Below are 71,185 nucleotides of genomic sequence, written 5' to 3' on the forward strand. Positions count from 1 at the left end.
CCAGATGGGATCCATCCCAGGGTGCTGAGAGAGCTGGCAGCTGAGCTGGCCAAACCACTCTCCATCATTTTCCAGCAGTCCTGGCTCACCGGAGAGGTCCCAGGAGACTGGAAAATGGCCAACGTGGTCCCCATCCACAAAAAGGGTCGGATGGAGGAACCTGGGAACTACAGACCCGTCAGCCTGACCTCAGTGCCAGGGAAACTGATGGAGCAGGTTCTCTTGGGGCCAATAACTGCGCACCTGAGGGATGGCAAAGATCTCAGGTCCAGCCAGCATGGGTTTAGGAAGGGCAGATCCTGTCTTTCTAACCTGATCTCCTTCTATGATCAGGTGACCCGCTTCGTGGATGTGGGGAGGCCTGTGGATGTAGTCTATCTGGACTTCAGCAAGGCCTTTGACACTGTCCCCCACAGCAAACTGCTGGCTAAGCTGTCAGCCCGTGGCTTGGATGGTAACACTCTGTGCTGGGTTAGGAACTGGCTGGAGGGCCGGACCCAGAGAGTGGTGGTGAATGGTGCCACATCCAGCTGGCGGCCAGTCACTAGTGGTGTCCCTCAGGGATCAGTGCTGGGCCCCATCCTCTTTAACATCTTCATAGATGATCTGGATGAGAGCATCGAGTCAGTCATCAGCAAGTTTGCAGATGACACTAAGCTGGGGGCAGAAGTGACTGAGCTGGAGGGCAGAAGGGCTCTGCAGCGGGACCTTGACCACCTGGACAGATGGGCAGAGGCCAATGGGATGGGGTTCAATAGCTCAAAGTGCAGGGTGCTGCACTTTGGCCACAACAACCCCATGCAGAGATACAGGCTGGGGTCGGAGTGGCTGGAGAGCAGCCAGACAGAGAGGGATCTGGGGGTACTGATTGATACCCGCCTGAACATGAGCCAGCAGTGTGCCCAGGTGGCCAAGAGGGCCAGTGGCATCCTGGCCTGCATCAGGAATGGTGTGGTCAGCAGGAGCAGGGAGGTCATTCTGCCCCTGTACTCTGCACTGGTCAGACCACACCTCGAGTACTGCGTTCAGTTCTGGGCCCCCCAGTTTAGGAGGGACATCGAAATGCTTGAGCGTGTCCAGAGAAGGGCGACGAGGCTGGTGAGAGACCTCGAGCACAAGCCCTACGAGGAGAGGCTGAGGGAGCTGGGGTTGTTTAGCCTGGAGAAGAGGAGGCTCAGGGGTGACCTTATTGCTGTCTACAACTACCTGAAGGGTGGTTGTGGCCAGGAGGAGGTTGCTCTCTTCTCTCAGGTGGCCAGCTCCAGAACAAGGGGACACAGCCTCAGGCTGCGCCAGGGGAAATTTCGGCTCGAGGTGAGGAGAAAGTTCTTCACTGAGAGAGTCATTGGGCACTGGAATGGGCTGCCTGGGGAGGTGGTGGAGTCGTCGTCCCTGGGGCAGTTCAAGGCAAGGTTGGATGTGGCACTTGGTGCCATGGTCTAGCCTTGGGCACTGTGGTAAAGGGTTGGACTTGATGATCTGTGAGGTCTCTTCCAACCTTGGTGATACTGTGATACTGTGATACTGTGATACCTGCTAATAGTAATTTTAAGGATATTAAAATGTTAAGCATATAAAATGTTAAGGATATTAAACCACTAATGTTATTGAAATGTTAAGGATATAAAAAAATGTCTATTTTACCAGACACGTTACCACTTTCTCTCATTAATGTCAATTTGTTTAGTTTGATTTTCATCACTATTGTGATCTACAGGACTTTTCCTGACCTGATTTTCTTTGGCCATCACATCCTTCAGATTAAGATGATCTCTTGTTGAGGCCAGCTTGGCTCCCAGTATTTATTTCATCTCCAAGACTTTTTTATGTAATAGAAATCCTCTGACCATAGAGGTGTTGGGTGAGGAGAAAAATATTAGATCCTCTCTAGGAACACAGCTACCTGGGGTTTATAATTTGGGATAATCACCTACTGAAAACCCAGTATTATCTGTTTGCAAATCCTCTCTCCTTGACTGTGTCTTTATAGGAGTGTTGTGATAGGTAGCAGTGGGTAAACTCTGGTCAGTCTCATAACTCTCATGGAAAGTCATAATAAGTAACTGAGTAAAGATTCCCTCTCCACTGCTCCCCAATTTTACATGCTTGTGTTATCTCAGTCACAGATCATGGATGAAGATTCATATTTCCCAGATCACCTGGATAAAAGGGATAGTAAAACCTTCACAATGTATATAGTTTATGTCTGCTTAGCATCTCCAAATGGATGAACTAGCTAAGATCAACAAAAAGTGTAAGACAGCTATACTGTAAGGCACAAAGCAAATGCTGTTTTCCTGTAACACTGCAGCCATGATTCAATGTAAATACTCACTTTTTTTTTATATAGTGACATTCTACCTGCATAAACTGTGGGACTACATCACATGCAGGCATCAGTTTTGTCCCAAGGACTGCAAAATGTTTCTGTGCTATGCAAGTGTGGGGTTTAGTGCAGTTCAGTTGATTTTAAAAGGAAAGATGATGAAATATCTTCATGTCCAGCAGAGTTCTCTGTACTAAAAAGAAAGTACAGAATTCTGCTTTTTTTGAACATACAGATAGACAAATTGACACAGTTTTCAACACCAAACTCCCTCTCATCAAGTATCCCACAACTCTCTCTTCTCAGTACCATATGTTTGTTTAGACTGCTCTGAGAACTGTCTGCCTCTTTCCTCATCTGGACTACATCTCATCATCTTTCATCATCTGGACTATTCCAGATGCCACTAGATCAAAACAGTCCTTAGAGAGCCCACAGTAGTTCCTGAGAAACTTCTGAGCAGCTGTCATTTTTCTTTTCTTTTCTTTAGGCAGGAATATAATCAGTGTTTCGGGTAAGAAGTTTTGCCTTAATCTCTGCTGCCAGCTCACACAAAAGAACTTGTAGATTTCTTGCAGTTCTCTCAGAGGAAAATTTAAGAGTTTTTTTCCCAATCATTTCACCATTTTATAATCTATTTTATAATCACATTAATCACATCAAATGACCAGATTTTCCATATTTGAGCCTACTACATAGCAATTATGCAATTCACTATATGTTCATTTGAAATTTTCAGCTCAAGGACAAACCCATATTAATTCTTCATACTTCATTTATTCTTGACTGTCATCCTTACACTGTCTTCCATACCTGGAATCACTGAAAAACCACCACCACCACTGGAACCTCAACTATATGCTGCAGTTCCATTACTCAGCTGAATAAAAAGAAATACCTTAATGTTGTGGAGGCAGGGAATTAATGTGGCCGAGTCAGGAATTTATATCAAAATAGAGTTATTTTATTTTCCTGAAAACCTGCCCCCAAAAATATACAGAAATGAATTTAGTTTTAATTAGCAGATTCAGTTAGGTTGAGAAGATCTACAAGGATACCATAGGTAATTTGACTAATTTTGAAGTCAGAAGTTGGAAAAGGCTGAGCTATTGAACGATAGCATTCCCACTATAAGCTGGCTGAGCCGCAGTTACTCACAGGTGAGTCAGGCTGGCTGAGAAGAAGGGCGGTCCAGCTGCTTGTCCCCTCACTCTCTTTCAGAGGCCTTCTGAGGGGCCAGGGGCTCCTTCTGCAGAACCTACCCAGGCGGAGAACTCTAAGGCGGGGACCCCAAGGTGGGAAGTCCCCCAATATTTATACCCTTCCTAGACAAAGAGCAGAGTTGCCACTTCCTAGGCACAAAGACCACAGCCAATCCCATCCCGATCCCAGCGCGGGCACTGCACGGGCACCCCTCGTGCCGGAAGAGCGCCTTGCTCACCCCCTTCACACCTGCAGGGCCTTTTGTGCCTTTTCCTCTTCCATTCAAACCACAGAGGGAGAGGAATTTAGGGGGATACAGGACTCCAGGACACTTAACAATACTAACATTGTCACAGCTCAGAATGGGAAACCTCTCCAGCCCGTTAGAAGAGGCACAGCACCTGAAATGATTTTCTCTACAACCAGAGCTGCTTCAGCAGGAGACTTGTACCAGATGACCTTTGGAGGTACCTTCCAACCCGAAGCATTCTGTGACACCCATAGTAACTGTGCTAGTTTGAAGCAGGCTAGAATGTTTTGGTGAGAGAAAGTAGATAATTTAGCTGTGAAAAGGAAAACAGTTGTGATGTCAACTTCCCTCACAGTCTCGCTGAGATGTATGGGAACAAGAAGGGTAAACATTAGATAACATTTGCCATTTTCTCACTCTGCTTCTGGCTTTAGACGAAGCTACATCTCCTTAACCTCACTGCCACTAACCTTGCTCCTTAACCTCTTGGCTGCACCTCTATTCTTTTCTCAGGATTGGGGTAAGGTTGAGAGGGGTAGGGGGAGGTGCAGGGGTGGTTGAGAGCCCCTCCTGGGGACTCAGGTTTCTGGGAAGGGAGTTGTGCTTCTGTATTACTTTTACTGTGTATATTTCTGTATATAACTGTATATACTGTAAATAGCTGCTTATATATTGTGCTAGCTGTAAATAAATAGCTTCATTTATATTCCCAGAGCCCGTCTGAGTTAGCTGGGGCATTTCTAAAAGTGTGTGTGGGGGAGCGGGTAAAAGCCAAACCACCACAGTAACCTTTATCCAACAGTGGCTGTGGACTCCTCTCTATCTTCTAGTACTGCTCTGTGCTCACTAGGCATTTGCCATATCAACCCAAGATTTCCTTTCACTGTAGCACAAGATGCCAGGGCATGTATCATGGCAGAAAATGTCCAATCATTCACCTGAGAAAAAAATCAGTTCCAGAGAGCATCTCAGCTACTGTAAATTGCATAGCTCTGTGATCCTAAGTTTGCACAGCTCAGCTACCTGGTGCCAGTTCCCTGCTGTCTTCTATCTTCTGTGGTCATCTGCAGCTGTGCAAAGGGCAGTGAAATACCACCAGGTTTTATTGACATGAATGGCCCTCAGAATTTTCCAAGGGGTGCTTATATACCTCTCCAGAAGAGCCTAGGTAGTTTTCAGTTATTTCCAGACATCATGATAAGGTATATTTTCTATTAACTCTCCTAGAAGTAGCTCTTGAGTGGTCTCCACCTACAGACAGCTGCCTACGACAATGTCCAGATGGCTTTTGAGTATTTCCAAGGATGGAGACTCCACCACCTCCCTGGGCAACCTGTGCCAATGCTTGGTCACTCTCACAATGAAAAAGTGTTTCCTGATGTTCAGAAAGAGCCTCTTGTGTTTCAGTTTGTGCCTGTTGTCTTCAGTCCTGGGCACCACTAACTAGAGCTTGACTCCGTCAGGTACCTATTGATAAGAGATTCCTGAGTCTTCTCCAAGCTAAACAGTACCAATTTTCTCAGTATTTCCAGAAGACATATTCTTCCCTTAATCATCTTTGTAGTCCTTCATTGGACATTGTCCACTGTGTCCCTGTCTTGCTCATACTGGGGAGCCAGGCACAGGACACAGCACTTCAATTATAGCCTCACCAGTGCTGAGTAGAGTCGAAGGATCACTTCCCTTGGCTTGCTGGCAACACTTGCAGCCTAGGATACCATCTGTCTTCTTCGCAGCAAGGACATATTGTTAGCTTATGTCTAACTTGATGTCCATCAGGACTCCTCCAGGGCCTTTTCTGCAAAGCTGCTTTCCAGATGGGCAGCACCCAGCACTTAACTGGTGCCTGGGGTTGCTCCTTTGCAAGTGCAGGCCTTTGCCCTTGTTGAATTTCATGAGGTTCCTGTCAGCCTATTTCACCAGGGTACTGATGTCTCTCTGCAAGGCGGCATGACTCTGACCCTGAAGGGTGGTTGTGGCCAGGAGGAGGTTGCTCTCTTCTCTCAGGTGGCCAGCACCAGAACGAGAGGACACAGCCTCAGGCTGCGCCAGGGGAAATTTAGGCTCGAGGTGAGGAGAAAGTTCTTCACTGAGAGAGTCATTGGACACTGGAATGGGCTGCCCGGGGAGGTGGTGGAGTCACCATCCCTGGAGCTGTTCAAGGCAAGATTGGACGTGGCACTTGGTGCCATGGTCTAGCCTTGAGCTCTGTGGTAAAGGGTTGGACTTGATGATTTGTGAGGTCTCTTCCAACCCTGATGATACTGTGATACTGTGTGACTCTTTGGTGTATCTCCTCCCCAGCTTTTGGCATCAGCAAACTTGCTGAGGGTAGACTTTCTATCATCCAGACCACTAATGAAGATACTGAACAGGACTGGACCCAGGATTGACCCCTAGGGTATGCTGATGGCTACTGGCCCCCGAGGAGGCTTTACGCCACTAATACCATTCAGCCAGCTTCCAATCTACCTTATGGTCTGCTCATCCAGCCCATACTTCAGAAGTTTTCCTTTGAGAATCTTATGGGAGACAGTCTTGAAAGTCTTACTGCAGTCCAGGCAAATAATACCCACTGCTCTTCCCTCATCTACCAAGACAGTATGTGCCTTAAGACATTTTAGATGTTGCAAGTTAGATGCTCCACTATTTCACAGATTGATGAGTGTTACAAAGAAAGCTTGTACGGGCAAATCCCTTTGTAAACGAGAGAAATTTACATTTAAATCTGAGAAGACTTAGGTGATTTTGAGAGCCCAGATATAAGTTTGGTTTGTTGGTTTTTTTTCTTATATGAGGGAAAAAAATGTAATCACATTCTTGTTTCTCTATAAAGTGATTGCTCGTCAGTGCAGCTGACAAAACTATGCTACTGCACCATTATACCAGCTGTAACATTTCTGCAAATAGGAGCAGAATAACAACATGCTTCCAGAAGGATCTAAGATGGGTGGAAATTTATGCCAGTGCACTTAAAATTAAAAGTAAAATCAAGACAGTTCTAGATGAGCAAAATATTTTTAGTTGGAAAAGGGTACAAAAAAAGAAGAAAGCATCTACTTTTTCTTTCTAGGGGATAAAAAAGAAAACAGCTGCATATGGTAAAACTGTCTAAGAAAGTTTGAAGGTTTTAATGGGTAGGAAAAGCCAAGAAAGCAGAACTAGAATATAAATGGCTGTGACTGGCTCTACAAACTGCAGTACATTACAGCATTCATGAATGCCATGCTGAGTTCTCGCAGAGGATTAAAAGAAGAGCTCCTCAGCTTAGTCCACAAACAGGTAAGAAACCCTGGGGCCCAGGGCAACCATATTTTTGGGGAATTATACCACTGAAGAAAAATTAAATCCAAGTAGAAGTTCAGAGTAAAATGCCATTACTTCAGCAAAGAGGCCTTCCACAAATACAGTTTCACTAAGCTACAACCTGACTGTTGATGTTAACTCTAGAGACATCTCAATATTCTAGCAATGTGCTGCTGGGGATACAACATGATTTCTGTGATCTGTGCTGAGTCTCTCGTGAAAACAAACAGCACAAAGTACTACAGTGCTATCACTATTGTCATGATGGGATTGTTCACATAAATCTAGGCTGAACTTCACAGACTGTTATCCTCTAAATCTGTACCAAACTTATGTAAATATCATACCTCTTGCTTGTTCTTTGCATCTTAATAAGAGTGTTTTATTTTTAAGTCACCTGCCTAGCTATTCTTGTTCTTGTTTTTCTCTGTGTGCTAGCTGGATCCCTTAAGGTCTCCAGTAAGCCCAGGGTTTGCTTTCTATCTTTATCCATATATGCATATATGTTTGGGGGTGGGTATTTTTTTGTCAATTTATATTAAAAACTTTATAAAGTTTCAGCATTATGCATATGTGAAGGATGACTGCTGGCCCACCCCACCCTCCAAGATCCATAAGAAAAAAATTACAGTCAGAATTCTATGTAATGTTCTACTATGCAGTGTGTTTAAAAGGACAACCCCCTTAAGTGGAAGTGTAACTGCACATTAAATCCTGACTTTTAAGCAGGACTTGGATACAATGGCAAATTCTTTAAATTATCCCTATTGTCCTACTGTATTCTTTTCAGTTAGTCATCTTGGCACCCTTATAATTTCACTCCTCTGTCCTCCTTTTCCTTTACAACTACATCAAATCTTTATTGACCTGTTTCACTGCAATTAGTGATACTCTTAACTAAAGCCCTGAAATGTCTATTTAAACATACATTCAACTAACAGGAAGAGCAAACCATTATAAATTTGAGGCTTAAACACAGCTTTGGCCATTTTTTTCCAAATCTGTCCTACATTATGTTCAGTTGTGAAACTCTACCAGATGAAGAATTGAGAGTAAGAAGTTATGGTGCACTGCAAAAATTACTGCAGTAGAAAGTTATCAGATGACCTCCTTCCTGTCAAGGATAAGTATCAGATACATCATTCTTCCTGTTGCTCTTCAAAGTATTTTTGTGTAGCTTCTGACATAATTTCATGAGCTTATAACTTCCTCTGATATTCAATCACCTGGACTGATTTTTGCATTACTGTAAAGGGAGGTATTGCTCACTACTTACAGCTCAGCATAATTCACATTATTTTCTACATTCTACAGTAAAAGTATCATACATGAAGCATGAACCTCATGTAGCTGGCTCGTCTAGTGGTCCACTGTGGCCTGATATGTTTCACCTCATGCATTCCTTCTCTTTAGAATCCTGTTTAACAAATTGACTCATTAGTTAGGGTTGAAAAGCAGAAGAGAGATTGCCTACTCAGAGAAGTTTCTCTAAAGCACACAGTTCAGCAGAAGACTTGTACTGTATTATGCCTTCTAGCACATGACTGAAGGGGTGCTTACATGACATTATAGAGAGGGACACATCTCCTAAATATCACCTAATCCTACAAGCAAGGGAGATCTTAGTTGAAATACATCTAGTTCATAGCAGTGTGACCTCAAAGGGCAGTTACAATATGAAAACCAAGTAATATAAACTATTAAGCTTGCTAGCATTAAATCTTATTTTTAATAGTTTAAATCTATATCCAGTACTCCATCTCCCACCCGAAATCAAGTACCAAGCCTTGCTACTGTAAACTGACAAAACAAAAATAGAAATGAGGCTTATGGTGAAGAAAAAAAGATTTGTAGCCTTAAAGCCTTTTATGACCGAGAAAGCACAGATGTAACACATTTGTCCCAGCCCTTGTATCCTGTTTTGAAAACCTGCCACAAATTTCTGATTCACCAGCTGTGGAGGGTGTATTTTTACTGCCTCAGAGGCCTTAGATTAGGTAGTTCTTCCATCACTTCTCAACACCTCCAGAAGAGTGGATCAGTGAATTGATCCAGGTTAAAACCCCTGGCAAAACAGAAACAAGCCTATTTTTAACCTGAATCAATTATCTGATTTGGGTCATTATGTTGCTACACAAACAGCACAGATGAGGGTATGATATGAGGAGAAATAGATTTGTATATGACAGCTGGGAAGCAGGAAACCTTCCAGACAGCACCATCATTAAAGCCCGTATTTCATCATACTCAGCTTGCCATGAGGTGGCTGTTAAGACCTGGAATCCTTCTCACTCAGAATACACCTCTTTTTCTGACCGGGTTCTGAAAGAGGTGGTTGCCATGCTGCTCATGCACATGCTCCTGTCATGCTGTAAAGTCTGGAATGTTCTTACTGAACAGTAATCGAGGCGATAGCACAGGTAAACTTAAATATAAAGGAGATAAATGATAACCACAGTTATTGCATGAAGAACACTTGAAGCTTTAATATTTAATAATTTTGTTTAAATACCATTCATAGTTTTCCAACTGTTAATGACTACTGTACATACAACTAGGATAACAAATGTTGACTCAAAATGCTATTTGGCTACTTGACAAGTAAAAAGATTGCTGCTTATCTGAGGTAGTGTGCTAGTTTGAAGCTAGCTAGAATGTTTTGGTGAGAAGAACTAGATCATAGGCTGTGAAACGAAAACAATTGTGATGTCTACTCCCCTCACAGTCTTGCTGAACAAGAAATGAAAACATTAGATAACACTCTTGCCATTTTGTCTCACTCTGCCGTGGGCTTCTGACTTAGCTGCATCTCTCTAACACACCCTCCACTCACCTTTGCTTCTTAACCTCTTGGCTGAACCTCTATTCTTCCTTGGGACTGGGGTAAGGTTGAGAGGGGCAGGGGGAAGGTGCAGGGGTGGTTGAGAGCCCCTCCTGGGGACTCAGGTTTCTGGGAGGGGAGTTGTGTTTCTGTATTACCTATTACCTTGTATATTTCTGTATATAACTGTATATACTGTAAATAGCTGCTTGTACATTGTGCTAGCTGTAAATAAATATCTTCATTTATATTCCCAGAGCCAACTGAGTCTAGTCTGGGTATTTCTAAAGTGTGGGGGAGCAGGGAACACCCAAACCATCACAGGTAGGAAACACATATAAGTCAGAGGAGATGTGAGAGCACCAGTAAAGTTTTAGAGACTTCTCCTCTGAATATTTAGTAAAGTTAGAGTTTTGTAAGAATAGCCCTGATCAGAGCCCCTTTGAGCTCACATCCATGCTAAGCATCCTGCTTGCAGGCACATTGAGACCATCACATCCTTGCAGTACTGCATCTGAACCCTAAGGTAAGATTTAGCCCACATAGGTAAAAACATACTAACGATTCTTAATAGACTATAGGAATTTAAAAGTTATTTTATTGTTTGCATTATTAATTTATATATTTTAGTGTAATTTTCCACATTATATTGGCACATTATATTTCGACTTAAAAAGGACATCTCTGAGGCCTTTCTACTGCTTCCGCTGATCCATTGGCAGCTCCTTTGACTGTGCCAACAGAAACATTTTAGTGCAGAAAAGGAATAAAAAAAATTGACTGGGTGGATTACAGACTGATGAGGTCAAGAAAGATGAAACCCAGCAATGAAAAATAGGGCAACTGCAGCAAATCAGGGACTGTTCCAAGAACTGGTCACTTATAATAGCTCCCATTAATTTTGTTAATCTCTCTGCAGAAGTAATTTAATGGCCAGGCTGTTGTCATTGCCACCCTGTAAAACCCTTGAGGGACAAAACCATTTTGAGCTGCTCAGCAAATGTCTGACACGGAACTAGGACAAAACTAGTTTCTTACTCCACAGAGCATGACGGTGCCCTCCCTGTGCATTGAATATCCACTGTCAGTTTATCCAGAGGTTAAAGCAGAGGTTCAGACAAGGAGAAAAACACCCAGCTTGGAAGGGGTGGCCAGGCCTGCTGGTGAAGGGTGGTCTCAGCAAGATGTTGAAACGGTCTCTTAAATCAACACACTAAATACGACAGAAAAAGGTCAAAGTAGAGTTCAGAGCCCTCTAAAAATCTGAGCAATGGAGCATTCTGTCTTGACTCCTGATCCTCCTATCACGACAGATGTTGCATTCTGGGTTCCTAAAAGGAACTCGGGCAATGCAAACCCAGCCCCAAGCCCTGCTCTTTATGTAGATGACTATTAATCATTAATTACGCATTCTGGGTTACATGCCTTTATGAAGGCTCTTCTGAAGACAAGTGTCACGAAATGCCACTTGTCTTCGGAAGAGCCTCCATAAAGGCAAGCCCAAACAGAAGCCGAAGGTCAGTGCCACCGCAGACACCGCACGCACGACCCACGCACCGGCCGCGAACACCACGCACCGGCCGCGAACACCACGCACCGGCCGCGAACACCACGCACCGGCCGCGACCACCGCTCCCCACCTGCGCATGCGCACTCCCCACAGCCGCCTCCCTGCCCTCGAAATCCCCGCGGGGGGGGGAGTCTCGCGGGAAGCCACATGGAAGCATCGCGAGAATTGCTCCGGCCCGCGCGGCGGTAGCGGCGGAGGCTCCGTGGCGCCTCCCGAAGGTGTCGCCGGACTCTGCTGCCTCGCCGCCGCTGCGGCAATGGCGGCTCCGCTGGCGTCGCCCGGCCTCCGCAGTCGCTTCGAGCAGGAGCAGGATCGGGCTGTCCGCGCGCTGGTGCGCAGCGTGACCGGCTTGCCGGAGGAGGAGCCGGGCGGCGGCCCGTTCCAGACGGCGCTGAATTTCGCTTGGTCCAACTTCAGGTCAGCGCCCGCTGCCTCGGCTCCGGGGAGCAGTTCCGCGGTAGTGGCGGCCCCACGTTGCCCATCAGCGAAGGGGCTGGGCATGAGCGAACGCGTTTCTCCGTGCCGCCCGACCGCTCCGGGGCTATTCTCCTGTGCTTAGGGACTGCGGTGTGGTGTGTCTCCCCCGGCAGCCGCTGCCACCTGCTCTCCTGAAAACTAGGCGGGTGCCTTGTGGCTGCTGGGGTGTGGTACAGGGCCAGGGCCTGCCCTACCTCTGGGCACGCTGTCAGGGAAAGCGCTGGGAGCCGTTTGTGAGTCTCCGTCAGAGGGACACTGGCTGCTAGCTTCGTCACGCTTAAATCTCGATCTTTTAGGGCTTTTCTCCTGATTTGCAAAAAGATACCTTTCGAGATCTAGAATTCTGTTGAAGGGAATGAAATAATAATGTTATGAAAAGAGCAAATAAAGTGAACACCAAACCGAGGTAAAGCTGTTGGGCAGGAATGCCGTGCTGCTTGAAGGAGAGGTTACCAGCCTGCAGAAGATAATATTTGACGTTATTTGAGCTTGTCATAAACATGGTCTTCCTCAGCCTGTAATGCGTTTTATGTGTCCTTTTAATTATGTTAACCAACATCTAAACTGGCGTTTACAAAGTTTTACACGCTGGTTTTTCGTTTACCACATTCACCATTTCAATGTCTGCTGACAGTTTAATGATCCATTTCCATTTTCCCGTGTTGTCACTAACTGCTGCTTCATTGGAGTCTTAAGTATGTGCTTAACTTCATGCTGCAAATACCTAATCCATATAAAATCAGTGATTCTTATATTATGTAAATAAAAAAAAAGAGGTGAACAGTAAGTTCAGGTAAGATTATTTTAATAACCAAATAGCTGTTGGTCAACAGTAAATGTGGGTCTGAGGTGTGGGAGAGGTAGGTATAAGCTGTAGCCAGTGTTTTGAAAAGCTCAGCTTTCTGCTGAATTCTGAGTGGGCTAGTTATGTTCATCGGGAATGCAAGAATATGGTGTTTGTAACTGCCTATTTTGTGTAATGCATCATAGGATTGTGTTTAATGGCTTTGCAGCTCCGTAAAAATAGGTGCTTTTAGCAGTCATTATTCTCAGTCTGCAGGCTGATAATAGTAGCAGGGTTTCTTCAGCCAGGTAACTACAACCTGTCTTTCATCTCCTCTATAACATCTCTCCCTCTGTTTTGGTGACCTAGTTGTTTGTGTAGCTGTGTGCGCTTTTAGACTAGGGAATTGTTGGGTTGTGGGTGTGGTTTGAAAAAAAACAGTATGGAAAGAAATCAGAGGGAGTGATGCAGGATAGAAGTTTGAAGTTTGTGAAACTTGTGGTTTGTGTTACTACATTGGGTGATGTTTTTATGATGTCGTTCTTGGATTCATCTGTTTCTTTCCATACATGTTCTACTCATGATGTTTCTAACTTTCCTTAAAAAAAAAAATCATACTGTCTATATATGTCTGTGTTAGGGTCATTAATTAAAGTTTTAAATAATAGACCAAAGAAATTTCACTAATAACCTCTCTTCAGCGTAATTGTTCTCTTTATAGAATCATTAAGGTTGGAAAAGACCTAGAAGATCAAGTCCAACCATAATCCAGCCACCATGACCTCTAAGCTATATCCTGAAGTGCCACATCTGCACACTTTTGAACACCTCCGGGGATTGTGGCTCCACCCGGACAGCCTGGTCTATGCCTCACTGCTCTTTCAGTAAAGATTTTTTTCCTAATACCTAATCTAAACACAGGAGAAAATTCTTTACAAAGAGGGTAGTGAAATAATAGGACAGGTTGACCAGAGCGATGGTGGAGGAGGCCCTATCTCTGGAGATGCTCAAGGTTAAGCTTGATGGAGCTCTGAGCGATCTGATCTAGTTAGAAAGATGTCAGGTGTTCCTGCTCACTGCAGCAAAGTTGGACAAGATGACCTTTGAGGATCCCTTCCAACCCACTGCAGTCTATGATTCTTGATTTGATTTTTATATTGCTGTCTTTCTACTCTGTTCTAAATCTTCCAGTTCTTGTACTTTACCATTTTCGGTTTGGACTAATGATTTCTATGTAAGCTCATGTGCTGTAATAAATGAGGTAAGCTGTATAAGTTTTCTTACCCTAAATGTCAGCTACCTAGTTAATGTTAGATTTTTTTCATGCTGTTTTTCCAAAGACTTACACAGCTAAAATCAGGCTAATGGGTCTGTAGTTAAAATTATTTTTGCTGGAGGCAAGTAAAGAAATAGCCACCATATTTAAAAAGCAAATAAAAACGTAGACTCATTTTCTTTATGGACATGTCTTCATCCTTCAGTAATACTGATCAAAAGTCCTTGCTACCTGCCTTAAAGTTTTATTGCTGTCTACAACTACCTGAGGGGTGGTTGTGGCCAGGAGGAGGTTGCTCTCTTCTCTCAGGTGGCCAGTGCCAGAACAAGAGGACACAGCCTCAGGCTGTGCCAGGGGAGATTTAGGCTTGAGGTGAGGAGAAAGTTCTTCACTGAGAGAGTCATTGGACACTGGAATGGGCTGCCCGGGGAGGTGGTGGAGTCGCCATCCCTGGGGCACTTCAAGGCAAGGTTGGATGTGGCACTTGGTGCCATGGTCTAGCCTTGAGCTCTGTGGTAAAGGATTGGACTTGATCTGTGAGGTCTCTTCCAACCCTGATGATACTGTGATACTGTGTGATACTGTGATACTGTGATTTTCTAGTTAATTGCTTTGAGGTGATTTTACATTGTCTTTCCAAATTCAGTCTGTTTAGCATAACTTTGCTTCTGATTCAAATCCAGTAGTTTTTGTTTTGTTTGTGGTCACACGATTTGCCCTACGATCAGTGCAGTTGTTGCTGGAAGCTGAGGCAAAATACTGGGTTAACTTTGAGGGCCTATGTGTAGACTGTCTCGACCTTGTGCTCACTGCCATCACATCCCATTCTTTGTTCTTCCTCTATATATAACTGAAGAGCTCTGTTCATATTCTGTTTTTTTCTGTAAAGTCCATTTTGCCTTTCACAAATTCTGCCTGGCATATTTTTATTTCAAATAAGCTCTCTTTTCTTTCAATCACTCACCTTTGCTACTTATAAAGGAATTTTGTTGGGGTTTAGAGGTTTTCCCATGTGGGTCTTTGTTGTGCTTGTGCTTCTGATTGTGATGCAAATCCCAGATATTTTCTGTCTGTTGGACACAGATGCCTTTGACAACAGAGTTGTTGATCAATTTGCTCCACTTAATGTAACAGACAGCATACTTTAATTGCTAAGTTTGCTGATATAGTAGTAAATTTCCATTCAGTTTAAAGTGTGGGTTAAATGTAATCTGCACTTCTTTTTTCTCTTTAAGATCAGTCATCATTAATCCTTGAGCTAAGAGAGACTGAGAATAAGTTAATGCTGGTGCTGAATTAAGCATGCATTATTAAAATAATAATGTGCTTCATATATGTTCAAATCAGATTTATTTTCTTGCTTAGCTAAGGTTCCTTTGAATACACACTCTAATATGGATTTCTTACACAGATTTCACCGTTTTCTTGATGTGAACAGTCACAAAGTGAAGAGGACAATAGAAGGGTAAGTTTTATACTTACTGATTAATACTGGGTTAGTTAATTTATTTGAAGCAGTTTTTGATACTGTTTTTGTTACTAGAATACATGAGAAATTGATAGTTCATTCTGACCTTGGAAAAGCTGCAAGCTGGAAAAGACTGACAGAAAAATTTCTGAACTCGCCACTTCCCGGTGTTGAAGAAACAAAGGTATGTGTGATGTGCTTCCCTTATCCTTTCTTTTCCAGCACTCATATGTTGATACTGGCAATGGGCACTTGTAATGTTGTGTTGGAAAATTCAGATGACTGAAATGGGGTTTACAGCTTCAGCTCAGGTCATGGATTTTCAGGGTTTTGTGCTTTAGTTTCCCTATTTAGTTTAGAAATGTGCCTTTTGTCTTGCTAGGGTTTCTCCGTGCATCTTGTTATTGCAGAGCAGATGATCATATAAATGTTGTAGTAGTTAGAATCCAACTGAATCATGTCTGGTTTTGAAACAAGAGTGAACTGAACAATTCTTGCTCGTTGCCAATTTTTTTACCTATGTCTGTTAGGACATTTTGATTTTATTATTTCCAAATGGTGTGTTCCTACCCTTATGCTTCTTCACTGAGACTGTGTGTATGTTTTACAAAAGTTTGATACACTTTGTATCAAATCAATTCAGGATAAGGACTGAGTGGATATGGCAAAACCTATGTTACTGAGACATTTAACTGTGTGGTAGTTCAAGGATTAATCTGATATTTGAAAAGTAGAAGTTCCTGCTATTGGGCAATGAAAGTTTGTGATTAAAGAAGTGGTGCTCTATATAATGATGGATTTTAGCAGGCCTGTGTGTCTGACTTTACTTTCACTGAACTAACATTTATCTTTCTTTGCACTGTTTTAGGTTTCCTCTAATTTGTGGGGAAAACCCTGGAACCCTCAGTAGCTTACACATACCTGTTCTCTCTAGATTAAAAAAAACCCAAAACTTTAATTGTGTTTGAGAGTCAAGTAAAATTAAAAAACTGAATGAAAGTCCAAGCAAATACTTGATATTTGAATGTTTCAAATATGTTAAGATTTGAAAGAGCCTTTTATTTTTCTTCTGAAAATACTATTGGGCTATGGCTGGAGATACATAATATCTCATATTTGGGAAGTTAAACTGTGTTTAATTTTTAGCTGTGGCAAGTAACAGGCAAGACTGAATATTTTATCAGTTTTATGACTGAGAGATAAAACACTAGTTCCACATGTGTTATTCTGTTAACAACCTACTGGTGTTCCTTGACAAACTCTTGTAGAGTAGGTAATGTTTACTGAGAACATGCTATATTCCATCTATACTAGATGAGTATGATTGTGCTTTATCAGAAATTGTGGATTTATTATTTGTTTAACAATAAGCATGGATCTGATTCCCAGACAGCTTTGGGAGCAGTGTGTATGTATGTCAAAGCATATAGGATATAGATAGCAGGAATCTCTGTATAGAAAATTATCTACTTTGGAAAGTTAAAATCAGGCCAAAGAAAACCTTTTCTTTATTAAGGGTTGTGCTGTAAGCAGATATTAAGGAGTAGACCATAACACAAATCCATGCAGTGGAGCAGTGTTGGCACAGTATCCTAACCTGATGGAAGGAACTGTATTAGTGCAGTATTGGAGTTAAAGGTACATCCTTAATGCTATTTGTACATTTTCAGGTGAGGGAAGATAATATGAACATGGTCTTAATACAGCACTTTTGTCAAAAATCTTTATTTAACTTCATTTTAGCCTCTATTTGAAATAATTATCTATATGAATAAAATAATGAAAACTTGGTTTCCTGTGGGCCCATTCCCATTACCTGTGTCCTTCTGCATGTAGCTGTCCCTTACCCCTTGTCCTGTGGCAAGTTTGTACTTTTCTAGTGCTTCAGAGTTCCTTTTATTTTTCTCAGTGTTTGCACATTATCAGCTCAGTACAAGGCATTTTATGCTATGTCTACTTTTGAAGTGCATATAGGCTGAGTTTGTTCCTAACTAAAATCTTTTATAGGCTGCTTATTGACTTGCCTTTTTTACTGTGTTTGAAGACAGATACCCACTACTCCATACTGTCTCTTCTGTTGTGTTTGTCTGATTCTCCGTCCAACACCACCTATGTGGAGAAACCGAGAGACAAAGAAGTGGGTAAGTTTACAAGATGTAATAAAAGATAAAATCCATTCATGTAATCTGATAAGGGCATTTCCCTCTCCATTTTACTATCTCCTTCACATTGATTGTCTTTTTATGATTTATAGCCTGCAAATCTTTCCTACCCCATTTATGTTACCTCACTTAATTTTTCCAGCCAGCAAGGTACCTTGGGAACTCTACTTGACTTGTACTGCTGCCACGTACAAGCATTCTCCACATATTCAGCAGTGCTTACATGCTTAAAGACAGATGAGTTTCTGTCCTCAGTCTGTCTTGTACCTCCATAGGAGGTCTGTTGAAACATCTGTGGTGATGTAAATTCCTATGTTCCTACCTTTAAAGGTTTCCAGAGGGAGATCCCAGCTACCTTCTTTCTAATATAGGACTGTTTTGCTCAGTGCCTGAAAACGAGGCTTGTGCTTAAGTTTGAGTGGATACCATCCCCCATTTATTTACAGTGTTGTGTCATAGAGTGAGAGTATTTCAGACTAACCTAAAGAAAATCTTGCATCTTAAGATTCCTTTTTGAATGATCTCTGCACATTCCCTCGGCGGTGTTTTGAATGCACTTTCAGCCCATTCCAGGAATGTGAATATGAAGAGGTTATCTCAAACAACACTAATTACAGTTGAGTAAGCTTCATGTTTAAGATATAATACATTGTAAGTGTGGTTGTTATTTTTAAAGCATTACATAGCGCATCATGGATATGTGGTGTCTTTTTTGAAGAGTAAGACAGTTCTTGCTTTATGTTGCTTGCAGTCCAAGATCCTTGTGCCTATGTAAATTATACATTTAGAGTGTTTCCACCCAGCTAAATGGGACTAGTCACAATAAGTGAAGTTGCATGTTTTCTTGAGATTGAAGTTTAGGTTAGCGAAATGTTGTGCAGATAAATGTGCTGATGACACGCTATGTTGCATATTTTGAGTGTATAAGCAACAAAAATGAGAAATAAGGAGTATCTGTAGTTGATATGTCACCATTTACATGTCTGAATATGTGTAACCTTGTTAAGGGAACAGTTGTGTAAACTGAAATGGAAGGGAATACCCTTTGTTTTAGATCTAGGGAAACAACATGATTTTAGCTTTGGAGATGTTTTTAGAGGAAAAGGAAATCACAGTTACATAATACTTACTGTTTTTACATTTATATACCTCTTAGAAAAGGAAGAAGAATTTGATTGGGGAAAGTATTTGATGGAAGGAGAAGAAATTTACTTTGGCCCCGGTGTAGAAACACCAGTAAGTAACTTCTTAAAGTAAAAAACTCAAATGTATAAAGTGGTTTGGAGTGTGTTGGAGACCTAATTTGTACGATCTGTTGTTTCTTACTTTATACCAAGAAATACATGCAGACTCAAGTAGAGTTAGAGTGAAACAAATTTGTTCTTCAGCATGTTTTGACTTAATTCTGCAGCTAAACTGGTTCCTTTTGCATGCTTCTCATCAGAACTTTTTGTAAGTTCTGTGATTTCCAGTTTTCTCATTTTTCTGGTTTTTAATGTTACATATAGCTTAAACCAGTCTCTGTCAGACAGTTTCGTTAGTCTTAGTGTCCTGAATTTACTTCACAGTGACAGAAAGAAGAAAAGAGCTCTGGCTGTACTTGTCTGGTCGATAGGAAGTGAATATAGATCTATTATGTTGTACTGAAATGTACGGGGCATTGTTGCACTTCATAGGATTGGTCTGAAGAAAGTGAAGAGGAGGAAGATACTCAGCCTTTGAGCAGGGAGGATTCAGGTATTCAAGTGGACAGGACACCTTTAGAAGACCAAGATCCAAATAAAAAAGCAGTACCTAATGCTTCCTGGAAAGGTTAGAATGAGCTTAATTCTTATGATATAGTCAATATATACTCAAATTTGGCGAGCTAAAGCAGCTTAATTTATTACTCCTTAGTGAGATATTATGTTTTACACTTGTAGTTTTAAGGCATGCTGCTGTTTTGTATTTTTAACAGTAAAGAAGCAGTATGCGAGGTTCAGTCTGATGTCTGTTGATGCTGATGGTGAAGTCGTCTGTTTGTAGAAATGTACATGGATATTCCAATATGAGTATAAAAACCTATACTGTAAATGTAGCATGTAGTTTTATGAATATAATGTTTTATTATTAAGTTTCAAAATGATGACACAATTTGTTTGACAACAGAAACATTTGTCTTGGTTTTGAGTACAAAGCACTAAAAAAAAAAAGAAAACAGTTTTAAGTAATTTAAACCCTAGTGGCTTAGTCTTGAATAGCTGCAAGGAGTATTAACTTGTGTATACAGTGTTGTGATGTGCAAGATACCCTGTATAAGAAGGCTGTGTAATATTCCTATGTTTTATAAGTAGTAGCTCTCTAATTGATATTAGGTAAAATTTTCACAGTAACTGCACTTAAGAAAAACCCCACATTTTTAAGTCATGTACTAAATGCATAGTGAAAAGGAACATTGTGATGATGTTGGTGATATTGGAAGCTACCTGTAACCTACCAAGTTAATTTTTTAGAATTTTTGCAGATCTTAGAAATATCTCCTAAAAAGGTTAATTTGTGCAGAGTAGTATTGTACATGTGAGTGAAGTGTAAATAGTTGTAAATTGTAACTTACATGAGAAGATCCGTGATGCTGCAGCTTAGCAGATAGGCTTCATAGCTTTTTCCTGGGTTTTGTGATCATTTCCTAAGTGAAAACACCTCACTGACTGCCATGTGTTTTCACAGTTGGTGAACCTGATGCTCACAGCTGGCTGGAGCAGCATGTAGTTCCTCAATACTGGACAGGAAGAGCTCCTCGCTTTTCTCATAGTTTGCACTTGCATTCCAACCTGGCTGCAGTCTGGTAAGAAAACAACATCACTTACATATTTTTTTACTGGCATATAAAGCTAAATAATGACTTTGTTAAGCATTTTCACTGTAGAAGTATAAAGGTACTGTAGTTATTACTAATTTAGTTAAAACCAGAATTTAAAGGCTATGACTTAACAAGATAAACCTTTTTCCTGTTACTAGATAAATTTAATTTTTATTGTATTTGTCAGAGAGATTTCACTTTTAAAAGAAGCAGATTTTATTGTTGAACTTTGTTTGTTATGACCCTTACAAAAGTCTCTGAGGAACTAATTGAACTGGGTTGTAAGTGGTCCTGGAAATTAGCAATTCCCTAAAGCCTAACTTTTTATTCGGTTTTGGTCCCTCTCTTACGAATTTACTCTTAAATACATTTTTGTATGGGAAGGACCATAAAGTATATTATCATGTTCCACTGTGATTTTGGGAAGAAAATGAGAAGAAAGTTCAATTAACAAAAAACAAACAAAAAAGCCTGATTCTTCCTTCTGTCTCAAATTCTGATGTTTCAGTATTGCATTAATATGGATCATTACATTTGTCTTCAGTGCCTTCATTGGATGGATTTCTTCATCAAGGTGTTAAATTTATTTTAGTGTTGATTAGCTACCTATCCAGTTATGAGTGAAAATTTACATTGAATATTAGGAAACTAATAACATAAAGCAACACTGTTGCAGGGGGTTACATAATATGTGTGATAAATAACCAATATTACTTAATTTGAATTTTTGAATTTTGAATGTGATTACCTAAGTTTTGCCACTGATGATACTGATAAGTCAAAATGCTACAAGTATGATAAATTGTTGTGTACTTTGCTAAAATGTTGAAAATACCATGGAAGGTATACAAAGCATAACTTGGCATCCTAAGTTGGAGGTCTTAGGGCATTGTGAAAGTTTTAATTTCTTAAATAAATGGGCTAAAGTGAATTTTCTTGTATGGCTTAGGGAAATAGATATTTTACTTTTTAGCTTAGTATTTTTAAAAGAGAGTGACTCTACATTTCCACAGCACTGAATGTAGAATAGTAAAATAATCAAGAATCAAGAATTTTTAGAAAATGAAACAAACCCAAGCCAACTAAGAAACCCAGATTCTCTACTGCAGGTATTTGTATGCTTTACATAGTATTTTGCTTAACAATGTGAAAAGATACTCTGCTTCTGCTTGTATACTTAAAATGCCGCTATGAGCATTGAAGCTACCCAGCTATAATTAGAGCAGAACTGAGCCTTAAGATTATTGGTTCACTTTTACTTCTAGGCGATTCAGTCATTATTTCAGCCATTAAATTGTTTTAATTTCCTTTCTGATAAGGGACCACCATTTATATACCAGTGATGCTTTGTATGTGCCAGAAGAAAGAACTCTAGTCACTGAAACTCAGGTTATACGGGAAACTCTTTGGTAAGATCAACGTCAAAAAGCTTGTATTTTAACTCTTAGCATTTCTCTCAAGGAAATGAGAGATTTATCTTTGAAATTGTGTCTGAAGAAAGAATTATTACTAAGCTTTTAGCTTACACCATCGCTGGTGATAAAGATACTGCTTATGTGTGTTAACTACTCATACTCACAAAGAAAAAAGTAGCAAACTGCTTCTGACATAATTGTTAAGAAGAATCAACTTGTTTTTGTCCTGCTCCTATGGATTTTTAATAGTGTCTAATTTTAGGAAGTACAGCTAGAAACATCTCACCCTGAAAAGAATCTTAGGAGATATTTACTTGACCTCAGTGTTTTATTGTTCTTGTTCTAAGCAGCGGCTTGCACTACAAATAGCGTTGTAGTTGCTCTGTGGTCCCCTTTTATTTGAAGAAAAGAAAGCTGTAGACAAGGGAGAGCTAATTCTTTATTTATGTAATTATGAGTCCTTTTAGGGGATAAATCACTACTCTCTTTGTTTCTTTTCAAGGCTACTTTCAGGAGTGAAAAAGCTTTTTATATTTCATCTGAATGATGGAAAAGTGGCTGTGCGGAATGATATAATTGTAACTCATTTAACCCATGTAAGTTTTTTCTGAATCTCAGCTGAATATATCTGTCGCTAGAAAGATGTGATTTGGAGGAACAGGAAATTAAACTACTTGTGGAAAAACTACACTTCTGCAATCATATTTTGACTAAATTAAGAAAATCTGACAATAAAACTGAATGGGCTGCTCCCATGTCAGAGAATGTGGTGAAGCAATAGAGGCAGCAGAACTTTTTAACTTTAATTCATATTGATACTTCATTGTTTAATTTTTGGGCTTTGTAAAGCAGACATTTTCATTAGATTCTAAGACGTGTTTTCACCTTTCCAGAATTGCCTGAGATCTGTGTTGGAACAGATAGCGGCATATGGTCAAGTTGTGTTTAGACTACAGAAGTTTATTGATGAAGTGATGGGTCACAGTCCAGAAAGCATAATACATGGAACAGTTTCCACTCCAAAGAAAACTACCGAAGCCCCATTCAGAACCTACCAAGCTTTTATGTGGGCCTTGTATAAATATTTCATTAGCTTTAAAGAAGAACTTACTGAAATTGAAAAATGCATAATCAACAAAGGTAAAGTGCAAGGAACATTTTACAAGACGGGGGCACACAAGGGAATTTTTGTGAGAGAGCGACTTGAAAAACTTTGTGAGATACATTTCGAAACTGTGAAAGATGCCATGATGCGTTTTAAAGCCTCATTAATAACACTGATAAAATCTGATTTTCTGATGGCTATTACCTTTGTGGGTTTTTTTTCCAGATAAAACAGTCACACTTTCAATAGTAATAGATAAATTGTCTCCCCGACTGGCACAGCTGAAGGTGCTTCACAAAGTTTTCAGCACAGGAGTAGCAGAAGTGCCACCTGACACTAGAAATGTTGTGCGAGCATCTCATCTGCTTAATACTCTCTACAAAGCAATTCTTGAATATGACAGTGTTGGAGAAGCATCTGAGCAAACGGTAGGGAAAACACATTTCTTTCTTGGCAGAACAACATGCTAGGAAATCTAGTAACTTAAATTTCTTAATGTGGCAGAGTATACTAGCCTTCAGCTACAGAGGGTTGAGGACAAGTCTGATAGTCATAATGCGTTACTATTTTCTGACGTCAGTTCACTCATCCCAGACGAAACCAGGTTTATGAAGAGACCATCAGCAGTGTGTTTTTAGCAGTGAGGGGATGAGCATTGAAGAATCGGAAACCATGAGGCTGTATGAAAGAGAGCTTTGGAATAACTTTCCCTCCTATTTTCTTCAGTGTTTGAGTTTCTTACAGTAATTTGATGATTATGCTACTGAAAATGTAGTAGATAGCATGATGTCCTTTTGTTTCTCTGTTTTACACATTACAAGACCAGAGAATGTTTTATGACTATCCCCTATTGTTTAAGAGATGTTAGCGTGAAAAAAATGGGGACAGCTGTTTAGGTCTAATTTTGATGACAAAAGTAACAAGAGGAAGCATGCACAAGAGCACATTAAAATACTAAGGCTGTAATTTTCAGTTTAACAATTTATCTTCAAAAATCCTTAAGTGTAGTTAAGTGTATCTTACAAATGATAATTGCACAACTAAGAAGTTAATTTTTGCTATATTGCTTTTAATGCTTACTATAAAAACATTCAGCCAGGTGGTGTTTTTTATTTTCCCTTTTAAATGTAGGTATCTCTTCTGTTCTCTCTCTGGGTTGAAACTGTGAGGCCATACTTACAGACAGTGGATGAGTGGATAGTCCACGGTAATTTGTTTGATCCTGCAAAGGAATTTATCATTCAGAGGTAGGGATGCTGATACTAGAAACAGACAATGCTGTGCATGTACATATACAAAACCTGCTGTAGAACCTAGGAAGTAAAGGGTAACAATAAAAATAGGTTTTTTCACATTTTTTACTTTACTTAAGTAGAATTAATTTCTTAACTCATGCTTTTATAACTTGTCACAGACTTCCCATTAATTTGGATATATAGCCCTGCCAGTTATTGCTCTGGAGTAGAATTCAATTCTGGTGGTTTTTTTTCATCTATAATAAATAATTAGCAGTCAGACTCCTTTTTAAAAAGTCTGACTTTTTAAAAGCAATTAACCATTTTTCAAAACTAAAACATTTGCAAATTTTTTTTCTTTTTTTGCATTTTAATTCTGCTCTTAAGCCTGTAGTTTTTACAAATCAAATACTATTTTGAAATAGTCATTGCTTTCAACTTGTAGTACAAGTCAGTATGATGTCTCTAATTACATGCACCTGTTTTAAATGTTATTTGAGCTGTTAATTTTGTTTCTGATTGTATGCTACTTTTTGCTGGTCCCTTTTTCAAGAGCTTGAAATGTAAAGTGAATGCGAAAGTGAATTCTTGCTTGCAGTTACAAATCTGTTTCCCCGTGTCTGCCAAACTTACGTGAAACTTGTCTGTTAAAGCAAGACACAGTGAGCATAAAGTAAGGGAATACTACTAGTACTACTGTAGTAAACCCTTGGTAGCTGAGGTCTTTGACAACCTTGATGTTTCTTTCTGTGGTTCTGTAGTTGTGCTGTCAGTGCTACCAGCAGGTACGATTTTAACTTCTATGTATATTTGTGCTTCATCTTAATCATCTGTTTTAGGTTGTTTTCCATCTGACTTCAAAAACCAAACTGTGTTTATGATGTAAACAACACAAAAAAGCAAAGTGAACTAAGAATTTAGTTTCATCTACTCTAGAAATTTTCAGCTTTCCCAGTAGAATTTGCTTCATCGTGGGTTTTAAATTACTCTGCTAACAGTCACTAACCATTTTGGTTATTAAGGATGCCTGCCACTGTGAATAGAGTTGACTTCCTGGACAAATTTAGTAATTGCTCTATTTGCCTTGTTTTGGTAATTTATTTGGTTATACAATTGTTTTATCTCCTGTGAGATATAGCTGTCATCCGTTTTAGTGATGTCATGATAGTTTGTGATGTGAATGACCTTACTTTGTATAGATTTGACAGTGCTTCTTGGCTGTTTTGAGAGAAAGGCAAAGTGTAGAGCAAAGATCTTAGAATCAACCAGGTTGGAAGAGACCTCCAAGATCACCCAGTCCAACCTATAACCTATAAGATGATAGGCATCTTCTAGTAATGAAATTCGTCTTTTGACAAGGGAAACACTCCACAGCTCTTCATTTTTTTTTCAGAAACAAAAACGTTCCAGTTAATCACAGAGACTTTTGGTATGCTACCTACACGTTGTATAGTGTGTCAGAGAAGACAGAGAATGAGGAGAAGATGAGTGATAATGCCAGTGCCAGTTCTGGGAGTGATCAGGCCCCTTCAAGTGGGCAACACACCATGGTCTCTTTCCTGAAACCTGTGCTGAAGCAAATCATCATGGCTGGAAAATCCATGCAGCTGTTGAAGAATCTTCAATGCAAAGACAGCTCTCCAGAGCAGGCCGCATCAAGAGGTGAGATAACGGTTTGTGGACTGTCATGCCTTAGGGTATTTAACAGCATGGGTGTTGTCTTAGTTTGAAGCTAGCTAGAATGTTTTGGTGAGAAGGATTAGATCACAGGCTGTGAATGAGAAACAATGGTGATGTCTACTTCATTCATAGGCTTGCTGAGATGTATAAGAACAAGAGTATAAACATAGATAATGCCTGGGCTCTGGACTGCATTTCTCTCTAACCTCACCTACCATCTCTGATTAATCCACTTGCTTCCTAACCACCCTGGCTGACCCTCCATTCTTTCTTGGGGCACAAAGCAATGTCTCGGGGAAGGTAGAGGGGTGGGAGAGGGTGGAAGTGTGGTTGAGAGCCCCTCCTGGGGACTCAGGTTTCTGGGAGGGCTGTTGTGTTTCTGTATTACCTTTTACCTTGTATATTTCTGTATATAACTGTATATACTGTAAATATCTGCTTGGATATTGAGCTAAACTGTAAATAATAAGCTTCATTCAATTTCCAGAGCCAGCTGAGTCTAGTCTGGGTGATTTCCAAAGTGTGGGGGGGCAGGGAACACCCAAACCACCACAGGTGTGTATTTTATAATAGGGTTTCCCTAGTGTTAGAATAATAAAACAGTCCATCTTGAATGCTAATGTGATTGGTAACTTCAGATCTAATCGAAAACTCTCTTCCAGTGCAATCATGTGAATAAAGGTTCAGTGTTCCCTTTGCTTTTTATTGCTTTAAATTTTTCTTAAACTTATTTTTGTGTACTTGCAAATTACTTTTTGTTTGTTATGAAGTAAAGGAAAACAGCCTGTACTTTCTAATAGTAAACTTTTGTTTTAGTAAATAGTTGTTATCCATTGCTAAGTGGATAATTCTGAGTTAGCATGTGGAACTTTCTATAGGACAAAAGCTTACTGAATCTGATTAAATGTTTTGATATTTAGGATCTTTTTCTTGAATGGTTGTAAAACCATTTAGAGATGGTTACTTTATTTGGGAGACTCGCTAGGTTTATTTCCTCCTTTAGTGTGAGAATATAATCTGCTCTAGTTAATACTGAAGGAGTATTTCAGGTGTTAAGAAAAAATTGCCTTTACACCTAAAGGAGGAAACTTCCCAACAGTCTGATAAGTACTTTGTACTTCAGATACCCATTCAGCAGTCCGATTGAACATATGCCTGACCTAGGCATAGAACTAGTCCTGCTGTTTCAGCAATGCTTATTTAAAGATGTATTCAAAGTGTTTTCCTGAACAGTTACCTAAATTTGTTTTTTGTTTGTTTGTTGTTTTTTTTTTTCTTTCAAAGTTAGCAAGTAAATGTTGGACTATGGAGTTATTCTTCTAGTTCAGGTAATGATTTCTCTTGGAACAAAAATCTTACTGTGGAATGTGTTGCCTAGTTTAGATGCTGAACGAAAGAGTTTGTATACACTCTTCTTGGAATCGGTGCAGTCCCGCCTGCGGCATGGGGAAGAGTCTGTTCCAGACATTATTACAGAACAGCAGGCCACAAAGCAGAGCCTGATAAAGATGCAGTCTATAGCAGAAAGACACTTGGAACTGGATGATGTCCATGACCCACTGCTGGCTATTAATTTTGCCAGGTAAATGAATGATTCTCTTACTGCCTTGTTAAGAGCAGTGTTCTGCCTGATGACATTTTATAGACCAAATTTTTATTGCTGCTTCTGAAAGAAAGTACAGAATAAATAGTACCGATAGTCAGTTACAGAAGCTATATTAGCACTATTTTTGTGCTTAAAGAAAAACAATTAAAATCAGTGAAGAATCTGTGAGTAGCAGGTGTAACTAACATTGGTTAGCACAGAAAGCAAGAGTAGTTCTTACCATAACAGAATTTTAGCAAGTAAGTGTTTTAATATTGGACACTGCTGTAAAATCTAAACAACTGAACATGTTTGCTTGGAATTTGTATGCAGTGTCTTTGATTTGCAGAAAGCATGTTGTTTGAAGAATGCAGCTTCAGTGCAGTACTTAAATAATTTAACTTTTAAAAGCCTTCCAAGATTCATATTAATTGTATAAAAATCCTTCATTCTTCATAATGAGGGGAGACAATGTACAGATTATAAATGTCTTGGAAATTAACAGAAAAGACACTCTGAAAATCATACTTATTTTGTGATTGTGAATAAGAAAGTAGCTATGTATGTCTTGTTAAACGCTAGTTGATGATTTACATGTTTTCTTTTCAGTCCTAGGAAGACTTTGTTTTAAAGAAATCGTAGTTAAAAGTAGATAAGACTTTATTACTTTCCATATTCATTTGGACTATGTTATGTGTCAAAATTGATAGGCGAATTCAAAGCAATTCGTACAGTCTGGTAATAGTTGCTCAGAGCCAGGCTTCCTCTTAAAATGGCTTCAGCTACCAGGTACTTTATTACAAGTTATTATAATGTGATTCTTTTTCTGACAAAATAATGAAACTTCATAAATGTAGACTGCAAATATTCTTTTCCCATGATACCATATTACACATAATATATATAGAGACCCCATATCTGAGATGCCTCAAATGACAATTTCCGTATGTGTGTGCTGGTATTTTTTGTTGTTGTTTGGGTTTTGGTTTGTTGCTGCTGTTCACATTTTTATTTAGTTTTTAAAATTTTCTTTTTCTCTCCTGGGAAGTTCATCTGGCTGTTGTATGTGCACAGTGTAGTTTTTTTAAGTTTCTCTGATAATGAGCTTGTTCATTATGCTGTGTAGTTTTTGAACTTGCTTTTTCAGAATTTCTCCTTGAGCAATTATGTGATTACAGCATGCCATCCTTTTCGACAGTCTTAGGCCTACTTGTACAAAAACAACATGAACAATCACTTAATAGACTTAATAGTTATGAACCAGCTTTTATTACTTTTGCACCACTTTTTGGAGCAGAGGATCCAGTTTTGATTAAATTTTTTGAAGGTATGTTTTTGTTTTATATATTGTATGAATTATGAACCTCCTGTAATTGGCTTACTTTATTTTGAAGATTGTATTTAGAACAGAGTGACTTTCATGAGAAGTTTACTGGTGGAGATGTTTGTGTGGATAGATCCTCAGAATCCGTGACCTGCCAGACTTTTGAACTGACATTGAGGTCTTGCCTTTATCCACACATAGACAAGCAATACTTGGAATGCTGTGGTAACCTAATGCAAACTTTAAAGAAGGATTATAGGTAAGAAAGTTTTCCCTTAAATACTTACTTAAATTGTAAGTGCTATGTCATAGTCTACAAGCAGGAATGTTATGTTATGTTTCTACTATTTAATAATTAATGCAGTAAAATAATTATGGAGAAAAAGGGACACTTAACAGAATAGAATACCGGATGAAAACTTGGTCTATAAACAGTAGAGCTATCATTTACCTTCAGTGGACATTTGTTACAGTTTAGGGCTAGTATCTTAGCCAAGTGTCTTAATTGTAAATAATAAGTTTTTCCAGAGAATTCCAATCTGAAGGATAAACAATTTGAGAGATTGGACACAGAATAATGCAAGATAAATTTGTCTAATTCCATTGGCCTGCTGTAATAGTTTGGGAGTTACCTGCCCCTCCACACTTACGAAATCACCTAGACTAGACTCAGCTGGCTGGAAGTTAAGGAATGAAGCTGTATTTACAGCTTAGCACAATTTACAAGCTTACAGGAGGGAAATGGCTTTTTTATTTTGTTTTATTTGAATGTATGTGAAAGCTGTCTTGAGAATTAGGCAAAGAATTTACTGTGGACCTCACAAAGCTTGTATTCAGTACTGAATTCTCATAGATTAAAGAATTTTGTTTCTGTAACAGTTCTGTTTGATTTCACTTGTGTGGTTAAGACTGAGTGAATGTTATTTATTTTCTCCTTTTCAGGCTTGTAGAATATTTGCAGGCAATGAGAAACTTTTTCTTACTTGAAGCTGGAGATACCATGTATGACTTCTATACATCTATTTTTGACAAAATTAGAGAAAAGGAAGCTTGGCAGAATGTTTCTTTCTTGAACGTTCAGCTTCAAGAAGCAGTTGGGCAACGCTATCCAGAGGATAGTTCAAGGTAAAATATGTAAACTGTCAAAATAGGGTTTAATTACGTTTCTTTCACACTTAACCTAATGTACCTAACTTGCACTGTACTTAACTAATTACTGTGTACTTATGACAAGAATATTTTAATGAAGATCTGAGCTGTTGTCATCTCTTCTACTCACGCCCACCAGATTAAATCAGTTAGTATTTAGCAATAAGAAATTCATGTTTAGCAATAAGAAATTTAGAAAATATTAAACTTAGTCTCTCATCTAAAGCAGATTATCACCAAGTAAATTACTTGTATGTTTTCGTAGGTTGTCTATATCATTTGAAGCTGTTGATACAACAAAGAAGAAACTCCCTGTTCAGACCTTAGATGGCTTGACACTGAGTTACAAGGTAGTGAGTTAATATTGCTGTAGGTCTTACTCTAGAACAGATTTGAAATGTTTTATTAAAGTGGCTTACTGGAGTTTTTTTGTCTTGACTCTCCTCTCCATAGGTTCCTTGGCCTGTGGATATAGTTATAAGCTTAGAGTGCCAAAAAATTTACAATCAAGTTTTTCTGCTCTTACTGCAAATAAAATGGGCCAAGTATAGTCTAGATGTTCTACGATTTGATGGTAAGAAACTTTCTTAATGAAAGATATTAAAAAAAAATAGTTCTGTGGTCTAAGGATGTAAATCGTCTGCTGCTTTCTGCAATAAGTTGTATAAACCAGTCAGAAATTTGATTCACTCTATAAAATATATTCGTCTCTATTTGCAAATTAGATACATTAAGCAGGACAGCTGAAACAGTTCTTTTCAGCCTTAGGGACAACAGTGTTCATGGATACCCTTTGTCTCTGTCTCAGCTGTAGTTAGCTATAATAGAAAATCATTCTTCAGACCTTGCAGTTGAAAGGTTTGTTTAGCACACCCTAACGTTTTGCTTTATAGTTCAAGTTTTCATAAGTAATACTGTGCAAACAAGTCAAAAAAACAAGATTGAAACAGTAAAATAAATAGTTTAGAATATATAATCTAAGCTACAATTTAAATATTTGGGGACTGCAGAAAGACGTATCTCAGTGTCTTCCTTTGTCAGATTAATGCTTATACTCTTCTTGTCCCATATCAAGTGGAATCGTACTTCATGTTGTAGAAAAATAAACCATAAAGTTGATGAGTTCATCTGTATCTTATATGTCAGTTAAGTAACTCTTCCTAAAAATATATGCATTTCTGTTGTTTCAACTGAGTATGTCTTTGTGCTTACGTCTTTTCCCCTTTGTGGAGATAGTATACACAACTACTTTTAATGTAGATTTATTTTTTTCTTTTTATCATTTTTACTTACTCTTTAGCTCTTAAGTAGCATCTCCTATTCAAGTATTTATCAGATTTTGTTGTATATATACTGTTGAACTGTACAATATCTTGTTGCTATATTTTAGTAACACACCTGAATTGCAAGAAAAATCTTAGGTGCAGAGTCTAGGGAGGTTCTTCTCCCCCTCTTCTCTGCCCTAGTGAGACCACAACCTGGAATACTGTGTCAAATTTTGAGCTCCCTAGTTCATGAGAGACAGGGATCTGCTGGAAGGAGTCCAGCATAGAGCCACAAGGATGGTTGAGGGACTTGAGCATCTTCCTTAAGAAGAGAAACTGAGAAACCTGGGGCTGTTTAGTCTGGAGAGGAGAAAACTGAAAGGAGATCTCATCAGTGTGTACAAATATCTGAGGGATGAATGTCAAGTGGATAGGGGCCAATCTCTTTTTGGTGGTCTGCAGCAATAAGACAAACTGGAACAAGAAGGTTTTACCTCAACATGAGGAGAAACTTTACAGTGAGGGTGACAGACCACTGGGATAAGCTACCCAGAAAGGTTGTGGAGTCTCCTTCTCTGGAGACTTTCAGAACCTGCCTGGATATGTTCTTGTGCAAACTACCCTAGGGATCCTTCCTGGAGGTCCCTTCCAACCACTAAGGTTCTGTAATTCTGTGATATAAATTTAATTAAGCAACATTCTAGCTAGAGTTTGTCTTAGGAAGCACTTCAATATGATACTGTTGCCTTTTATTTTTAGAACTAGTCTGCGCTGCAGAAAATCCACAGGTTAAGGAAGGACCTTCACTAGAACAAGGAATGCCTACTGTATTTGGACCGCAAACAGAAAGTATAAAACAACAGATACATCGCATGTTCCTCTTAAGAGTGAAACTTATGCATTTTGTTAACAGCCTGCACAACTACATCATGACAAGGGTTTGTCTTACAACAAATTTCATTTATACTAAGAACTTGTAACTGGAGGTGAAGTGGTAATTTTCATTTAAAAATAAAAGGCAAAATCTTAGTCTAATGTCCTTCCTGCAAAATGATTTTGAGCTGAAATACGTGTAATTGCTAACTTGCTAGTTTTAAATCAGTAATTCTAAAAATGCATTAGAAGTTTGACATGCCTATGATTGACCTTTGGATATTATTAGTTCATTTTGACTGTTTCTCCCAGTCCTAGATGACTGAAGCACAATCACGTGTAGATAGCTTTCTCTCTTAGGAGCTGTTAACATTTATAAAAATGTTACTACAGAAATTTCAGTTAAAGGGATCCTTCTCAAAAAACTCTTATTACACTGATCCAAAAGCTTCTTAAATACAAAGGCAATACCTGCAGTTTCATATCTACTTTTCACCTTTTTTTATTTTGCCTTTAGTAAAACTAATGTACTCCAAATCAGAATCAGGCCCTCCAGGGACAGTCTATCTGCCCTTTTGCAATAACAGCATTTCTTTGTATGTGATGAAATGCCATTGTGAAGTATGAAAAGAGCTTGATTTTTTTTTCTATACTGATGTTCAGAGGATGAGCCTAAAATTTGCAGGGCAATAATGAATGAATCAGACAATTTTAGACTCTTAAAATAAATGATATTGGAAGAGAGTCTTAAGCACTTTCCATGCAATTTTAATAACTATGATCTCCTCTTTAAGATTCTTCACAGTACAGGCTTGGAGTTTCAGCATCAGGTAGAAGAAGCCAAAGATTTAGATCAATTGATAAAGATTCATTACAGATATCTGTCTACAATTCATGACCGCTGCCTCCTGAGAGAAAAGGTGGGTAAAGAAAAGTTGGCATATTTAACGTACAGAACTTAGCAGGACAAGAAAATAGTTCAGTACTGATTATGCTGTGTTGCAGTTCATACATAATAAGCAATATACAGATGCTTTTGAGGAAATGGTAGCTTTCCAGAGCTAACATTGAGATCTGGTTTTCTTCACAAGTCTCAGCTCAATCAAGGAGGGAAGATAAGATTAAATTCTTTATGGCACGAACTACCTTTATGTTGGTTATTATCCTTAACGATTAATTTCTGACTGTTACTTCTTTTGTTTCAATTGTTATTTTAGGTGAGCTTTGTGAAAGAAGCTATAATGAAAGTGTTAAATTTAGTGCTGATGTTTACAGACCGTTGGCAGGCTGGTTTGGGGGCTTGGAAGTAAGTATACATACCTGAAATACAATATAGTCTTAATTACACAGCTCGGAATATGATTTTGAGATATTTTCTTCTGTGAAATAACAGGGCTTTGCTCAGTGTTTAACAGCAGATACCAGAGGCTAGCTGGTATTTTTTAGCGAAAATTAAGTATGTTTTAGATAGAACTTAACAATTTTTATGCAGTTTTGTAAGTGTATGTTCTGAGTTTTCTAATTAAAAAAGTAGCCAGTATATAACTTCTAAATATTTGAAAAGATTGTAGAGCATAGCAGCAAAAAGGTTTTTGTTTTCTTTCATATATGTTCATAGTGATAAAATCAGAGGTCTACAGGCTTGGTTTGTGGTCATGTTTCATGATGAGTTCAAATTGTAGGCAGGTAGCAGCTGACATTCTTTTAACTGGTTTATGAAAAGTAGGATTACTTAGTTTGGTCTTTATTGTAGAAGGTAATAAAGTTTTGTTTTTCTTAGAAATTCTCTGATCTCTAAACCCTTATTTTTCTAATCTGCACTGTCCAAATAATAAAAGCTTCGTGAAAAAAAACATGGTTAAAGATGTGAAGCTGTTGAAAGCAATGCAGACTTTTACTTCAGACTCAAGATTTTTGTTCAGAATGTTTGATCAAAACAGTTGAAATGCTCAGATTTTACAAATAACTAAAAATCTAGAGTTATAGTTGTTCTGTCCTTTTGTATAGTACAACCTGGGATAAGTGTCATAGGATTTGTAGGAAAGATGTTTGCTTCCTTACATGCCATGAGTAAAGGCAGAAATTCACTTGTAATTTCCAAGTTCAATGCGTTGGTCTGTAAGTCAGCTATTCTTCAATAAACCATCTCTTAGAAGAGATAAAAAGTAGATTCTGATACTTCATTTTTAGAATAGATTGGACAGTTTGGCTGGAAGGGACCTATGATGATCATCTAGTCAAAATGCTTGACTGTTTCGGGCTGACCAAAAGTTTATGCATGTTGTTAGAGCTATTGTCTAAGTGTCTGTTAACATACTTGGGGCATCAACCACTTCTTTGTGAAGCCTGTGCCAGGTTTTGGCCACGTCTTGGTAAAGAAATTTTTCCTAATGCCTAGAGGAAGAGAATAATAGGGACCAGGAATGTCTGTCTTGAAATACAAAGCTATCTAGGAACAGTAGTTGTCACTTGGAACTACACAGTTCCTTCTAGTTACTGCAGAGGTTTCTAAGATGATGGGGAAATTATTAATACCATTGTAATAGTGCTCAGCTACTGCAGTCAAAATTGTCTTTGGTTTTTAGGAGTGTTATACATGGACATAACTGAAATCTTTTAAGTTCAAGCCAAGCCAGAATGCAATGGAAAGAGTACTTCTGTCATTTACTGTGAAGTTTTGGTCATATTTTCAAGATCATGTTGTGGCTAGTCTGTTCAGCATTCCTCTGTTTAACTTGTAGGATGGAATCCATAGAGAAGATGGAATCTGATTTTAAAAACTGCCACATGTTCCTTGTAACTGTTCTCAACAAAGCTGTCTGTCGAGGCTCTTTTCCTCACTGTAAGTACATGAGGCTTTTCACATACCTGCACTTGCTGGGACACAAGTTTTACTAGGAATGTATTTACATTTTAATCTGCTCTAATACTTGTCAGTACATCTTCAAGAACCTCATTTTGTGAGGTGCTTCACAGAGGGATGTGGCAGCTTACTACTTCTTCAGTTAATTTAATTTAATTTTTTTGTAAGGGTATTTGTACCTGCTTTTTTGGTGATACCTATCTTCATTCTACCCCTTTTCTTGGTGAGGGGATGGGGATGTAGTCAAGCAGGCAAAAAATAGTTTCTTAAACAAGTGGATGAAACTTAAGTATGCGAGGGCATAGAAGAGCATTCTGTGGTTGGGTGACAGCAGTGCTACATCTTGAACAGATAAAATTTTAGTATTGTGATGCTTTAGATGCAACTGCACTGAGCTCTTTGCCCTGCCTTGTACTGGAATTTGCTTCCTTAGTTGCAGAAGCAGCAGCAGATGTGTCTATGATTCTACTTTATGCCTGTTTATTAGCTTGCATTGCTAAGGGGCAGCTGCTGAATGGGATTGGCTGGGATTTAGATGTGTGTTCTAGTAGGTTTCTAAAAGAAGTAATGCCTAGCATTGCTGCTACTCAGTTCAGGAGAGCTTGCCTGCAAGAAGCATCTGTGAGAATGGCTTTACTGCATATAACCCATCACATTTGTCTTTTTGCTTTTTTTCATTTGGTTTTGGTTTGTTTTAGTTTTGGTTTGTTTGGGGTTTTTTTTGCATGTGTGTTTTTTTGGTTTGTTTGTTTGTTTTTTTCCCCAGCACTTAGTATTTCACACTAAGGAGCTGATTTCTTATTAGTTCTTACTACCTGAAGTAGCTAGTGGATAACTGCTGATGAAAGTGGTGGAATTTTGTCTAAACTGTCAGAGATTCATCTATGGTCTTAAGGAAACAACTATCTTCCTTTTAAACTGTAGAATTTAATACTGCAACAAATAGTTGTGGATTGCTGCAAATGAAAATATTAAGTACTTCTTTATGGTTTTGTTTGCAGTGGAATCTTTAGCTTTGTCACTGATGGCCGGCATGGAACAAAGTTAACACCTGAGTCCATTGAATTATTGAAGAACTGAAAGGAGCATTTATGTGGAAACTCACTTATTAAAAAACTGTAAGCATTTTACACTCCAGTTTAAATGTATATAGGTAAATGATTCTGATAGTTTGGAACTGTGTAAAATATTTTAAAATGTAAATAATGTACAGATATTGAAATATATTGATTGTTTTGGCAGCATTTTTCTCTATATGTATATGGCTCAACATCAAAAAACATGTACAGTTTGAAATTCATTCTGTGTAAGCAATCTTACTTGTAAATGCATAAAATTAATTTTATGCTGTAAAAACACTCAATTTTGTTTAATGATTACTAATTTACATTTTTCAGTGTGGTGTGGTTCCGGTCTTAATCAAAATGTGAGTTATTTTTTAATGTTTTTTTCCTTTGCAAGAAAAGGCTAGGAAATAGGAAATATTCATCTGATTTCCTTAATGATTCTTAAGGACTCTTTGGGACCAGTTATGACTGTTACAATCAGCTAATGTAAAAAATACAAAATTAACTTCTCAAAATGGATGATTTCAGACCATAAACCTCAAGTGATTTTAATGTTAAACTCTCAATTATCTACTAATTTTAGTAGTAACTAATGTCAGGTTAAGTAGGATCAAGATGACATTATCTAATATTAAACTATTGGATGGTTGAGATGCTTCAAAGTTGATCAGATAGGGCTTGATCCTTCTTGTAAGCCGTTTGCAAGCAAACCTTACATCTCATGCTTTTGTGAAGTGGTAGATTGTAATACAGAAAGGTATGTTTTTGGAGAAATAAACATGAAATATGTTCTGCACAAGATGGCCTGCTTTGTCTTTTCCCCAAGAAAATTTCTCTGGAATTCTGGCATCACAATTTAAAAGGAGAAAACCTATCACAGATGTTTACCTATTTATTTAGTTGGATAAATAAAAGATTTAGTAAGTGTATTTTGACTGTGGTGTGTGTTTCTGCTGAAAACCAGTTGGTGACTTAAAGTTCGAGGGCTGCTTATGCAATGAATTATATTGCTATCAACTACAAGATATTGTGGTTTCCTTTATTGAGCTGTTTTTTTCAGCTATGAACTAATAATTAGATTATATGAAAACATTGTGTTTTTTATTTGACCAGGAAATGTAAAAGGCCTTCCAAGTTACAGCCATAAAATGTTTTCAGGAAAAAAAACTTTACAAATTTTAGTTAAAGTATGACAGTGGTAAACTCCTTCCCCATAGCATGTTCTTTTCTGTGTGACTGACAGGAGGTTTTGGTTTAGGGAACATTGTTTGTGTTATCCCCTGCTACCACATTACATGCTTTTCCAAGTGGATATGTTTCATGGTAGGTGGACACCTATTAACAAAAGTAATTTGTGCTTCTAGTCTAACATAACTGGTTCTCACTTGAGAGAGACTTGTATGTGGAGAGACTGTGTGTTCTTTTTTGACTGTTTCTTGCTTGCTTAGAGTAAAACTGAATAGCATACTAATAGTTCATTATTTTTGAGTAGATGTATGTCTTGTACCCTATGCTTTTGAAAAATCTAACAAGTGGTTGCTTTATTTCTCCTTTCTGTGCATGGTTACCTTCAGTGAAATTAGAGCTTTTGGTAGACTTACCTTGGATAATATTAGCTAGATAAGATAGAAAACAAATCCTTTGATCCTTCATGGTGAAACAATTCCTTGCAAATCCATTGCAAATTGTATTTGAAGGACCTCACGTAAGTGAAAGATTTTGCTGTTTCACTCACTTCCCTGCTTAAGAATTAACCTTGCATTTTGCAGAGAGGTCTTGGTGCACTATGAAGGTGGATGATGCCTGCATGACGTTTTTCAGCCACCTTCCAGTGTTGGTTGGCCTTAAAGCACAATGGGAAAACATATCTCTGGCAGTGTTGGCCAGTTCTAGGCACAGATATCCTCTGTGCTTAACCTTTTTGTGTCAGTAATACTTGGCTGACAGATTCCCATGAACGAATCCATCTTAAAGCAACCCTTTCTCATTCTTTAGGACCACATAAAAATAAGTCTGTTGTTCACAGAATCTTTTCATCAGGCCCTGGCAATATTTAAAACAGTTGTTCACCTGCTTGGAAGGGAAAAAAAAAAAGACTTTTAGTAAGGATTGGAGCATTTTAGCTATTTATTTGCTTGCTCACCTTTCTTCCCAGAGAGAGTGATTTGCCATTGGAATGGGCTGCCCAGGGAGGTGGTGGAGTCACCGTCCCTGGAGGTGTTCAGGAAAAGACTGGATGAGGCACTTAGTGCCATGTTCTAGTTGACTGAATAGGGCTGGGTGCTTGGTTGGACTGGATGATCTTGGAGGTCTCTTCCAACCTGCTTGATTCTATGATTCTGTGATTCATGGAGCAGTGTTGTTAACTTGCATTCCATCTGGATCCATTCCTTCTGGATGTTTTTGACTGTCTGAATTCTCATTTTTATCAGTTACCTTAACTTTGGGACACTTCTTTGGAGAAGACCTAGCATTTGAGTATGTTTTACTTGCACATCTGAACTATCAAGTAAGCAGTTGCAGAGATGTTGGAAACACAAGGCCTATTTTGTTGCATCTGTGTATTTAAGGGAGTTCCATCATAGTATATTGTTTTGTAGATTGTCAAGTCTAGCTAAAGGAAAGCATGAGAAATGCCCAGCAAAGTGTGTAGAAGCTGAACTTTCTAAGCTTCTAAGGGAGTATCTTCTAATTTAAAACCTTTTTTTTTTAAAGTCCACTAGATGGCAATTTTAAATTTGCAAGTGAATTTTTTAATTGATCTTTGTCCAAGTTTATGGCTGCAGCTTTCCTAACGTCAAAAGGAAGAGAACATGGCTCTGTTTTACAGATAGAGAGTGAAATCCTTCTGAATTAGCAATGAAACTTAAGTTTAGCAGTTCAGGAAGCTTGAAAGCCAAACTAGGGAACGTGGCATGCTCAGACCTATTTGACAGTGGCATTCAGCACTAGGAGGAAAATTGAAACCAGAAAGCTGCATGTGTCATGATATGCTAATAGCTATTTATGAATGTGCAGTATGTTTTCCATTGCCAGCTGTGCTCTTGGCAGCACACATGCGCTCAGGGCTAGGAGTTTTCTTTTCCTGGAGTTAGAGGTAGGTGTGGATGACCAGATCACTCCACATTTGCATGAGGCTTTGTGAAGTGGAGAGTTCCTGGCTGTAGCAATGATAGGAGTTATATCTTCATGTAGCTGGTGCAGGCTTTCTGCTGTGGGCAGGTTCTCACTTGCTAAGCTGGCTGCTTATTGAGACCTCTCGCACAGTTGCTGCTTCCTGCTCAGTCTCTTCCACTTAAAGTCTCTGAAGTGCTATGCCTTTTACATAGTTATCTGTCTCCTGAGAGCTGAAGCAGCAGCTTTGCTGTAGGTAAGGTGGAAACATAATCTTCGCGTAGCCTTGCCATGCTTGAAAACATTTGCCACATCTGACACAAAATGAAGTCCATCCTGACTTCTTACGCAAAACACCATGTCTGGTCCTTTAGGGTATGGATGTGTGGTTGGTATGTTGTCAGAGGTTGGATTTAATTCTTTGATATGTAGACAATTATGCATGATATTTTTGGGTGTCATTTGTGACCATTCGCTGTTGTCATGATGGCAACCTCTTTTATATTGGGTCATGATAGTTTCTTGTGTTGCCTTGCCTCCTTTCCGAGAATGAAAAGATCTCTCTGAACCCAGCAGGTAAAAAACAGAAATAGATAGACATGCTATTAAGTTAAAATACCTGAGTAGAAAAGTGCAAGAACGAAGAGTACAGCAGCATCGGAACTATAGAAGACACCTCATAGCAACACCACAGTGTTGTTGTTGAAGCTGTCAGGTTATTGTGGAATGAACTGTTCTGTGGATTCTTGTGGGCTCCTGTGGGAGGTTCTGTCATTGACTTCAGATAAATACTGTAAAGCCAAAAGGAAGGTATCAAAACTAAAATATCTGGCATTCAGGAAGTAGACTTGCGGTTGTCTGTGGCTAGCATAATGCCTTGAACAAAGGCTATCTCTAGTCTTCAGATGATTGCATTAAGGTCATAGCTACCATATTATCTGATGTTTGTCTGGTATAGGTACAGGCCACATGAATTACCAGGAGCATAATACATTAGTGTTAGAGATCTTGCTAAAGATTGTTGATATTGTTGATAGGCATGGATTAAATACCAGGTTTAAATAAATACCACTCAAAAGAGGGCTGTTTGAAATGAAATACTAAGTCTAGCCATTGGCTGAATTAACCCAAACTTATCTTCCAGTGGACAGGAGATCAGTTAATGACTTGATCAGGAGTGTGTAGATACATCGTTACCTAGACCCAGAATGCCTCCATTTAGTGTGGCAAGGGTAATGAGGAAGAATGAATACACTAGAGGGAGAAGCTGGCCACTGAAGGCCTTTAATCGAGTGCTATCATTGGTGGTACTTCAATTGCACAGAAGTAGATAGAGAGAGCAGGGAGTTGCTGGGGGTATTGCAGAACTAAATCAGTCAACTGGAATGGTGCGAATTGGTCTCTTCTAAAATAGTTCTGGTAAGAATGTTTCATGTTACATGAAAACATAAACATCCAGATGGTAAAATGCGATTGTCCCTTAATTCCAGTGCCAAATAATAGCAAAATGGCACAAATATCAAGTGGCTCCATGACATCATCAATTATCATCAATATTATTTTTTGTCTGACTTTATGTGTAGCTATAAACTTTGTCATGGGATGTGGATAAAGAGCAGATTGTTTCAGCAGTGGGAAGTAGCTCCTTCATCCACTCAGTTCCTCTAGAAAGATGACTGCAAGACCCTGGAATACCAGCCAATCCCCAGGACACACTGTTACTGCTGGGAAAGCGTGGTGGTTGGCAGTGTCTTGCTTTCCTGCAACCTGGCACCAGGTGGCTTTGGCAAGTGTGGGAACTATGGTGTCAGTCTCGCACAAGAGTACTATGAGGCATTACTTATCTGGGGCCAAACTGCTATTGGTCAGAGCAGGTTCCCTCTCCTTGCTACTTTGCTGTGGCTTGGTAATGGAGGTTTTGCTCCTATGCAGGGTAAGTGGCTGTGTTATGACAAGACTGTTCTAAATTTGCACTCACCCAGGACAAGAAACAAACCCAATCCGACGTTACAAAGGTGAGTTTGCTTTAGCAAGCTTGTTGCACCAGGCAAGGTTTGTGGAAAAGCATGAAGGATGTATTGCACTGAACAGTATCAGCTGTCATTTTACAAATTGAAGCATCCAAACCTTGTAGTCTTCTACAGCTGTGACTGAACTGAATTTAGAAGTTGGGCTGTTAAGTGGCTATGATAGGTGAAATGAATTCTTTTGGTTATGCAATTGAAGTGCTTAGGAATGTATACAAACAGAGAAAAACAAGTTGCTGAAAGAGAAGTTTTTGTAGAAAATATGACATTGCAGTACTGGGGGAAAAAAATTGTAACAATAACATTTTGCAATGATGCATAACTTCTCCAGAGGCGATGAGGGATACTTGATAGTATTCAGTGGGTGGAATAATAAGAGAGTTCTTGAAATAAAGAGAATTAGGGTGTCTAGAAACTTGTTCCTGTTTTCCGAAGGCTTTCTTATAGATGCCCTTAAGAAAGGGCTATTTAAGAACAATTAATACAGTGGAAACTTGTTTGAAGAAAACCCAAACAAGCAATAGGTGAAATAAAGGACTAATTACTCTGTTCTTAGCACAAAAATAATTGAAAAGAGACTTAAAATGACTTGCCACAGCAATACTGTATAGTTTGCTAGTGTTTAGAGAGGAGTTTTAAGAATAAAAAAGTTGGCTGTGACTTGAAGCAGTCAAATACAAGGAAATAGGCTTTGAGAAAAGATTATTTGAAAGTTCCTATGCTCTTAACTGCCGGTAACCTCTAGATACAACAGACCTGTGGATTCTCCCTACTGTGAGTAAGTGAAAGGAAAGAATAACCTTCAGCGAGAAAGAGGTGGCAGTTTTATGTTGTGGAGCATTGACAAGTGCATTAGATGAAGAAGTAAAAGAAAACCATCTTGATATAGGAGGACATTACACGGAAAAGGTAAGCAAAGTTTAAAAGGAGCAAGTATCTATGTATTTGCTGTGTTTTGCAGAAAACGAAAAGTGGGAAGTTGTCAGTGAGTAGCCGGTGAAAAACTTCTTCTAAGTGTTTCAATGAACCACGTCATTTTGGGTACAAGAGAGGGTGCATGAGCACCCTCTGGAGGACATTTAAAAGGATTTCCGACGGGATATCCTTTGCTTTCTTAGAAGTTGGGTACTCCGTCCTTACTGTTGGCGCTGTTTCCCTGCCAAACCCATAAAGAGAAAGAAAACAAATGCAGACCGCGGAGCCCCCGAGCCGTAGAGTTCCCTACGGGAGGTTCTGACGAGTACGCCGGGTATGCTTCGAATCACATATCGCTGATTTGTACGCCAGTAGGGTTGAGGTACGGTCGTCTCATATGTAGATTTGTCTTCTTACATGCAGATTTCCCTGTGTTTTCATTAAAACCAAGGAGACGGCTCATTCGTGGCGGCCGAGCGCGCAGCTCCGCCTTCCGCGGCAGCCCCGGGACGGCTCCCGGCTCCCCGGGAGGAGGAGGAGCTGGAGCCGGAGATTGCCGGGCGGAGGGAGGGGCGGCAGGTTTGGGATGAGGCGGGAGGAGGAGGAGCTGGAGCAGCAGGAAGGGTGTTTCCCTGCGCAGCTCCCGGTTGAAGTGACTCACACAGGAAACTCCCCGCCAGGCGCGGCCCCAGGAGCGGAGCCGCCGGGCCGACGCGACCCTCGGCGGCGAGCCGGCCGAGCCGAGTCTAGCGGAGTCCCCAGGCAGGCGGGCGGGCGGGCAGACAGACAGACACTTCCCGCTGCCAGGCAGCGCCGTTCCGAGGAGCCGGCGGCGAGCGGGTGAGCAGCGGTTTCCCGGGCCCGGGAGCGGCCTGTCTGTGGGGTAGGGGCCGTCCCGGCGGCGACTCCGCCGCTTGGGTGCGTTTTCACTCTCTTGCGTTTATAGACGCTTTATCTGAGGCACCGGGCGGCTCCGCACCCTTTCTGCGTCCCTCTCGCTAGTGATCTGTCGGTATCCTCGCTCAGGTTTTGGTCCCCCCCTGGAGTAACCCCATGGCAACAGGCTGCGGCCCACCGAGTCGGGCCTGCCCCGTTGCGGGGGCAACGGACCTCGCTGGGGCTGCTGGCTTGGAGGTGCCGGCTCGGGGTCTTTGACGGTGCCAGGCACCGAGGTGCTGGGCGTCGCCTCGGAGGCGCTGTAGTGTCGGGGCGGCGGACGGAAAGAGGCCGGCGGACGGGCGCTGCAGGGCGGCTGTGGGCAGCAAACAGGCAACGGGCAGGTGACCGCACCCTCCGGCGGGCTCTGCGAGTGGAGGATGCCTCAGGGGTCCTTACCTAAGAGCCAGTTTTAGTCTCCTCTCCTGTGTGCGGGGTCTGAATTGTTCTCTCTCATGGGTAGCCCGTGTGTCTGGAACGCTGGAGTGGTCGGATTATGCAAAAAAATAGAAGTAAAAAGCTCTATGAAAGTTTGCCCTGCACTGCAGGTAAAGGAGATAATCTAGGGTCTAAGGACATAGAGCAGCTTCCTCTTAAAGAAGTTGATTTTCATCCAGCCAAAATAACTATATGATGTACTGAAAGTATTAATATAAGCAGAAAACTTCTCTAGGTATGGTCTGGTATCCTGTCCCTCTCCTACCTGTCTCTGACAAACGAAGAGATAAAGATATATACACATCATCTGTGTGAATATTGCTGTAGCTCTTTAGCAACTCTGCTAATTTGCTTTGACTTTCAGTAGGTGCTTGTTGGTTTGATTTTTCTTCCTGTGCTGTTTGATGACAGGTTTGAGTAGCATTTAGACATGTAAATAATTGGTTGTGCCAGGGAGGCTGTAAGGAAGAAATTGTTTTTTTGAATGTTGCCAGTCTGCCTCAAGTGGTGCCTGGAGAGCACTCAGCAGGAAGAAGACTGTCTGGAGGAACTTCTTAATTAGAAGGTCCTGCTGCCCTTTGCTGTAAACTGTGGGAAAGGGAGAACTTGGGCTAATGGGTGACTCCAGTCCTTATTGCATTCCAGTTACTTATTTGCCATAGCTTTAGTATAACAAACCCTTGGAAAATGTACTCGTGCAGCATTGCTGGTTTGCAGGTTTTTCAAAGTGGAGCTTCTAGTGCTGTTGTAATACTATTCAGTGATCTGTCTGAGCTGTATGTCATAAAATGGGCTGCTGTTCCTTACTGAAGTGTTCTGGTTCTCGACTCTATTTTAAGTTCTGCTTTTACCTCTTCATTTTTTTTTACATCATCTGATGTAAAGTAAGGCTCTTTAATCATTGCCAGGCAACTGGTCTGTGAAGTCTGACCAGTGTAGACAGCCAGTGTCTCTCTAGCTGCCAGGAAGGAGAAGAGGGAATTCATAAGCAGCCTGTACAGCAGGAATGCTTAGTCTCAGTGTTGTCAAAGCTTGTTTGGCTTGTTCTCTAAGAAGTGCAAGCAGCAGCTGAGATTTTACTGGGTTTTTTGTTTCTTTGTTTGCTTGTTTTTTGTAAGGGCAATATGATTGCAATTTTTTAATTGTACTTTGTAGGTTTCATATTGCTAAGCTTTATTTATTTAAAAAATAAACCTCTGAGAATCTTAGAAAATTCCACAATCTCCCCAGTCACTCTGTTGAAGATGAGTGAGACTTGGTGAGTTTTGTCTACAGACCTTGGGTCAGTTCCTCTTGGTGGTCATGCTGTTTGGAGTGCTGTTTGGAGTGTATTTAGCAGTGTTAACTTAAAATTTCTAACTAGATATTATAGTTGCCTAAGTTATTTAGAAAGGAAATATTTCTCAAACAATCTAAGCTTTTCAGTTCTTACCTTCTGACTGCACAACCTGCAAAAGATGGTAGTCCTTTAGTGATGTATCTGTCATATTTGAAGCATTAATTAACAAAATTCTTGTTTCTTCATGTAGCCTTATGTGGAAATTGGTCCATGATTTTGAACCCACAGATTCTCTTACTCCCCTATACAGACTTCAAATAATTACCAGATGTCTGCTCCACCTACATGTTCTATAATAGAAGTTTGTCTGAATTTTAATTGTTTATGTGTGTTTAAATAGCTGTAGTTACTAAGGCACTTCCCAGTTTAGTAAGCAATTATTCTTAAAACAGTTTAAGTGCTTGTTTATGTAGGGATGCTCCAGGAGCTTGACACAACCCAAGCATGAATGGCCAGTGAAGTGGTTTGGGTGGATCCTTCCATGCAATTTGGAACAGGCCTCATCTTCCATTCGGATATGCTCTCAGATCTGGCAGAGAGGGAAAAGCAACTATAACATATTTGGAAACTATTGATATTTAGGATGTATACTTTGTTACAAGTGGACTCTCACTGACAGACCTTACGCTTGTAGGGCATCCTGATAGTTTTGGTGACATTGCTATTTGAATACATAGTATGTGAAAGCCGCCTTTGTTTGTCCTGGCTTTGGGTACAGATTGGATGCAGTAAGATGTACGGATGCTTCAGCATTATAAAATCTTACTGCATATCTACAAAAAACTTACTGGGAACTTAGTACTTAAGCTACAGACATCAGTTTAGGATTCTTTTTCTGCTATACATCTGCTCTTAGAAGCTGATACTTTTGTAGGGCTTGGAAGTGCACTTTGCTATGTAATACGGATAACTCACTGTGTATCTTGATTTCCTTGCTTTAAGTATCTTTCCGTTCATGCATATCACCTACTTTTCTAGTGGTAAAATTAACATGTGATGCTTTGATGAAACTTGTTACAGGAAGGCTGAGGTGCAAACCAGCAGATAATCTTTCCATCTCTTGGCATCAAAAATCTAACTTGTCTTTTGGGTGGCTGCTTGGCTCTTGTAAACATGCAGGCAAAAATCCTTAAAGCTTTTTTTTCATTGTAGAACTTAAAACATTTTCTCTGTCAGTGTGTACTGTTTACACTTACGTATATAAACATGCATGCGTTTATAAATGTATGTGTTGTGGAAAAAAGTCCTTTCTTCAAACTGTTCAGTGTTACTTGGGAAAAGTAGCAGTCTCAGACTTCTAACTACAAGAAGTAGGGTTATGGTAAAAATGGGTATGGCACAAATAATTGTCAAGCGTTTGCCACCTGAGTAGAAACCTCCCTCTCTTCAGGCTGACCACCATCAGGACAGAAAGTGAATTTATAGCTGTATCGCCTTTCTGGAGGAAGTCCATTGTGGGAGATATGATTTGAAGCTGTGGACAGCAGAGTTGGGTGTGTTTAGGAGGAAGCCAAATTCTCCGAGCATTCCTGGAAGAAAGGTGGTGATCTCTTCCCCAGGGGTAGCTGGAAGCAACACTCATGCCTTGATGCCGTATCCCTTCCCCAGATCTTCTGGCAGACCTCTGCTTCTGGTGGCAAGGACCCTAATGAGTCATGAGCCTCATGGCCTGGTGAGGTACTGAGCTCAGGGAGGCATTATGGGCCTTCATCTGAGTGGTTGCTCTGTGGTTCTGTGTGTCTGTTGCCACAACAGGTGCTCTGGTATGGGCACAGCTTAAAGTGGATGTCCTTCATGAGAGGGGAAGTTCAACCTACTGACTTGAATAGAGCTTTTCTTATTTCAAGTGATTGGGTAACATGTGAGCAACTGACACTTCTGCTCTTGCTTTCATTAGAGGTAAATGCCAGGGCAGTAGAGTGTGGTGCCGTCCTTTCGCTGGTTTGTGAATGCTCCTGCTTTACAAAGTGTTTACTCCTGGAGTTAAATTAATTGCATGTTTTCTGTGCACTTGGGCTGAATGTTGGGAGATGCTTTTAAGCTTAGCGAGGTGCCTCAGCAAGTCTCTCACAGAACTGTTTTCTGCAGGTCTGCTTTTCAGGAATCTTGGTTGGAAGGTAGTAGAATGAGCAACCTTTTAAAGCCAGGAATTGCTGAAATGCCATTCTTCTTTCTACCACCAAAAGGCATCGTAAGACTTTGGGTAGCGCATAGGCTTACACTTACTAGAAAACACTCCACAAACGTTTAGCAGACTTGAGTCTCAGTGGTATTAGGAATTAATACAGTATTATGTAAAAGAAAAAAAAAGGGCACTTTTTTTTTTAAAGAACCACTACTATTTAAAACACAGTTCTATTGTTTCATGTTAGGACACGAGCCTCAAGAGTAGACATGCTGAGTAGTGATTCCAGCTGTGTAACTGGTAAAGGAGCTTTTGGAGATGCCTATTTTACACACTACAGCTGTACAAGAGTTTTGTTTCTGGGGTTTAGGCAAAAATCTGGTACTGCTCTGTGGCACTTTAAGATGCTTCCATTTTCATAGAGACATGAACACTTTATTGGCAGGAAATGAAAGTCCTGTAGGCCTAGTCCCAGACTTCATTTATATTCTTCTTTCAGTATAGCTCTAATTATTTGAAGTGGCTTCACTTATCAAGTGATAGCAAGAGTGCACTGAATTATACATTCTGAGTGTAAAGTTCAAGTAAAGTGTCATGATGCACTGTTCAAGATAGATGTGGATGCATATCAAGTGATACCAGAATCAAAGCTTTTGATGAATTTTCACTGAAACTGCATATTTTCATGTATAAAAATAGAAATATGAAGTATTACAGATAATGAGCTCTTTTAGTGGAAAAAGAAAGCTTAAGAAACTAAAAGCAGTTATTTGCTTATTTCTGTTTTCTCCTAACGCTCTGTCGTGTAGCAAGTCCTAAATGTAAAAAAAGAATGTAAAATGTGTGACTATTTTCTTGTCCAGTTCTCCCTCTCAAAATACATATAGTGGTAATTTATTTTTTTAACAGTTTCTGAAGCCTGAGTTTTATATGTGTGTGGGTTTTGGTGTTTTTTTTGGTGGTGGCTGTTTTTTAAATACTGTGATTTTTGAAAAACGTGACATTATTCTTTTATAAGAAAAGCTGTTTTTAAGTTTGAATAATACAAATCTGCCTAAAATATCTTCCAACTTATTTTTCAGATAAATCACTGTAATTATATGTACTTTTTTTCTTACGTGAGAGCTGTATTGTACCTCCAGTTAGAAGCAGTGGGAATGACAGGACAGAGTTTCTGTTTTAAAGAGTCTTTTTCACTGAAGCTCTTCTTTGTTTTTTAACTTAAAACGATGCAATGCTGAAGCCAGAATTTCAGCTGCAGGCTTGCATTGAAAAAGCCCACTGGATATAATTAATGCCTGACATGCCATTGGGGTATGTGCTGTACAATGGAGCTGGACACATAACACAGAGTTGCTGTGGAAGGGGGCTCAGGGGGCTGCACCTGCCAGGGGAGGGGGGTTGTCCTCAGTGGTGCCGAGGTTGGCAACACCTCTGCAGGCAGGGACCGGTGCCAGGCAGGCTCCATTGAGAAGCAGTAAGGCTGATCCCGAAGTAACTGTGTCTGGAATTAGATTCAGGATGAGAGTGCTATCCTCCCCTGAGAAAATAACATTTTCTTCCTTGTTTCTTCTTAGTCTTGTGAAATAAAAGTACAGTTGAAGAACTCCTACACCTAAGTAAGCAGTTTTCCTAAGGCTGAGGAGTTATTTTGTTGCATAAATTGAAGTCTGAAGACTACAGACTTAGCTTTCTCTGGATCTTTGTGGCGCATTTTCCTCACCTGTACTGCTACAGGCTGGTGCTCAGCTCACTATCCATTGCTCCTTTTGGGATATACACATGGGTATGCTTTTTTTGACTAAACAACAGTCCCTCCACACCAAATACAAGGGGCAACCAACCAAAGCCATGTTGACTGGGCGTAAGCAGTCTGTGACAGTAGCTCTCATACAGGATGAAAGGTGCTGTGACTGAGTAGTAGACCTAGACTAACTCCTTGTGCACTTGCTTTCCACATTTTCTGAGGTGATTATTACTCTTGCTGCTCTCCTCATTCTTTGCAGAATTCTTACACTGGGAATCTTATCTTTGCTAAGAAATGAGAGGTTTTCATAACTGCTGGACATGGCATAAGCACTATGCTTCAGTACTTAGCTTCCGTGGTGAAATTGAGCCTTGCCCAAAGCAATGCCAGGCAGCTTTGGTTCCTAACACGCCCATGCAGCAGCAGGAAGAATCAGAAACAGAAGTGAGACAAATATGCATTGAGGACAGCTGCAGAAGATAACAGTAGCAGCACAGCAAAATGGCAAAAGCAACTAAACAAGAAGATGAAACAACAGGGAGGGGAGGCATGAACTGCGTGAGAGGAAAAGAACATGAGAAAGAGAAGGGGAATGAGTTAGTCAAGAAACAAATATAAGTTACAGGTGATGCAACTCAAAGGTATAGTATCAGGGAGTATTAAAGGGCAGAGGCGAGTGTAGCAAAACAGGTTTCAGCACACCTAACTTAAAATGAGACAACAGTTTAATCTTTTACTTCCTTGCTCACATACATGGGATGCCTTTAAAGTAAACTCTACAGGGTTAGTCTTCTCCTGCATCATTGTGCTGGATTCTCAAATCAAGTGAGGATGAGCAGAATTTTTCAAAGTGTGTGCCTTACACTGTGCTTGAGAGTCTTGCCTGGGCGATAGAACTTTCCCCTACATCTTATCAGGAAGTTGCATCTGTCCTCCAAACTTCAAGATGTGGATCTATACTGCAGATGCCCAGGTGCCTATTAAAATACAGGGTGATTATTTGCTGCATTGTCTGCTCAGGTGCTGCTGCTGTAGAGTTAGTATGTGCTCATCCAGGTGCTACTACTGGCTGTTAGCACAGCAGGAGAAGATAAAGCCACTCTGATGCTAACATGCTAGTGATTCCAGCCTTGTGCTATGGTATAGGAGTGCTTAGGTTACACAGTGCTCTTTAACTGTGGGAGAGTTTTCTTACTGATGCTAGTAGACCTGCACCTGATAGCAGGCGTCAAGAAAGGTGCTTCTGTCCTGCCATGGCTCACTGTTCCCAGTGTAGGTTTTGTCCAAAGAGCCTGAGAGTTCCCATTCATAACCTGTTGTGATGACAGCAGAGAGTCATTGGAAAAGAGTTTGAATTCACATAGGACATTGGAAGGGAATACCTATAGTTACTTGACAGTCGTTCTTGATTGTCATCTGAGTGCTGATGTGTCAGGGAGCCGTTTCATCTCTGTGACACTGTCGTTAGTAGGGGTGTCTTCCTGATCTTGGTTGTCTTGTGTGAGAGAGGAATGTTACAGACTCATAGAAGTGTGGCTTTTAGGTTGCTCTAATGGCGCTTGCCCCAGGTTAACCTTTACTAAAGTACTTAATACTGTTCAGGATTCATTTTTTGAGGTGATAAGACACTAAACACTTGAACCTTGGTTGCACGGTAGGTGTTGCTTGTGTAAAGAGATGGGGATTGCTTGTGATGTTTGCAGGGGACAGAAAGAAGCTGGCCAGGTGGCAGGGTAGGCTACATTAATGAAGAAGGTCGCATGAAAAATTCACATGTGACCGAATACAAGAGGTTGGGAATACAGAAGTTTGGGAAGTTGAGATTTTCAAGCAAACAAAAAAATTCTGCACTTTAGCCTTGCATTTTTTTCTCAAATGTTTCTGCTCTTGGAAGCCTGTTTCCTGCCTTGCAACCTTCCAACAGCAGGGCAAAGCGGGAGTAGTCTAATTAAATGTATAGTTTCCATTATGTAGCCATTCTTCTGGGACTTGCTCTGGTGCTGGGATGGGATAATTCAGTGCCAGAATTTTTGTTTCATCTTTTGCATCTATTGAGCCTTTTTAAATTCTAATTGCAGATGCACTTTTGAAAGTTTAACAGTATGTCAAATGCTGCACAAAGGACTGTCAACTCCTGTTTGCTTTTTTCTGTCTTTAATCAGGCAGGCCAGTAAATGATGTGAAAAGCATTTTTCTCTGCTCCTTCAGCTAATGCAAATCTGTTGCTTAGGAACTAAGAGGCGCTCCAGTCCCAAAAGGAACATCTTATGCTGATCCCCTTGGCAAAAGTGTTGCTTGTGCTGTCCAGAGCACAGAAAAAAAAGCATTCAAACAGAGAAGATTCTCAGTGCGTTGCTGTGTTCTGACAGAGCACGTTAGCTGACGTTCTGTAAAGATCTCTTCTGCTGGATCTCAGTTGATAGGTATGCAGTTGAATAGCTGAGGCTTTTGAAGTTTTAAAGAAAATTTAACTAAAAGGGCATGTTTGAGAGAGATCTTGGAGGTGTGAAAGAAATTGTTATAGTAATCTCTGTGCTGTTCTTATAAGAGAAAACCTGTTCCTTTTGTTAGGTTTTTGCTTTGCAAGGGCCTTTTGTGATCAGTCTTAAAATTGAACTTTATTAGGAGCCCTGCACAGAGTATTGAGCCAAATTTTCATCATAGAAAAAATATGTAGTTGATGTTTTGCCAGCCAATAGTATAGAAGGATGACATGACGTAACAGAAGAATCCTGAAAATGTTGTTGCTATAGGGATAAAACTTCTGCTGCTCTGCAGACCAAGCCTATTCCTATGGGAATGTTGTCATTAGTTCTCATGGAGTTCACTGATGCTGGTCCTGTAGATCCCAGTTCAGGTTACTCAGTCATCTTCTAAAATTTGTCTCTATTTTTTATCTATTCTCCTGTGCACATTTTTGGATGATATGCTTCTGCTTTAACTGTTGTGCATAGAATTTCATCATGGTATCCTGTCCTTTAAAGTAGGGTAAGCTTTGCTTTATTTATTTATTCCTATTTTAAAAGGACAAAACAACTCATGTGGATACATATTTCAATTAATGGGTTGCACAGCAATTGTAATCTGTATCTGTGCTAGGCTTGATAATTTGTTTTCATTACGACTCAAAGATACTTTTGCAGACTTATGAAAGAAGAGAGGCAATGTCAAAGGAAGTGTGGTTTAAAGTGAAGACAGACTTCTTTGTCTTATTTTGAGCTTGGAAACATGTACAGGCCCTTGGAGATCAAATGCATGTATTTAAAGGCAAAATAAAAAATGTGTTCAGTGGACTGCAAAAAGGCACAGGGCATCCCTTCCCAACACCTGTTTTCAGTCAGATGAAACAGTGTTCTCGTCTTCAAAGCCATAAAATACTATTCTAACATGTCTATAGTCAAGCAATTCTGTGTTAGTTGTTTAAACTCTGCCTTAATTATCTCACTCTTCAGCACAATCTTTTTCCACTTTTTCCAGATATGAAATTATTTTTCCACTTAAAAATGTCAGTGTTGGAGACCTTTTTGGGTTATGTAGAGCATAATCCAAAACCAATTCCCTGAACATTATAAATCACTTCTTTCTTGGGCTTTATTCTCACACTATCATTGGTGTACATCTTGTTGATATACTTAAAATTGTAGCAGGTGTAACTACAGCCTGTTGTGTGCAGCAGCAGGAGATGGAGTGTGCTGCAGCATCTTTTCTGCTCAATTTCTGCAATTGCACCAGCATGCTGCTGAACACTGTGGTAACTTCTCCTGCAGTGGAGAAAAAGAGAGAAACTGTGCTTTTAGCAGGTCAGGCTTTGCTGATCCCAGCTCAGGGTCGTGTGCAGGCCCTGGCTGCCAGCTGCAGCTCAGAATTGCTGATCTAGCCCTTTGTGACCATGGGGCCCAGCCTCTCCTCCTGAGCAGTCTGAATTTTCACAGTATCACCAAGGTTGGAAGAGACCTCATAGATCACCAAGTCCAACCCTTTACCACAGAGCTCAAGGCTAGACCATGGCACCAAGTGCCACGTCCAATCCTGCCTTGAACAGCTCCAGGGACGGTGACTCCACCACCTCCCCGGGCAGCCCATTCCAGTGTCCAATGACTCTCTCAGTGAAGAACTTTCTCCTCACCTCGAGCCTAAATTTCCCCTGACGCAGCCTGAGGCTGTGTCCTCTTGTTCTGGCGCTGGCTACCTGAGAGGAGAGAACAACCTCCCCCTGACCACAACCACCCCTCAGGTAGTTGTAGACAGCAATAAGGTCACCCCTGAGCCTCCTCTTCTCCAGGCTAAACAATCCCAGCTCCCTCAGCCTCTCCTCGTAGGGCTATGCTCAAGGCCTCTCACCAGCCTCGTCGCCCTTCTCTGGACACGCTCAAGCATCTCAATGTCCCTCCTAAACTGGGGGGCCCAGAACTGAACACAGTACTCAAGGTGTGGTCTAACCAGTGCAGAGTACAGGGGCAGAATGACCTCCCTGCTCCTGCTGGCCACACCATTCCTCATGCAGGCCAGGATGCCACTGGCTCTCTTGGCCACCTGGGCACACTGCTGGCTCATGCTCAGGTGGGTATCAGTCAGCACCCCCAGATCCCTTTCTGTTTGGCTGCTCTCCAGCCACTCTGACTCCAGCCTGTATCTCTGCATGGGGTTGTTGTAGCCAAAGTGCAGCACCCTGCACTTGGAGCTATTGAACCTCATCCCATTGGACTCTGCCCATCTGTCCAGGCGGTCAAGGTCCTGCTGCAGAGCCCTTCTGCCCTCCAACCCAGCCACATCTGCCCCCAGCTTAGTGTCATCTGCAAACTTGCTGATGACTGACTCCATGCCCTCATCCAGATCATCTATGAAGATGTTAAAGAGGATGGGGCCCAGCACAGATCCCTGAGAGACACCACTAGTGACAGCCACCAGCTGGATGTGGCTCCATTCACCACCACTCTCTGGGTCCGGCCCTCCAGCCAGTTCCTAACCCAGCACAGAGTGTTGCCATCCAAGCCATGGGCTGACAGCTTAGCCAGCAGTTTGCTGTGGGGGACAGTGTCAAAGGCCTTGCTGAAGTCCAGATAGACCACATCCACAGGCCTCCCCACATCCACCAAGCGGCTCACCTGATCATAGAAGGAGATCAGGTTAGAAAGGCAGGATCTGCCCTTCCTAAACCCATGTTGGCTGGACCTGAGCCCTTTGCTATCCCTCAGGTGTGCTCTTATCACCCCCAAGATAACCTGCTCCATCAGTTTCCCTGGCACTGAGGTCAGGCTGACAGGTCTGTAGTTCCCAGGTTCCTCCATCTGACCCTTCTTGTGGATGGGGACCACGTTGGCCATTTTCCAGTCTCCTGGGACCTCTCCGGTGAGCCAGGACTGCTGGAAAATGATGGAGAGTGGCTTGGCCAGCTCAGCTGCCAGCTCTCTCAGCATCCTGGGATCGATCCCATCTGGTCCCATGGGCTTGTGGGTGTCCAGGTGGCTCAGCAGGTCCTGAACTAATTCCTCATGAATTTCCAGGGCAACACACTGCTCCCTGACCCCATCCCCCAGTTCAAGAGGCAATTTGCCCTGAACTCCTCCCTCCTTACTGTTGAAAACTGAGGCGAAGAAGGCATTCAGGACCTCAGCCTTTTACTTGTCATCAATTATAATGTTCCCCTCCTGGTCCAGGAAGGAGTGGAGGCTCTTCTTGCCCTTCTTTTTAGCATTGATAAATTTATAAAAGTGCTTTTTATTATCCTTCACAGAGGTGGCAGCCTAAGTTCTAGCTGGGCCTTAGCCTCTCTAATTTTTCTTCTGCATAATCTGGCTACAGTTGTGGTAGCCATGGGATATGCTTTTCCTTAACTCTTCTAGGCTGTTTGCAGTGTAACTGTCTGCGTTTTGAATGTATTCTTGCTGCTTTTAAACTTTGATTTTTCTTGGAGTTTGTGGTTGAATGGCTGAAAAGATAAACATTGGAGGAGTTGTTAATTTTGGTTCTGTTGAGGTGTGTGCTTCAGATACTGGTGTGCAAGAATGGTGAAACAAATGGCTCTCTATGGTCTAACTTCTATGGCTTGTAAAAATAAGAAGTTTATGATAATTTCAATGCTCAGCCCTCCCTTTTGCATCTGAAAGGTGAGTTTGTTTTGTGCTTTGTTCCATGAAAAGCACTTGCACTCCAGATTTTCTGTTGCACTCTGTTGCTTTTCATTAATTACAGTCAGTGTTGCTGCATCTCTGAGTCTTCTCATCCCGAGATTCAGCATGGCTCTACTCTTGGCCTGTTTGTCTTTTCCCACCTGCCTGACACAAGGGCAGCTGGAGGCAGGTGTGTATGTGTATAGAGCAGGGAGAGAAGGAGTCTGTCAAAGCAGAAAGCCATGGTAGGTGGGCTGTTCTGAAGAGAATGGGACCTCAAGAGAGGTTTACTCTGCTGTTACTGCTGTGGGAACAGCTGGTGATTCATTCAGAAACAGATCAGGTGTGTAATTTTTCAGCGCCCATTTTCAGAGTTTATGCAAAATTTTGAGATGAATGAGTGGAGGAAATTTATTCTGTCTCATCTTTATCTACCACTACTAACTTAGTGCAGTTCTTCATCTCAGGGCAGCTTGAGGACCCAGCTGAACACAGCTGAGCAAAGATATTCTTTCACTCATGAGCTAATGGGGACATTCTAGTAATTTACCTGAAATTAAGCTGAAAAAAAATTCTTTTTCATAGTTTACTTGGTTCTTTTTATTGAAGGTTTATGATAAAGGAATTTGTGGTCCACAAGCATCTGAGCTGTTACCTAAGTGAGATGAGCCTTTGCTTGCCTTATCGACTTGAGTGCTCAGTGCAGTAAGATTGGCTGCTGCACCTTCATGCATGAAATTGATACTGGGGAGAGCCTGCCTCTTCATGGCATTGCCAGCTCACTCCTAAGATCTTTTCTTCGCCATGCCATCAGCTCTTTTCCATGGGACTTTACATTCTGGGGCACAAGATGAGTATGTGGTAGCAAAAGATGCAGTTGTGTGCACCACCTGGTCTAACCAGAATACAGAGAACACTTGGAAATTGTCATTGTGTTACCTCCTGCAACCCACCATGTTTCTAATGGGAAGACTGCTGGTTTACCACTCTGCTGGTTGTGTAAGGATAAATCCTTAAAGATTTCAAGATGAGGCTGCTCAGGTGTTCCCAGGGTGCCAAATCTTTGACTGATGCAAAGGAAAAAATGCCTGTCAGCTATGGCATTTAAAGTTTAATTATTTTTGTTTATTTGAAGGAAGTTTAGCATTGCTACTCCTTTTTTCCCAAAGGAGAGCAAGCAGTGACATAACGTGTCCTGTGTAACATTTTGTGTCAGTGTCTTCTGAAGAAAAGCTGCTCTTGATGTGGCTTGATCCTCTCTGATACTAATTTATTTATTTCTAGGTTTTAATCAAAGGGCTGAATTAGGCTGTTGGTTTTGTGTGAGAATGGTCACCTAACAATCTCAGATCAGGGTATAATGCCAACTTGCAAGTAATTAAACAACTTCTAGCTCTCCTCTGTATTTTCAGGATACTCAATATAGCTTTTTGTCTTTTTGAAAAATATTTTGTGATACCGTGATACCATCCTGTGGTAGTTTTGGGAAGGGGAGCTGCTGTGGGTGGAAGGGGTGGAGGATTCTAGAAGGTTTTAGTCTGATAGACTTGGCCTGGTTTGTGAATGTATTTGTTCTACCTGATTGCCTTTCATATATATGCATCTGTGGATAGAATCTCCTTTTAAACCTCCAATCTGTGTGCAGTATCTTAATTTTTGCTGACCAAAAGGAGTAAATATAGTTTCTGTCCTCTAGTCTCGGGTGGCTTGTGGCCCTAAACTGGGACATGCATCCTCGTCATCTCCTGATCTTGTCTAACACAGCTATACAATTCCATGTGATAACTTTTGTTGGGAAGGGCTCTGTCTTTGATCTGTGAGCAGGTGCCATCAAACCCAGCTATTTGAGGTTGCACCTTTTATGTTGGCCATCAGTGTCTTTCTAAAGTTCAGCTGTATGCATGCTTGAGGCTATTGGAGGCTGTTTCTGGCGAAGTCATGGCTAAATGATTGTGACAGGGGCCAAAGAGGAACTGCATTTATAACAAGGTCTCAAGAAACATACAATTACCTACGTTCATTTGCTTTACTAATTTTAATTTTTTTTAACTTGATTGCTAGCTACAAGTTACGTCTGCTGGGTTGTGTGCACTGTTGCTGAACACATAAGAACTATCTGCTATCATCAAGCATCATTTTCCTGTTTTTAGCTATTTATAGATTATATGACTGAGTTGTCCTTTGATCCTGTCTTTGGTAAATAATGTGACCTGATTGTCACTGGAAGAAATCTTAAAAACTTGGAGTTTTTTTTAACTACCCTAGAATTTGGAATTTACTCTAGAATTTAGGGATTTAATTTTTTATTTCCATTTTTGTCTTTGAGCTTTAGAGTTGAACAGTGTTACAGCAGTCTTCTCTCACAGTGATTATGAAGTTAATGCTCTGTACTCTCTGCTTTCTCAGTCCTTACCTTCTGGTTTGGTTTTAAAAAAATATTTTTTCTAATATTTTTCCTGGGTTTATCCAAAAAACTTTTCCTCATAAGTTAGTCCTGTTCATATTTTTTTTTCAAAGGAGTTTGAACACTGAAATGCTTGAAAGAGCTAGGCTGAGAGATACTCGATGGGTGTTTTCTGGTATTCTTGAAGTTAAGAATACAGATCGTTTGGAAAGACTTTGACATTGTTCTGTAATGATGGGCATATGGGAACGGTGTTTCTCTTAAAGCAGTGTTGTGAGCAGGGCACTGCTTAGAGTGCAGTCACATGGCTGAGAACAGCACAGAATGATGACTTTTTAAAAGATTGGCACATCACCTCTCTGAATGTTTCAGTAATTAAACAGTTCTGAAGTTAAATCAAAATGTAGGTGATGCTAAAGGACCTTCAAACTCCAGTGCTTTTTATGTTTTTGTTGTTTGGTCTTTTGTGTGGACGAAATGTGACGGAGGCAACTGAGTGAGCTTCTGTGCAGCACAAGCTTTTCTGAGCAGATCAGGCTTATCTTATGCTCATCTCCTTCAGAGCTAAAGAAAAAGAATAATACCTTAATTTAAGATACGTGCCCAGAGTTTCCCTGTAAGACCCTGTGACTGATAGCACTGATCCTTGGAAATGGTGGGGCATAGAACTCTGAGGCTGAAGCATGTATTGTGAAGGAGATGGGGATGTTTTTGCATTGAAATTGAGAAAAAGGAGCTGAGAATCAGCACATATGGTGCTGTCTTCTGCTTGGAAAGCTGAGTGTGATCATCAAACACCAAAGTTTCGCAAGACAGCTTGCTGGTCTGTGTGATTCTCAGGAAGAGAGAGGAAAGATGTCAGATAACTAATGATTTTTAATTAGATTGTGTACATATAGGAAAACGTGTCCTTGGAGTGTGTTTTAACTTCAGTTCTGTAATGATGATTCAAGATACAAAGGCAGGAAAAAGGATGATTATTTCAGAAGTAGTTCTTAGACATCTTCTACCTGAGCTTCTACAAAGCTGAATACAGCATTTTCAGGAATTCACTGTGAAGGTAATTGGGTGAATTTACTAGTATAACTGTAATTATCTGTATAACTACAGTGTTTTAATCTGTTCCTTAAAGTATTAGCTCTCCTGCCCAGTAATTTCAACTGTGAGAAGTCAGAGTGAATGACTCATAGAGGGGCAGATCTGTCCAATTTTGTGTCTTGTGAGGTTTATTTTTCTGACACTTAAGGGGGAAAAAAAGTATAGTTTTGCCAGCTCTCTCTCTTTGTACATTAGAAACAGCCATTGCCTTTTGGAAGTGGTCTTAGCAGCAGCCAAAGCAGAAAAGAGGGGGGAAAAACCCCTTGAACTTCATGAAAATGTATTTTGTCTCAGTCCCAGAGCTTCCACATCAGGTGAGGAGTTGGCAAGGACTGTGCAGCAATGTCACCTGGCTGTAGGATGTTGTCTCCCAGATTAAAATGGTGTGAGTGTGGCTGAGCTCTGGATGTCCTCTTACCACTGGCATTGTCAAACCTCCTCTTGCTTGTTTCTGAGAGGTCAGAAAGGAAGTGCAAATCATGCACTTGTAATGATTGCAGGCATTCCAAAACTGGGCAGGAAGGAGTTTCTTCCTCTTTCCCATCTTGCTAGGTACAAGAGTAAAAAGCTGAACAGGAGCATTGAACTTGGCCCGGGAAACCCCAGAGATGTGGATATCTTTGGCAAAATTACCAAGCAGAGCTGTCAGCAAATGACTTTAAAGCAGAAGAGCTTTTTTAACAGTCTGCACCTAATTACTTACATTATCCTCGTTCAGAAAATGCTGATATGTCTTTGGGAAATCATTCTGAGGGTCTTGGAAAAATGCACCTTCTTATATTCTTTTTCACAACCCAGAAAGCAGCAGGAAGTTTTGTTTCTGCCCCTGTGTCTCTGGCCTGCCAACAGGTATTCTTCAGATGAGTGCTATTAGGTAGCAAGGTGAGTTGGGATTTCAGTTTGGCTTATGCTTGGGTTTCTACTTTAAAGTAGCATTGAAAGTATTAAAAATAGAGACCACAACAACACAGGTAGTCTAATGAACATGGAAAGCTGCTGCTGGAGCATAACGCCTGTGCAGTTCCAGATAGTGAGCCCAAGAGCATGTAGATGTCCTTTGTCAAATAGCGCATGTGGAGATTAAAGGTCATATCTTCAGAACGTGTTCTGGTAGTGCTGAGGAAATGCAAGTCAAGAGCTTGGCTTTTGTGAATGCCTGCCTCTCTCCTGCAGCAGGGGCCTGAGTCATCAGCGAAAAATGTTTTGGGAAGAGAAAGATGATGTATGTGTTGGGGAGAGAGCGTTGCTGCTATCCTTGCGTTTGTTGCTAGATAATAGTGATTTTGGTGTAGAGTGGGCAGCCATTTCTCACAAGATCTACATTTTTTTTCTTTGAATCACAGGTGAAGTTTGTTTTTTTTTCTAGTGTGCCCTTGCTGTCCATGCTTGTAGCTGGTGCTTTGTGGCCCATTGCCTGTACTGTGGTGCAGTGGGGGAGAGGCCTATGGGCCCTTGAGTTCCACCACCAGTGCATGCCAGAGCAGCTGCACAACCAGGTGCTTTCTTAGTCTCTCTACCAAAGCAGAAGGAAGAGTTTCAAGCTGGAAGGTGACTTTCAGTTAAACTGACTTATATAAAACATTGTGTTGTTTTCTGCTTTAGCTAAAGCTTGACCTATAGATAGTCAGACCAAAAATGAAAATACTATTTACTTGAAATGCTCTGATGTTTTGGCAGCTCACTTCCATTTCCTCTGGGGTAACACTGTTGAATGTCTGACCTCCTCATGGGACCATAGAATCAACCCAGATGGAAGAGACCTCCAAGGTCATCCAGTCCAACCTAGCACCCAGCCCTATCCAATCAACTAGACCATGGCACTAAGTGCCTCATCCAGTCTTTTCTTGAACACCTCCAGAGATGGTGCCTCCACCACCTCCCTGGGCAGCCCATTCCAATGGCAAATCACTCTTTCTGTCAAGAACTTCCTCCCAACATCCAGCCTATTCTTTCCCTGGCACAACTTGAGACTGTGTCCCCTAGTTCTATTGCTGGTTGCCTGGCAGAAGACACCTGGCTACAACCTCTCATCAGGTAGTTGTAGACAGCAATGAGGTCACCCCTGAGCCTCTTCTTCTCTAGGCTAAACAGCCCCAGCTCCCTCAGACTCTCCTCATAAGGTTTGTGTTCCAGGCCCCTCACCAGCTTTGTCAACCATCTCTGGACACATTCCAGCACCTCAACATCTCTCTTGAATTGAGGAGCCCAAAACTGGACACAGTACTCAAGGTGTGGCCTGACCAGTGCTGAGTACAGGGGAAGAATAACCTCCCTTGTCCTACTGGCCACACTGTTCCTGATGCAGGCCAGGATGCCATTGGCTCTCTTGGCCACCTGGGCACACTGCTGGCTCATCTTCAGCCTACTATCTACCAGTACCCCCAGGTCCCTTTCCTCCTGGCTGCTTTCCAGCCACTCAGTCCCCAGCTTGTAGCACTGCTTGGGGTTGTTTTGTAGAACCCTGCACTTGGCCTTGTTAAATCTCATCCCATTGGCCTCTGCCCACCCATCCAGCCTGTCCAGGTCCCTCTGCAGGGCTCTCCTACCTTCTAAGAGATCAACACCTGCTCCTAGTTTGGTGTCATCTGCAAACTTACTGATGCTGGACTTGATTCCCTCGTTCAGGTCATCAATAAAGATATTGAACAGGACTGGACCCAGCACTGATCCTTGAGGAACACCACTAGTGACTGGCTGCTAACTGGATGTGGCACCATTCACCACCTCTCTCTGGACCCAGCCTTGCAGACAGTTCTTGACCCATATCAGAGTGAATCTGTGCAAGCCACGAGCTGCCATCTTTGCCAGGAGCTTGTTGTGGCAGACAGTGTCAAAGGCTTTGCTGCAGTCCAGGTAGACTACGTCCACAGCCTTCCCCACATTCACCAGGCTGCCTTTTGCACGATATGGAATTTTTTTGGACATTTGTTTATTTATTGAAGGGAGGATGCCTCATGTTTTTAGCTCATCTATAATTGGAGAATAACTGTGGTTCTTTTGATGGCACTTGAGCTGGGTGTAGTCAGGTGTTGGACAAGCATCCCAGCGTAGGTTTTTCTGCCAGCACTCCTGTCAGTCCAGTCCTTCCTCTTTTTTCAGCAGGAGTCACAAACTGGGTGTTTGTTTGCTTTTTTTAACAAAAACTTGCATGCACAGCCAGGCTTGAAGCAAAGTTTGGGCAGGGCTTTCAAGAAACAAGAGGCCCCTGGATATTTCCAGTGGTGACTGTTGAAAGTTGTTGTTGAGCTCTCTCCATATGTGGTATGTTTGCTGTGCAGCAATGGCTCAAGACACAAGGTTGGTCTCTGAAGGTAGAAAGTTAATTGTGTCTCACTGCTTCCTTCTCTTTGTTTTGGGTTAATGGTTTTGGTCAGCTATGCTCTTCCTTGAAGGTAAAGATGCTGTTCCTCTGGGGCTTTTTCCCAAGAAACCACGATTAGGTAAGAGAAAGTGAGGAGGTTTTTCTGCTAGGCCACTAAAAGTGCAGCAAGCGGTAGAATGGCCAGCCCATTCCAGCTCCCTTGTGGTGAGCTTTCAGCAGATCTGTGGCACAGTCTGCTCATTCCTCTCCTGCATGTGGGGATGATATGTGTCAGACATGGGGCTGCTCCTGTGGAGTGTGGATGTTTGGTGTTCTTGGCCTTGTGTTAGAGCCAAGGGCAGTGCTCAGCTGCTTCTTTGGTAGTAGGTACACGATTTCACAAAATTAACCAGGTTGCAAAAGACCCTTGAGATCATTGAGTCCAACCTGTCACCTAACACCTTCTGAATAACTAAACCATGGCACTAAGTGCCTCATCCAGTCTCCTTTTAAACACCTCCAGGGATGGTGACTCCACCACCTTCCGGGGCAACCCAGTCCCATAGCCAATGACTCTTTCTGTGAAGAACTTCTTCCTAACATCTAGCCTAAACCTAGTCTCACAGTTTGAGACTGTGTCCCCTTGTTCTGTCACTGTGTACTTGGAAGGAAAGACTAGCCCATACCTGGTTACAAGCTCTCTCCAGGTAGTTGTATAGAGCAATAAGGTCTCCCCTGAGCCTCCTCTTCTCCAGGCTGAAGAACCCAGTTCCCTCAGTTGCTCCTTGTAGGGCTTGTTCTCCAGCCCCCTCACCAACCTTGGTGCTCTTCTTTGGACATGTTCAGGCACCTCAGCATCCTTCTTAAATTGAGACACCCATAACTGGACACAGTACTCAAGGTGTTGCCTGACCAGTGCTGTGTACAGGGGCAGAATGACCTCCCTGGTCCTGCTGTCCACACTATTCCTGATACAGGCCAGGCTGCTGTTGTCCTTCTTGGCCACCTGGGCACACTGCTGGCTCATGTTTAGTCGGTAGTCAACCAGTACCTCCAGATCCCTCTCTGCCTGGCTGCTCTCCAACCACTCTGTCCCCAGCGTGTAGTGCTGCAAGGGGTTGTTGTGGCCAAAGTGCAGAACCTGACACTTGGACTTGTTAAATCTCATGGCATTGGACTGTGCCCATCTATCCAACCTGTCCAATCCTCTCTGCAGTGCCCTCCTACCCTCTAACAGATCCACACTTGCTCCCAACTTGGTGTTGCCTGTAAACTTACTAATGGTGAACTCAATCCTCTTGTCCAGATCATTAATAAAGATATTAAACAGGACTGGGCCCGGCACTGATCCCTGAGGGACACCACTAGTGACTGGCTGCCCACTGGATGTGGCACCATTCACCATATTTTACTCTCGTAAGTCAGGGAAAATGACTTGTGAAGCCCTATAGACAAAGAGACAGCTTCAGCAGAGGTGTTACCTTAAAAATGAGGAATTGTTTACTACACTGAATAAATCATTGTACGCAATTGGTTGATTGAGATGTTTCACTTCATGCTTTCTTCCTAAAATTTCTTCTCATTACTGTTCCTTGACCCAGAAACCAAATGACAGCTCAAAACTGTGGTAGTAGTCAGAGGTATATAGAGATTGCTGTGACCTTGGAGGGGTTTGGGGCCTCTCTGTCAGTGACTGGTGAAAGCAGATCTGGATGTCCTGGGACATGAAACATTGGAGACTGTTGGCAATTTTTGACGGGAAGGTCTCCTGAAGTTGGGCTGGTAATAGTTTCTGGGCATAAAGGTTTGCAGACAAATCAGCTCAGAACTGAGCATCAGGGGTCATCAATTTCTCTACTTTTGGTCTATTTCTGGTATGCTGCAGTGAGGCAAGAGAAACATTTCTCAACTCATGAGAGGAAGGAGAAGGATGTTAGTCCTGAAAATCTAAGGTTTCAGTTTGACTGTTGCCCTTCCATTATGGTTGGAGGGATATTACACATTTCCCACAGCATAAGTAGTTCCCTGATGGTTTTCTCTTTTTTTTTTCTGTATATGTAATAACACAGAAGTTGTTAGTTATGTGTGTATACATATCTATATGTATGTATTTTTAACCAGGTGCAAAATGACTGCTCAAGTGACACTGGAGGATGCCTTATCCAATGTGGATCTCTTGGAAGAGTTACCATTGCCAGATCAGCAACCATGCATTGAACCCCCACCATCATCTCTGCTTTACCAGGTATCTTGTCATTGTAAGAAAAAAAATGTATTTCCCATTTCTGTTAAGAAAAAGTGAATGTGCTTGAAAAAAAAAACAATCAAAAATCCTTAAGTCCAAAATATGTTTACATTTGCACTGTATGTGCCAATTCTTTTCCTTACTGGAGATTTAATTCTATATTTTGCTTTCTCTGTAGCCGAACTTCAATACTAATTTTGAAGACAGAAATGCATTTGTCACTGGTATTGCGAGATACATTGAGCAAGCCACAGTCCATTCTAGCATGGTAAGTAGATATTCAGGTATATACTTCCCCATTACTTGGAGTAAAACGAGAGGAACCTGTCTTCTTGTAGCTCATTATAAGAATGGTGGTCACAGAAAAGCAAAACCAAGTTACCTACAACACTTTCAAGAGTTAGTATGAAGAAAAAGTATGTGGCCTTTCTTTTTTTGCACTGATACCTCATGATAGTTTTAAAAGATGTTTTTCTTCTTGATCAGCCAATGTTGCTCAGAATTTCTCTGCTTTCATTGTGCATTTTTCCAGTATTCTGAGGCAAGTTACTTGTATTGACAGCTAGCTGCTTTAACTGGAGTGACAAATTATCTTCCATCCTTCCAACTTGCATTATTTGTCAGTCTAGTGGTGCTGAAGGATATCTGTTGGCTTTTTCACTATTCCACAACAGAAGTTAAGACTTCATGATTGTAACTCCGTCTTTGCTGATGGTGCAGCTGTTTTGAGATACAAAAGGATTTGAAGGATGCTGATGCTTATCTATACTGAACTTGAAATTTCATGACACTCTTAGAAAATGATGAATAATATACCTTGTCATTATGGAGGCCAGTTCACAAATGGTGGAGCAGACAGATGAAGCACCTGATTATGTGCTACTGGAAATTATGTAAATTTACACCAGTCTACTTTTAAAATTACCTGGTAATCCCTGAACTAGTTCTGATGATTTGGATGTTGGATGTCTCCTTTTCACATGCCAGCTCTTTTGTCCTTGATCATTCCACCTTTGCTGCCTAAGATTTTAAAAAAGACAAACATCACTCTACCACCCTTACCCTCTCAAATTAGCATTTTTATTTGTGTTTATAAATCTTCAGTTTGGGGAAGAAGGAACAACACAAAAAAGAGTTTGTGGAGATGGTATATTTTTAAGTATAATTGCCACAATCGCTGATTAGTGATCTGATAGGCATTTGTTAGCTGAAGTGATATGAAGGTAATGTGAATTCTCTCAGAATTAGGTTGGGTTCTAAAACAGGTGACTGAGGTAAAATAGATTTTTTTTTTCTCTATTTAGCTGTTGGATTATAGCAAAAGTGGGCATCAATATCTGATCAGCTCTGATACATGTAATATGCCAGCTGTGCCTATGAATTATTGCTAATAATATTTTACATGCACAGATTATGATGTTTATCATTCAGTTTGTGATATGTGTGTTTGTATACGTACGTTCTGGTTAGAGAAATACACCTGTTTGGACAAAGGTTTGTAATGATGGAAGACAAGTGGATTTAACTCTTTTGTATTACAGTGCCTAAATATATTCAGTGTATTTCTTACAGAATGAAATGCTAGAAGAAGGTCAGGAATATGCAATCATGTTATACACATGGAGGAGCTGCTCAAGAGCTATTCCTCAGGTAAAGAATGAAAATTAAACTGTCGTGCAATCTGTTAGCTTCTGTCTTGTCTTGGTGTGGAGTTGCTCAGAGCTTCGTCGGTCAGCTCCAGAATTTAGTCTGCTTTGGCTCCTGCATTGTTAAGCCTGGTGTGCCATAGAATAGTATCTTCAGCACTGAGGTAACAGTTGGGCTCTTTGGCAAGGTATCTGTAGCGATACCTTGTGGGTTTTGTGTCAGTATTACTGATTGGCTTAAGAGTCGTATAAAGGTAATGTGTTCTAGAAGGAAAATTTTTGATTGTTGGATCTGTTTGAAGTAAAAATAGAATTCAAAAGAATGAACTCTTGCAACTCTCCAACTTACATGTGTCACAACTAATTTGCTGTAAGGTAATAATAGAAAAATCAGAAAAATATTTGATTTATTTCACATGCACACACAATTATGCTTAGAAGACTAGCGTAAAGTTAGCAAACTCAGAAAGTTCTAAGTGTAATAATGTCTCTAATTATCCCCAGGTCAAGTGCAATGAGCAGCCTAACCGAGTAGAAATTTATGAGAAAACTGTGGAAGTTCTGGAGCCAGAAGTCACAAAACTGATGAATTTTATGTATTTTCAGGTAAAATGAATGAAAACAAAATTTGTCAAAATGCTTGTATTTTTGATATTCCTTTTTTGTATGCTTGATATTGTGTGCTTGGATACTGAACATAGTCACTACAGTTTGGGAAAAAAAAACACAAATATTGTCTTGGAGAAGGGCAGAATTTCTAATGTTTGTCCTAAAAACTTCAGGTCATCTCTGTTAAGACTTTTATTAAAGAGCAAAGCTAATTCCATATGGTCCATATGTAGCACATGGGGACAGAGACCTAGCACTTCAGGAAGGAAGGAAAAAAAATATAATACATTTTATATGTATACATAAAGGCATCTTGGCACAGAAACCATTTGTTGGGAAGTGAGAGATCCACAGTTCTGGATAGTGGAGCAACAGGTGCAGCTTTGCTGTGGAAATTCATAATTGAGTCAAGCTCTCCCAGCTGTTGTGACCCAGCAGTCACAAGAGCTGCCAGATCACTGGAGAATAGCAGCCTGTCTTGCTTTCTCCTCCCATTCTGGCAGCTTGCCATTTGGTTCAATGGACTGAGAACGTTTCCAAGCATTATTTGAAAGGCGCTGGAGAAGCTCAAGCCTATGGGACTCAGAGAACACAAGAAGAGGCTGAATGAAATGTAGTATTTCCTGTCATCTTCCCCAACTGGTGGATCTTACTGACTACAATCTCTTTTTGTTCTAAACTCAGAACAGATTCCTCTTTACATTCCAAGTTGCTGTCTTTGTAATACTTGTCATCTCCATCTCAAATGGCCCTGATATGCACTTGGAAATAAGCCCTCAAACATGTGGCAGGATAACTTTGTGAGTTGGCATGTACTGCTATTAATCAGTGTGCTGTGGGATTTTTTTTTCTGAGACAATGTACTTACAATCTGCCTTTTAATGTGTATATGCTTTCTCACTAAAAATGAAATCACTTGTTTCCAAGGGAGTTAAAACTTTTATTACTTAAATCTGAAAAGAAGAACCTTGCCCCTTGTGTGAGGCAAGCGCTGTGGCAAGAATCACTACTGACACTTGTAGCACACAGCAAGTAAACAGGTGAAACTGGAAAGACTCTGCTAATGCCTCGTTGGCCCTTGCATGCTGTAAACGTTTTTCTGCTTCAGCAGTGCTTTTTATTGAACCAGCTTCAGTTACATGGTGAAACTTCTTTTCGGGAAGTGTTGCAGTTTTTATTCTCTGTTCTCTTTTCTCCATTAGAGAAATGCGATTGAACGGTTTTGTGGGGAAGTGAGACGCTTGTGCCATGCAGAGAGGAGGAAGGACTTTGTGTCTGAGGCATATCTGATCACACTGGGCAAATTCATCAACATGTTTGCAGTACTGGATGAGTTGAAAAATATGAAGTGCAGTGTAAAGAACGACCATTCAGCTTACAAGCGGTAAGCGGCAGGGAGCAACGGGACGCGGACTTCTGCTGCCAAGATACAGAGCTCCCACGAGATGGCAGCAGTTGCTTTTTTGCTGACAAATTTCTCTTCAAAAGTAGCCCCTTCAGGTGTGGGACTGAGCACCTTCAGGGATGAACTGACTGCAGTTAGGCACTTTGAGTAAATGTTTGCTTTATGCTGTTCTTCATGCAGCAGAAATATTCTTCTGCCTTTTAATGCCAAGTTTATCAAATGCTTCTGTCTTAGTGTGTGCCACACATAATGAATATCGTTTCTCAGTAAAGCTTTGCTTTTTGAGAGGAATCTGGCTTTCTGGTTACATCTGCCTGTTCTATTTATGGCATCTATTTTTGACATTGGTAGCTGAGAGTTGTGACACTTGTTCTCTGAGACATTTCCGCTTTCCCCTTCAAGGTAATCATGACCACAGGTGTAGCAAGGAGGGGAGGAGGGTTGGGATATCAATGGCCAAGTTACGTGCTTGAGCTTCCAGATGATATTTGGTATCTTTTGTCAAATGTGGAGGTCAGAGCAGCAGGGAGACACATTCTTTGTGTCAGTTGTAGCATTTGTGGTCTTCCATAAAGAAAACCATTCATGTGGTTTTATCTATGCTGTTTTCACTTACATGAAACTTAATTTTTATGTCTGCTAGGAGTTGTCCTTTGTAGTTGTTCTATCTGGAGACCTATTTAACCTACTTGGTTTATGAGTTGGTTTTATTGTTGTTTCTGTTCTGGAGTTTTGGAATATTTTTGTTTGGTGTTTTCTTTTGGAGGCATGTTTCTGGAGGATAAATCCTGATTTCTGGAATACTGACATTTCCTGGGTTGTTGTGTGGCTTGGGTCTATGGAGCCATTGCTGACCCCATCAGATGAGGGATATACTCAAAGGTTTTTGGGTTGTGTTGGATCAGGTCTTTCCGCTAGGGTTTATTGAGGAATTTGGAGTTGGCAAACAGTTAATATGGGATAAATGAAGTTTATCTCTCTTTCAAAGTGAACTTTCACCTTCCTTTTTTGGTTATTCTTCCTTAAAAGCCTTCCTGTTGTCTTTTATGAAACAGGCTCTTGACATGGATTTGTTAAGTTTATAGCCAGTGTTTTGTTAACTTGCATTCATAAAGCTGTAGCAAAGAAGTTCTGACTGTATGTGCCAAGTTCTTTTCCTGCTTGATTCAGGGGTTTGGAGGTGGGTGATGCACTGAGGCTGAAAATCCTGTATGAGCAGGGAATGACATGCCATTGTACTGGCACTTAAAGATCTGCTAACACCTTGCAATTTCCTTGGCCAGTATGGGGATGAGGGTGTTTCTGTTGAGAGGACAGATTTGCTTGCAGGCAGCCCTGCTGAAGGGAAGTACCATTTTTCTTTCTGTTTTAAAAGAGCTGCTCAGTTCTTGCGGAAAATGGCAGATCCTCAGTCCATTCAGGAATCCCAGAACCTCTCCATGTTCCTTGCCAACCACAACAAGATAACACAAGTAAGCTTTAATTGTCACTTTGCAAAGTACTTAATGCTTTGCAAAACTCTTAAATTAAATACTCTTCCAGTTTGATAGTAACTGTAGTTCCCTAGGGATTTTAACTAGTGGACTAATATATTTATTTTTTCCCCCCAGTCTTTACAGCAGCAGCTGGAGGTGATTGTTGGCTATGAAGAGCTGCTTGCAGATATTGTAAATTTGTGTGTGGACTACTATGAAAACAAAATGTATCTAACACCCAGTGAGAAACATATGCTTTTGAAAGTAGGTCTGGTTTTGGTACAAAGTTAAAGAATGCCTGAGATGGGATACAGATATTTGAATTATTGGTTTTGGGGGCTTTTATTGTTTGTGATATGTGGGGAGGTGTTCTTGGTTTGTTTTTTTTTTTTTCCCCTCTTCTCTATTGTCTTTTTATTGTATTACATGATAAACCTATCCATTTTTGTTACTCATAAATCCAGGTTGAATCAGTTGAACTGTGTTCTTGCTAGGAAACCAGTTTCATGGAATTGTGTTTCTATGAAGCATAATGACAACAGAAAGGAACTACTATGGTCTGGTTTTAGATATGCAGCAAGTTCATATAAAAGGTGCTTGGACATATCAAAGCAGTTTTGGTCTATCAGACTTCAGTGAAGAAGCAGCTTAAAATTAGGATTAGTAAATTATTAGCTGGAATATGTACATGCAATTAGAGTGGGCTGTGCAACATGAAGTGTGGTTTTGATATTATCAGCCACATGTCTTGCAGTAGAGAAAAATGTATAGAGTAAGAATTGAATATTTGCCTCATGACAGATATTTTGAGTCCCTTCAGCATTTACATTCTGAAAAGGTCTGTGAGGACCAAAGTGAACCATTGTAGAATCATAGAATAATTTTGATTGGAAGGGACCTTTCAGATCATAAGGTCCAGCTGCTAAGCCAGCACTGTTGTCATTACTAAACCATGTCCACAGCACCACATCTATAGGACTTTTAAATATCTCCGAGGTGGTGATGCCACCACTTCCCTGGGTAGCCTGTTTCAGTCTCTCATGACCCTTTCACTTTTCCTAATATCCAACCCAACCCCCCCTGGCACAACTTCAGGCCTTTTCCTCTTGTTCTGTCACTTGCTTCCTCCGTGGGAGTATTCAAAACCAGGCTGGATGAGACCTTGAGTAGCTGAGTCTAGTTGAGAGGTGTCCCTGCCCATGATGGGGAGGTTGGAGTAGGTGACCTTTGAACCTAAGTCATTCTACAGTTATGTGATGGTTCTGTGAGAGACCAACCCCCCCAACCTTGCTGCAACTGATTCCCTGAGCTTCCTTTTCTCCAGTCTAAACAATGTCAGTTCCCTCAGCCACTCCTCAAAACTTGTGCTCTAGAGCCCTCACCAACTTTGTTTCTTTGGATGCATTCTAGCACCTCAATGGTTTCCTTGTAGTGAGGAGCTCAAAACTGGACATAGTACTCAGGGTGCTGAGTACAGTGGGATAATCACCTCTCTAGTCTTGCTGGTCACTCTATTTCTGATGGAGGCCAGAATGCTATTGGCTGCCTTGGCCAGCTAAGCACACTGCTGCCTCATGTTCAGTTGAATGCAGACCATCACCCCCAGGTTGCCAGGCAACTTTCCAGCCACTCTTCCCCAGGCCTGTAGTGTTGCGTGGGGTTGGTGTGACTGAAGTGCAGGACCCAGCATTCTGCCTTGTTGAACCTCATGCCACTGGCCTCTGCGTATCAACCCAGTCTGTCCAGATCCCTCTGCAGAGCCTTTTTACCCTCAAACAGATTCATACTGCTACCAAGTTTAGTGTCATCTGCAAACTTAGAAAGGGAGCCTCAAGCCTCTAATCCAGATCATTGATAAAGATATTTGAGAGAACAGGCCCCAGTATTGGATGTTGAAGAACGGTGCTTGTGGCTGGTTGCCAGATGGATTTCACTCTATCCACAACACTTTGGGCCCAGCCATCCAGACAGTTCTTCATCTAGTGAGGTGTATGCCCATCCAAGCTATCAGCAGCCAGTTTTTCCAGAAGAATGCTGCAGGAGACAGTGTTAGAAGCTTTACTCAAGTCTAGGTAGGCAACATCCACAGCCTTTCCCTCACCCATTACAATACCTTGTTGTTGAATGAGATCAAGTTCATCAAGCAGGACCTGCCCTTTATAAACCTGTATTGACTAGGCCTGACTGCCTGGTTGTCCTGTATGTGCT

The 71,185-nt window shown here is 40.8% G+C and overlaps 2 protein-coding genes across 4 annotated transcripts in view; both read left to right on the plus strand.

Moving 5' to 3' along the window:
* The first annotated feature begins 11,626 nt into the window (after nt 1-11,626).
* Nucleotides 11,627-36,972, plus strand: TUBGCP5 (tubulin gamma complex component 5). 2 transcript variants are annotated; one of them, XM_064143496.1, is made up of 24 exons: nt 11,627-11,893; nt 15,425-15,478; nt 15,557-15,665; nt 17,526-17,622; nt 18,149-18,259; nt 18,800-18,879; nt 19,320-19,455; nt 20,350-20,467; nt 21,802-21,891; nt 22,400-22,493; nt 22,791-23,037; nt 23,228-23,430; nt 24,134-24,249; nt 25,631-25,899; nt 27,301-27,499; nt 28,897-29,085; nt 29,769-29,951; nt 30,241-30,325; nt 30,429-30,549; nt 32,000-32,178; nt 32,908-33,033; nt 33,331-33,419; nt 34,855-34,955; nt 35,978-36,972. In XM_064143496.1, the coding sequence occupies exons 1-24, from the start codon at nt 11,733-11,735 to the stop codon at nt 36,022-36,024; spliced, it is 3,204 nt and encodes a 1,067-aa protein (XP_063999566.1). In that variant the 5' UTR covers nt 11,627-11,732; the 3' UTR covers nt 36,025-36,972. The 2 variants fall into 2 exon arrangements, with proteins under 2 accessions (XP_063999566.1, XP_063999567.1); XM_064143497.1 differs by lacking the exon at nt 18,149-18,259.
* Nucleotides 36,973-42,720: 5,748 nt separating this feature from the next.
* Nucleotides 42,721-71,185, plus strand: part of CYFIP1 (cytoplasmic FMR1 interacting protein 1) — an 81,429-nt gene continuing 52,964 nt past the window's right edge. For both annotated transcript variants that reach the window (XM_064143501.1, XM_064143500.1), the window contains exons 1-8: nt 42,721-42,939; nt 63,719-63,842; nt 64,021-64,110; nt 65,415-65,492; nt 65,993-66,094; nt 67,300-67,481; nt 68,878-68,974; nt 69,113-69,241. In XM_064143501.1, the coding sequence (XP_063999571.1) occupies nt 63,726-63,842; nt 64,021-64,110; nt 65,415-65,492; nt 65,993-66,094; nt 67,300-67,481; nt 68,878-68,974; nt 69,113-69,241 (795 nt within the window). In that variant the 5' untranslated portion in view covers nt 42,721-42,939; nt 63,719-63,725. The remainder of the gene's footprint in view (nt 42,940-63,718; nt 63,843-64,020; nt 64,111-65,414; nt 65,493-65,992; nt 66,095-67,299; nt 67,482-68,877; nt 68,975-69,112; nt 69,242-71,185) is intronic.

This window comes from Pogoniulus pusillus, chromosome 5 (assembly GCF_015220805.1).
Source record: "Pogoniulus pusillus isolate bPogPus1 chromosome 5, bPogPus1.pri, whole genome shotgun sequence".
Lineage (NCBI taxonomy): Eukaryota > Metazoa > Chordata > Aves > Piciformes > Lybiidae > Pogoniulus > Pogoniulus pusillus.

Excerpts from the sequence above, each read along its gene's own strand:
- TUBGCP5 (XM_064143496.1), top strand. The coding sequence starts at position 11,733 with ATGGCGGCTCCGCTGGCGTCGCCCGGCCTCCGCAGTCGCTTCGAGCAG. Across the intron at positions 21,892-22,399 it reads GTTATACGGGAAACTCTTTG|GCTACTTTCAGGAGTGAAAA; the intron begins GTAAGATCAACG and ends TTTCTTTTCAAG. Across the intron at positions 27,500-28,896 it reads CTGGCTATTAATTTTGCCAG|ATTGTATTTAGAACAGAGTG; the intron begins GTAAATGAATGA and ends TTTATTTTGAAG.